This window comes from Megascapheus bottae, chromosome 1 (genome assembly GCF_031878675.1).
Source record: "Megascapheus bottae isolate mThoBot1 chromosome 1, mThoBot2.hap1, whole genome shotgun sequence".
NCBI classification, from domain to species: Eukaryota; Metazoa; Chordata; class Mammalia; order Rodentia; family Geomyidae; genus Megascapheus; species Megascapheus bottae.
The window spans coordinates 52,225,153-52,295,891 of record NC_143509.1 but is presented as its reverse complement, the minus strand read 5'-3'; the positions used below and the strand labels follow the sequence as shown (position 1 = coordinate 52,295,891).

General features: G+C 48.4%; 2 protein-coding genes and 1 pseudogene across 3 annotated transcripts; all 3 read left to right on the top strand.

Moving 5' to 3' along the window:
* Positions 1-995: 995 nt before the first annotated feature.
* On the top strand, positions 996-2,768 carry Lrrc15 (leucine rich repeat containing 15). The gene has a single exon (XM_090331992.1). It carries the CDS (start codon positions 996-998, stop codon positions 2,766-2,768), a length of 1,773 nt encoding a protein of 590 aa, XP_090188118.1.
* Positions 2,769-8,585: 5,817 nt separating this feature from the next.
* On the top strand, positions 8,586-20,764 carry Cpn2 (carboxypeptidase N subunit 2). 2 transcript variants are annotated; one of them, XM_090331970.1, is made up of 2 exons: positions 8,586-8,674; positions 18,860-20,764. In XM_090331970.1, the coding sequence occupies exon 2, from the start codon at positions 18,863-18,865 to the stop codon at positions 20,504-20,506; it is 1,644 nt and encodes a 547-aa protein (XP_090188096.1). In that variant the 5' UTR covers positions 8,586-8,674; positions 18,860-18,862; the 3' UTR covers positions 20,507-20,764. The 2 variants fall into 2 exon arrangements, with proteins under 2 accessions (XP_090188096.1, XP_090188106.1); XM_090331980.1 differs by having other exon boundaries at positions 8,592-8,674; positions 18,863-20,764.
* A 4,046-nt stretch (positions 20,765-24,810) lies between these two features.
* On the top strand, positions 24,811-51,799 carry LOC150069144 (ADP/ATP translocase 2-like; annotated as a pseudogene).
* The last annotated feature ends 18,940 nt before the right edge of the window (positions 51,800-70,739 follow it).

Below are 70,739 nucleotides of genomic sequence, written 5' to 3'. Positions count from 1 at the left end.
TATATTTCAGAAGAAAATGTGTCTACGTTTTCTGGGACTCACTCCAGGCCACCCAGTGTTTCTTTATGGGAACAGACAAGTCCCCAGAAACCAGGCCCCAGGCATCTGTGAGTCCTGATGGCCCCTCCCAATAAGTCAGCACATGGTGTAGACAATGGCCGTTCATCAGAAAAGTGGTTTGAATGAATCCTAAAAGCAGAACACATGGAAGGGCTCACAAAGGGTCAGGTTGTTGTCAATGAAGGGCTGGGCAGGGCAGGGGTGGGCAGGGCAGGGGTGGGTCACAGCGGTGGAAGAGTTGAGCCTCTCTGTAGTCTTCCGACGTATCAAAAGTGTTGTCTTCACTCTTGCAGCAGCTGTTGCTGCTCCTCCAGGAAGCCACTTTATTTATAGCCTGAGCAGCTTCCCCAGGTTTCGGCTCAGTTTACTTATTCTCGTTTCTTCTCTGTTCCTCCTGACAAAGCTGTGCTTGGCCAACCTGTCCAGATGTGAGATAGAGCTGATACCGCTCCTGTGGTAAGGAGCCTGTAGGATTGAAAGATGAGCTCCTTGTCCTTAGAAGGCTCTTTAACAAGCAAAGAGATTGGATAGGCATACAAGGCTGACGGGGCTGGGGGGCGCAGAGGAGGCTGGGATAGCCATGTGCATGGGAGGTAGTGAATGCCAAGGAGTGCAACTGGGAGAGTTTCTGACAGTCGATTGCATTTGAACTTGACTGAGAAGAATGGGAAAGATGGGAGTGAGGACAAGGAGCCCTCTACATGGAAGGATGGCTTGGGCCCAGTCATGAAGGCATGCATGGGAGAGGGAAACAAGAAGACTTTCTGGCCAGAACAGGGAGATACTGAATTGGGGACACAGTGACAGGGCTCCAAGCCAAGCCTTGGTTGAACCTGAAGGTTGATGTTGGCTTAAAACTGGTTTAAGTCAGTGAGGTGATTTTGACTCTCTGCCCACCCCCCACTCAATCTCTCTCTCTCTCCTCCCCACAGGCCATGCCACTGAAACATTATCTCCTCTTGCTGGTGAGCTGCCAGGCCTGGGTTGCGGGCTTGGCTTACTATGGCTGTCCTAGTGAATGCACCTGCTCCCGGGCCTCGCAGGTGGAGTGCAGCGGGGCTCGCATCGTGGCGGTGCCGAGCCCTCTGCCCTGGAACGCCATGAGTCTGCAGATCCTCAACACACACATCACGGAGCTCCCCGAGTCCCCGTTTCTCAACATCTCAGCCCTCATAGCCCTGAGGATCGAGAAGAACGAGCTGTCCCACATCATGCCAGGCGCCTTCCGCAACCTGGGCTCGCTGCGCTACCTCAGCCTGGCCAACAACAAGTTGCAGATGCTGCCTGTCAACCTCTTCCAGGGCCTGGACAACCTCGAGTCCCTCCTTCTGTCCAGTAATCAGCTGGTGCAGATCCAGCCAGCCCACTTCTCCCAGTTCAGCAACCTCAAGGAGCTGCAACTGCATGGCAATCACCTGGAATACGTTCCCGATGGCGTCTTTGACCACCTGGTGGGGCTCACCAAACTCAACCTGGGCAAGAACAGCCTCACTCACCTGTCCCCCAGGGTCTTCCAGCACCTGGGCAACCTCCAGGTCCTCCGGCTCTTTGAGAACAGGCTCTCGGACATCCCCATGGGCACGTTTGATGGGCTGGGCAATCTCCAGGAGCTGGCCCTGCAGCAGAACCAGATCAGCACCCTCTCCCCCGGGCTCTTCCACAACAACCGGAATCTCCAGAGACTCTATTTGTCCAATAACCACATCTCACAGCTGCCCCCGGGCATCTTCATGCAGCTGCCCCAGCTCAACCGGCTCACCCTCTTCGGGAACTCCCTGAAGGAGCTTTCCCCAGGCGTCTTTGGGCCCATGCACAACCTGCGAGAGCTTTGGCTCTATGACAACCACATCACTTCTCTGCCTGACAACATCTTCAGCCACCTCAACCAGTTGCAGGTCCTGATCCTTAGTCGCAACCAGATCAGCTTCATCTCCCCTGGCGCCTTCAATGGGCTGACAGAGCTCCGAGAGCTGTCCCTCCACACCAACGCGCTGCAGGACCTGGACGGGAATGTCTTCCGCATGCTAGCCAACCTGCAGAACATCTCCCTGCAGAACAACCGACTCAGACAGCTCCCCGGGAGCCTCTTCGCCAACGTCAATGGCCTCATGACCATCCAGCTGCAGAATAACTACCTGGAGAACCTGCCCCGGGGCATCTTTGATCACTTGGGGAACCTGTGTGAGCTGCGGCTTTATGACAACCCCTGGAGATGTGACTCTGACATCCTTCCGCTCCGCAACTGGCTCCTGATCAACAAGGCCAAATTAGGCACAGACACTCTCCCTGTATGTTCCAGCCCAGCCAACGTCCGAGGTCAGTCCCTCATCATCATCAATGTCAATGCCCCTGTGCCAAGCGTCCAGGTGCCAGCAAACCCCGAAGTTCCCAGCTACCCAGAAACACCCCGATACCCAGACACCCCCAGCTACCCCGAGACCCCCAGCTATCCCGACACCACGTCCGTCTCGTCCACCACTGACATCACCAGCTCCATGGAAGACTACACGGATCTGACCACCATCGGGGCCACTGATGATCGCAACACCTGGGGAATGACCCGGGCCCAGAGCGGGTTGGCTATCGCTGCCATCGTCATTGGTATTATTGCCTTGGCTTGCTCCCTAGCCGCCTGCATCTGTTGCTGTTGCTGCAAGAAAAGGAGCCAGGCTGTCCTGATGCAGATGAAGGCTCCCAATGAGTGTTAAGGAGGCAGGCTGGAGCAGGGCTTGGGAATGGTGAGAAGGGAGGACCTGGAAATGTGGCTATGAAGCCTCCACCTTTGGGTGCACAGAGCCAAGCTCTGCTAGCCATCTGGGGGGCCCTGGAGAAAGGCGTCTCTTGTTCTCTTGATGGGCTCAATTCTACTGTAGAGATGCAGGTCTCAAAGCCTGCTGACCAACAGAGAGATCCAACTGGCCATAGAAACATGAGGGGCTTCCAGGTCCCATGCCTGACTCTCCTTCAGAGGGGCTCTTCTCCCAGACGCTTACCACTTCCCTCCAAGAACAACCTTCCCCCCACCCCCGTGCTCAGCCTCCTCCTGGTCTCTGCAGACTCCATGACAAAGCCTGCTCACTTTGTGGGATAGTTCTCCACCCAGACAGCCCCTCTCCTCAAAGTCTTATATAAGTTGGTGTTTCTTCTTTCTGCTTCTCTTGTGTGTGTCATGGCTTGACTCTCTGCAAATGCAAGTTTTCTCCTTGATATTCTGCTCCTGAAGGTAAAGTGAATTCTCTCCTCCAAGAAAGGCTTGAAACCAGTCAGCTAGTTTCTCACAAGCTGCTGAGCACCTGGGCTTGAAGGATGCTCTGTAAGAGAGGAGGAAATCGCTCTTCCCCTGGACACGGTTGTCATCAGCATCTCCTGGGATTTTCATCTGGAGAGGGAAAAAAAGGCATCAATGCAATAAATTCATCCTTTCAGACAGTATTTCCAAGCTGAAAACTTGGCTTTGAAACTTTTTAGCCCTTTATGAAATAAAACTATCACATGGAATCTCTAACTTCTAAAAACATTGAAGCCAGCATATTGGTACTGCATGGAGAACGAAACCTGATGCCTGGAGCGCTCACATTCACCCTTATGGGTTTCTTTTAATTTTTTTTAAAAATTGAGGTATCATATACAAACCAAAAAGTAGGAGCATGCAACTTGTTGAATTGCCATAAACCAGATCAAAAGCATCAGATGAAGAAAGAGAACATGACTCCTCCCAAGCTTTTTCCAGAGGAATGGGATGATGGGTGTCACTGCCCCCAGGGGACTACCCCAGGGGTGGAGATGTAGGCACAGGCACGGGATGCTCTACTTGACAGGAGGTCCTATTAAATCTGAGATTCTGAGGCATCCAGGCTGTCCTGGTCAGAAGCATTCTGACTTACAACAGCCTGTGCAGCTACACCCTCTTTCCTGCCAGCCAGCTGTTCATTGGAGGGCCTTCTGCTGGGGCCTTTTATGGGCATAATATGCCTATATCTGTTTTGAATTTTCACTCTCTATTTGGGGGAAGTAAAATAGCTCAGAGATGAGGTCTTTCACTGAACACCCAAGTGTAATGGAAACCAGGAATCCCTCTAATGCCATGGTAAAATTCTCCATCAACATTAGTCAGCTAGCAGCTAGTCTTCAGGGCTTTCACAGACAGCAGACATGAGGGCTCACTGACAGGTCACGCTGGGTGGGAGGGAGCTCTGGAGCGCCCTCTGCTGGTGGTCTGGTTTAAATTGGGTGGTTTTGGTTCAAGTTAACAGTCTCACAGATAACCTGCTTTGGTTGCCTTTCTTGTTACCCACACAATTCACATTTGTTTAAGAAAAAGAAAAGATGTACAAAGAAATGCTTGATTTTTCTCTGGATAACAAGTTCTCCAATTCTAAAATAAAAATGAAAATGGAGAATCTCAGGTTACCATGTCTACCCAGGAAAGAATTTCAACTAACTCAAAGGATCTACAAAGCTCTCCAGCCATCCTGATTCACACTTACAGCCCCTTCTGCCTCACAAGGAATCCTCCAGGGCCTTAGCACATGATAGAAGAGTGTCTAGGTTTCCTCTCCACTCTCCTGGCAGAAAGGTCCAGGAAGAAATATTTGTAAAAACAAAGCAAAGCCTACAATCCTAGCTACTCAGGAGGCCGAGATCTGAGGATCTCAGTTCAAAGACATCCAGGCACCAAAGACTGTGAGACACTTATCTCTAATTAATCACTAGAAAATGGGAGATAGGGCTGTGGCTCAGGGGTAGGGCGGTAGCCTTTAGCTAAAGAGCTCAGGGACATCACCCAGGCCCCACGACTGGCAAAAAAAAAAAAAAAGCAAAACACAACAAGGGCAAACCAATGCATTTTTTTTTAGGTTTTCACTCTATCCCAGAGAATCTGATATCACTCAAGAGATGTCATCTCCCCAAGGCAAGCCTGAGTTTTTGCAGTGTTTACAAAGTATTTGTAGCAACTGGTCTGCCTGCACAAGGATTTCCTTGACCCAGAAGGAAGTGAGCCTGCAGCTCAGAGCATGGGCATCTTTATGCTGACTGCAGCTTACTATATGGGTGCTGGGCTAGAGGGGAAGCTGGGCCCACTCTCGTCTTAATGGAGGCAGGCTTTGGTACATACTCCTCAAATACACCATCTAGTGTGCCTGTGAGCTGGCTCCAGCTGTGCTCAGGAAGGACCAGGGATGGAGAGAGGTAAGGTAAGAATCCTTAGTCTCCAGTGCTCTCTGCTAACCTTTTTTTTTTTTTTGTCAGTTGTGGGCTTTGAACTCTGGGCCTGGGTACTGTCCCTGAGCTTTCCAGCTCATGGCTAGTGCTCTACCACATTAAGCCCCTTAAACAGAATGAAACATTGGAATGAGCTACGTGGTCTCCCAAAGTTGGGATAGGATACAGAGTTCAGTTCCCTTTCTTACTGTGTTCACTAGCTTACCAGTCAGTACCAACCTTCATGTGAACGGGGAGCAGAAGTCAGTGTTGGAAGAAATCTAACAAAAGCCACTTCGAATTTAAAAGGTGCTCATTACATGGGGTGTTCCAACATGCACTCTCCTTTTAACCCCTGGACACCTGAGAAACCACCACTACCCTCTTGTGAGGCTTAGCTTTTCCAAGTCTGTACCAGACTTACATGCCTTGTCTGGAGATTCCATCTTTAGACCAAAGGAAATGGAAATCATCCCCCTCGTGCTTCCTGTCGTCTCAGTCATTACAGTCTCACCTGCTGCTGTGTGGATCCAAAGGAAAGATTTCTCTCACCCATCCACGGAAGAAAAACTGGCCCCTGTCATGGGATTGTTGGGCTGTGTGTATGTGTTTCTCCTTTCTAAAATATAATTGCACCCTGTTCTTATAGCCTTTCCTGGGATGCCACGCGGTCCCCACAGCGCTTCAGATGGCAGAAGAGAGTTGCTTCCAAAGCTGACTTCATTGCAGGGCAGACATTTAAATGGATCAGTAGAATTGCTGGATAGACTGCGCGCGTGTCCCATAGCCTTTAACAATAAGCCACACACAGGCGGACAGACCTGGCAGTCAGAACCAAGTCTGGTGTTGGGGAGGTGATGGAGAAGGACATTACGGGGTGGCTCACAGAGGATGGGTGGCAGGATGTTTTGGATCCTTCAACTCCTTCCATTCCCAGGACCTCCTCCTAAGGAGAGAATGTTCTCGACACCCATTGTCTTCACGTTACCTTGCAAAGCAGATCCTCAGTGCCTTGCTTAGAAGTCACTGCACATACCTACAGGTGCTTGGCAATGTATTTAGTCATTTCTAGAGCTGTTAGAGTGTGAGCCCTGGCAGGCAGCGTTGGGAGTCTGTACTTCGCTAGATGCTACTTGTAATAACATTGGTGTACAGGATGGACAATAAACAATATACACAGGTCGTGTGCTCTCTGTTGATATCTTGGTGAGGGGGTCACATCTGTGGATTCTGTTTGTTTGTCTGTTTGTTTTTGCCAGTCCTGGGCCTGGGCACAGTTCCTTTCTCCTCAAGGCTAGCTAGCACTCTACCACTTGAACCACAGTGCCACTTCTGGCCTTTTCTGGTGGTTAATTGGAGATTAGAGTCTTACAGCCTTTATTGTCAGGACTGGCTCTGAACCTTGATCCTTAGATCTCAGCCTCCTGAGTAGCTAGAATTATAAGCATGAACCATTGGCACCTGGCTGAATTCTGTTCTTGACAGAATTAAAGCTGATCTGGGCAGCTGCTCACAGAAAGTACTCTATGCTGAGATTAGGTACTTGCAACGTAGGTGGGGACCAAAAGAGAGACATTAAATGGTTTTCTGTAGATCACTGTGGCTAGAATAGGACACCTGAAGAATTTCACAGAGAAAATGAAGATGAAGAAAGTGAACTCAAGAAAGGAAGGGAAATTCCCAGAGTCACCTAATAAATTAGGTGGCTGAACTAGTTTGCTACCCAGACTCCTGACTCCTCTTCCTTACTCTCCTTTGCTGACTTTCTCCTCTCCTCTCCTCTCCTCTCTTCCCCTCCTCTCCCCCCATCTTTCTTTTTCTTTTTGTGCCATTCCTGGAGCATGAAGTCAGACTGGGCATTGTCTCTGACTTTTTTTTTAAGCTCAAGGCTAGTGCTCTACCACTTGAGCATCAACTCCACTTTCAGGTGTGTGTGTGTGTGTGTGTGTGTGTGTGTGTGTGTGTGTGTGTGTTTTGTTTTAGGTTTTTTTGGGTCATGAGGCTTGGACTCTGGGCCTGGGTTCTTCAGCTCAAGGCTACTGCCCTACCCTTGAGCCATAGTACCATTTCTACTTTTCTAGAGGTTAATTAGAGATAAGAGTCTCTTGGTCTTTAGTACCTGGACTGACTTTGAACCATGATTCTCAGATTTCAGTCTCTGAGTAGCTAGGATAACAGGCATGAGCCACCGTGCCTGGTGCCTGGCTTTCAGGGTTTTGTTTTTGGTTGGTTTTTTTGGCATGCAGTTATGTGGAGGTAAGAGTTTCATGAATTTTCCTGCCTGGGTTGACATCAAACCATGATCCTTAAATCTCAGTCTCTTGAGTTGCTAGGATTATAGGCCTGAGCCAATGGTACCTAGCTGTTTCTTCCTTTTAGATGGCATCTTTCTATGTAGCCCAGGTTGTTCTTCAGTTCCCTAGCCACCTGCCTGAGCTTTCAAGATGCTGAGATTGTAGAGACCATGCCACTAGTCCTAGCTAGAGTTTCTTCAGGAAGGCTAGACTACTTTCTATGAAGGCACTGAAGTTCACTCAGACACACACACACACACACACACACCCCTATACACTGCATACCCATTACCCACTCTGCCCCTTACTCTATAGACGGTCGCTGGATATCTCCCAGTGTTCCTTTCAATCCTGCATACTCCTGCATAAACAAGTCTTCTACTTTATATTGGGACAAACTTCAATTCTTGTTGTTGTTGGTTGTGGGGCTTGCACTTTGGGCCTGGCTGTTGTCCCTGAGCTCTTCAGCTCAAGGCTATCACCCTACCCCTTGAGCCAAGGCACCACTTCCAGTTTTCTGGTCCTTAATTGGAGATAAGAATCTTAGGGACTGTAGTGCCCGGGCTGGCTTTGAACCTTGATCCTCAGATCTTAGCCTCCTGAGTAGCTAGGATTACATGCGTGAGCCACCACGCCTGGCAACTTTCCCCGCTTTTAATTCAGAAAAGGCTTCAAAAATTGTTTCACTAAACAAGCTGATCAATAAAAAAACAGAGCCACAGTCTGTTAGAATGGTGGCAGTGGGGGTGTGCAGTTGCAGTGGGGCTCCAGCCCTGGCCCCATTCACTGGCCCTCTAGGCCCAGTCCTCCCCTCAGTGCAGACTGGGAAAACTTTCTAGGGCTGGTGGATAACTGTTGGGACCTAGGGATGCCAAGCCTAGGGCTCTAGTGGAACTGTGGTCCGTGGGAGTAGTTCAGGGTCATTTTGTAATCCTCAGAGGCCTTGCTCAGGTGACCCTGGTGACATTCCGGGAACACTCAGGCCACGTGAGGGGAGGGACAACTGCTGGGAACTTTGATCAGTGCTGGGGTGGACCAGCTGACCGTAGACCACAAGCACCCCTTTGCTCCCGAAGAAGAGGTAGGGCTGCCTCTCCACCCCCGCTCAGCCTCTCACGGTAGGCCTCCTGGGGTCACTTCTGGGTCTGTGGGGACCAGGGCCTGAGATCTTGCCTGGGATCCTGGCTGGTGGACAGGAAGGAGGTTTGCTTTAGAGCTTCCTCCCAGCAGGCAGCAGTATCCGGTCCCTGTCCCCTGGGAGAAGCCCATGAAAGGCTCAGTTGCCCTGGGGCAGGGAGAGGCAGGAGGAAGAACCAAGGAAGCATGACCAGCTCTTGGCCTCGGAGGGCTCATGGCACATGGAGGGATAGGCAGGGCAACCATATTCTAGGACTGCCTTGGGCCTTACCTGTCAGCTGGCATAATGGCAACCAGCTCCTCTTTCATTCCTGGAAGTGTCCAGGTTTAGATGGCCAGGCTAGTGGCCATCCCAGGACTAGCCCTTGCATTTGCTGCCTTTCACTGAGTATTTACTATTTACCAGGCAAATATGCTGTCTAACTAAGTACTGCTTTTAACCTGGAGGCCTGGGCTTCTAATGTGGGTAGAAAATTGAGACATGTGTGATCTGCTCAAGCCCACAGGGTCTGATACCTGGAGCCAAAGTACTTCCCCATTTTGCTAAGCAGAAGAATTAAAAAGCCCTGCAAAATTTGAGGTCACAGAGAACTATAAACATGTTTTAACCAAGTCAGTTCCCCAGGGACCAAAGAAGGGCAGTCATGGAAGTGCCTGGGGGCAGGGTGGAAGAGTAGGATTTGTGCTGGCCTAGGTGCTGTGAAGAAAGGTGGGTCTTGTAGTAACAGAGAAAGGTGGGCATAGACATTCCGCAGTGTCCATGAAGGGCCTGCAGGTAAGGCCTACACACAATACATAGCCTCCTACTACCTCAAAACGCCAGCTTCTCCTCCTCTAGACATCCAAGCTCTCCCTAGCCTTTTCAGTACCACAGCGAAGAGGTGACAGGATCCTGTCAGCCACTGTCAGGAGACTGGGGTGGGGTGGGGTGTGTGTGTGTGTGTGTGTGTGTGTGTGTGTGTGTACTTCCATCAGTTCTGAGACCGTGCTTTGTGTTTAGATGATTCTGTATGCATAGTAGCTGTCTCACGAAAATGATATAGGTTTACCATTTGCAAAGGTAGAGAATATGGTTTTATTTGATGTTCTTATTTTATTTTGTTTGGGTGGTATTGTGGCTTCAACTGATCCTGCCAGGTTGGCTCAGTATCATGGAGCCACATCTCTAGCTATGTTTTCCATGGGTTGTTTTAAGGACAGGCTCCTTAAAGCTGAGCCAAGATTTGCCTACTTTAGTCTTCGCATTGTTGCTAGGGTGACAGGCCTGCACCCACACATCCAACTGTCCACTCTGGAGGCCAAGCCTTGAGGACTGTTTCTTGTCTGCAGTCAGGATCCTTCTTTGTCAGTGTCTCACGTAGTTTGGGATGATAAGCACAGGCCCCTGTGCTCAGATGTAGTTGAGCTCTTACACACGTCTACACAGTCCAGCCTCCACTTTTGATCTATTCTATCTTAGCTTCCCTAGGTAAGTTGTTGTTGTCGTTGTTTTATCTGGGGTGTGTGTGTGTGTGTGTGTGTGTGTGTGTGTGTGTGTGTGTGTGTGTGTGTGTGTTAGTCCTGGAGCTTGAACTCAGGGCCTGGGCACTATCTCTGAGCTTTTTTGCCCAAGTCTAGCATTTTACTACTTGAACCATCCCACTGCTTCTGGATTTTTGGCTATTAGTCAGAGATAAGAGTCAGCTTTTCCTGCCCTGGCTAGCTTTCAAACCATTATCTTCAGATCTTAGCCTCTGTAGTAGTTAGGAATACATATGTGACCCACTGATGCCTGGCAAGGATACCTTTTTATGTAAAAGGAAAAAATTAAATCACCCACAATTTGATTATTCAGAGATAAGTACTGCAAAGAGCAAAGATTTTGTGTATAATCTTCTCTCATCTTTTTAATGTACAAATAATCCTTAAAAATGGAAATGTAGCATTTTGGTAGTCTAGGTTCAAATTAAGTGACTTATCAATAGATAATATATCGTATCAATAGATAATATATCTATAACTTTAATGACTGCAGATAAGATTTCCATTCCAGCCCAGTAGCATCATTTACCCAATCAATCTCTCAATTAGGATATGTCAGCTGGTTCTATCTGATAGTCCACTGCCTGGTAGCCTCCTTTAAGACTCTCACTAGTGCCAACATGACTGCACTTAGGTGATAGGGTTGGCAGTGATGGCTCTCCATTCATATATGTGGAAGCAGGGCCTCAGCTTGGCCTGTTCCTTGGGATGCAAGTGAGTATCAAGGTGGTGAGGAGCAGAGCTCAGTTTGTTGGATTGTGCCGGGGCCAACCGGCAGCAAACCAGGGTTCGCAGATTGGGGTTCCTGAAATAGGGGACAAGGACTAGGAAGAAAAAGAAGAGAGACAGACACACTAGGTCTGGGATGTCCGCAGTCCAGGCAAAGACTGACTAGACTGCCGCGTTTATTTTCCCCTCCCCCTTCTTCCCTCCTCCTCTCCCAGGGAACCTCCAGGTGTTACATTCATATGGTAATTCTCAGGTCATTTACATAGAATAGGGCCAGAAAGCAATAAGACAATATAGCCATCGTCTGATGCAAGTCAAGGTACAGTTTGATTCCACTCTGGCTCCCAACATGTCCCCCGTTTTTTATTTTAAAAGAAACACAAGTGCAATTTTTACTCTTTTCTATACCCCTAATTTATCCTGTCACATTTTCCAAAAATGACTTTGGTCCCTTGGTCCAACGGGGATTTGATGGGCGGAGATTCAACTTCCGTGACTTCTTCAAGCTGACTCAGGGGCGCCGTCTCCACGCTTGACCAGGGACCTTAAGAAGCCTAGCCTGTTTTATCAAGGGGTTGCAAGGATTAGACACCAGGAACAACAATCTACTCCAAACTAGAAATCATACTTGACATTCAACAACTGCACAAACCATCCTTGGCCACAACAGCGCAGCCTACCTAGCACCCATTTGCAAAGGCTTTTTCTTGATTGTCTGGGGAACTAAATTTCTGCAACCTTAACAATGCTTCAGTTGTCAGATCTAAACAGATTAATAGAGACACAAGCTTCAGATCCACAAACTTTTCCTGAATTTGTGGCTGGTGTCAAAAATAAAAAAATTCGCTCAATTAGGACTTTAAACTACCCACTATCACAGAAGATTGACAAGTTCCTGCCCAGTTATGAAAGGCACGGGCATTAGTAAGGCATGCTTACAAACTATTCTATGACCTCCCGGCTCTGATTAATTTGAATGGCCAAGCACAAGTGACTCTAAGATCTGACACCAACTCTGCCATCCAAGCAGAGGCTTTCCTGTCCCGGTAGTGTCTCTCCACACAGGGATAAACATCCCATTGGCATTTCACTTTGTTGGTTGCTGGATCTGAACTCAGGGTCTGGGCGCTGTCTCTCAGCTCTCCAGCTCAAGGCTAGTGCCCTGCCACTGTGAGTCCCGAGCTTGGTGCTTGAGTGCTTCCCCCCAGCTTTTCAGCTCAGAGCTAGCACTCTGCCACTTCGAGCTCCAAAGCAACTCTGTCCCAGCATCCTGCTGGCAGATTAGACACCACAGTCTCACAGGGACTTTGCTTTGCCCGGGCAGGCTCAAAACTGTGGCTTTCAGATCAATGAGTCTACAAAAGGCCACTTTACTCCAATTAGAAGCAACAAGGTGGTCAATACAGAAATAGTCTCTAAGCATGATCTTACCTGGAACTTGGTGAGGGCCAAACTTACATCTGAATGAGGATCTGCTGTCCTTCTCCATGGGCCTTCTGGAGATTGCTATAAAGTAACTTACAAGAGTAAGCTGAAATAGCAATTAAGCAATTACTTTGGTAGTCCTGATTTTCCTTTTTTCTCTTTCTTTAAACATTTAAGACAATTTCACTTTCAAATATTGTTTAGAAACCCATTTCCAATGTTCTATTTGTCCACAAGAGAAGCAACGCCCTGGGGGTCTAGCATCCCGAGAATGCCGCTGACCTCTATATTTTAGAGACTCACTAACAGTCTTTCCTTGAGGAGCGGCGGCTAAAGTAAGGCCTTGTACATGGGAGGGTCCAATATCAGCACACAGTGAAATAAAGTCCGTGATTCCTCCCTTATTCCTATGGGGTCTGATAGCTGCCTGACAGGCGGCGTTGGCATTTTCATAGGCTATGTGTCTAACTATAATCTCCCTTGCATTCTCATCTTGTACTAGGCGGTCTGCAGTCTCCATTAATCGAGACAAAAATTCTAGATAAGGCTCATTTGGTCCCTGTTTAACTTCTACTAGATTTTTTGTACGATTGGAATTGCGTAACTTTTTCCAAGCCTCTCTCGCCGCAGCATTTATTTGTAAATAGGCCTCCTTTGCATAACCCAATTGATCTTTGGTGTTTTTATAGGTTCCCTCTCCTAACAACTGATCAACAGTGTAAGGCAGGTTCTTAGACCTATTTGTTTCAATTTTAGCCCGACACTGTGCAGTGAACTCTGTCTCCCATAATAAGTACTCTCCCGCACTAAGGCATGCTCTGGCAAGCCGCTTCCAGTCATTTGGGCATGCAATACCAGCACACGCGGCCTCCAATATTACTTGAGTAAAAGGGGCAGTTGGCCCATATTGGGAGCAGGCATTTTTTAAATCCTGTAATAGTTTAACAGGAACAGGTTGATGGTATACTTGTTCATCATGATCAACTAAACTAGGGAAGCATCGAGGCCCTGAAATACCTTCCCTCTCTCTAGCAGCCTGAGTCAGGTTTAATTGCGATTCACTGTGCCTGGTTGTAGTGCCTGTTAAAAGGGACTTGTTGCTAGGGCCTTTAGGCTTGCCTAAAGGTTGAGAAAGGGATTGAGGCCGTAAGGCTGCAGCCGGAGGCGGTGGGTGTGAGGGGTAAGGTTTAGAATCAGACACCATAGTGGCCTGAGGGTCATATTTCTTTCCTACTTCTGGGGGGGCTCTCTGCTCTGTCCCCATTTTCGATAGAAAATGTAGGATTTCTTCTAACTTCTTCTCCATCGTAGCCATTCGGCCCTCCATTGACTCATCATAACTTTCCTCCTTGATATTCAAACCTGAATTCTGATACTCAATATCTACTGGTTGTTGTTCCCTTTTCAAAATCTCACTTAGACTCTCTTGGGCTGCGGCATATGGCTCAGCCTCAGGTTCTTCAGAAGGGTCCTTTAACTCATAAAGTTCCCTTAATTCAAGATTAAGTTCAGCATCTTCATGTAGAGGATCTATGTATTTACTTACTAAATTCCATACAGTAGTAGCCTCTACTGGGGTCTTTTCGGGGCCATATACATCATAATAATCTTGAATTCTTTTTCCTATCCGCTGCCAGGCTTTTTGGAATTCCTCCTCTATAGACCTCGGGCATGCCTCCTTGAGAAACTGTAGGAAGCTCTGAAGCACCCCCTCTTCCACCCACGTTCCGTGGGCTTCAAATAGGCCTGTTAAGATCGGTAGAAATAACCCATGGCTATTAGCTTGACCCATAATTTTTACTCCTGACTATACTCTCTTAATAGTCCTACGATGTGTTACTCACCACAGGGAGGGGTCCTTCACCTTCGTCCCAGATTTTCAGGGTCCCTGTTCGGGCGCCAGATGCCGGGGCCAACCGGCAGCAAACCAGGGTTCGCAGATTGGGGTTCCTGAAATAGGGGACAAGGACTAGGAAGAAAAAGAAGAGAGACAGACACACTAGGTCCGGGATGTCCGCAGTCCAGGCAAAGACTGACTAGACTGCCGCGTTTATTTTCCCCTCCCCCTTCTTCCCTCCTCCTCTCCCAGGGAACCTCCAGGTGTTACATTCATATGGTAATTCTCAGGTCATTTACATAGAATAGGGCCAGAAAGCAATAAGACAATATAGCCATCGTCTGATGCAAGTCAAGGTACAGTTTGATTCCACTCTGGCTCCCAACAGGATTGAGAGGAGATAGAGATTAGATCTGGGGGACAGCAGGCCTTCCCCCAGGAACCAGACCAGGAAACCAGCTCTCCTGATGAGCTTTGGAAGACCCTTTGTAGATGAACTATGGCCTAAGAGGCAGAATCCAGCTAGAAGAGGCAGAATCCTATGGATCACTCGATACTGGGCAGCAGAGCCCTGAGCTATGGGCCGAGCTCCAGGCTCCCAGTACCCTCTGCAAGTGTGGTTTGGCTTGGTGACTGATGGTCAAATAGGCTTGGTGCACCCACAAGGGACCACTCCAAAACCAATTGGAAAATGAAAAGTCTATTTGCAATCAGTCAACCAAAACAGATAGTTAAAATGTTAACCATAGAGAAGGCCAGGCATCCATAGCTTGATGCAAGTGTGGAATCTTTCTGTGGGCATTGCTGGACTACTTCCTGGGTAAAAACCAGTAAAGATTGGCTAATGCCCAACACAGCCCTGTGATGTGGGGTACCTCCAGCCCTAGGATTGGGAGCTGCCTGGTGATCTTCGCTCCTGGACAGTGGGTTAGGAAGCCCTCAGTCCAGGGCTTCAGAATCTGGGCCTTCCTAAAGCAGGATGAAAATCTTCCATTTCCTTGCCAGGGAGGAAGGGGCTGGGGACAGTAACTGTGGTGAAGCATCTCTGGTCCAGAGTGGAGTGGTTGGATGATGTCATTGGTTTTTCCAGAGCTGGATTCTGACTACAGAACAGAACTGGGACTCTGAGCTCAGGAGGATCAGGGTCACTAGCAGGGCTGAGTGTTCACGGCCTGTAAATCCTGGTGGTGGAATTTCTTTTTTTGACAGTCCTGGGCTTGAACTCAAGGCCTGAGCATGGTCCTTGGACTTTCTCAAGGCTAGAGCTCTACCATTTGAGCCTCAGCACCACTTCTGGCTTTTTTTATATGTATGTGGTACCAAGGAATCAAACCCAGGTCTTCGTGTATGCTAGGCAAGCACTCTACTGGTAGGCCAAACTCTCAGCCCTCGTGGTGGAATTTCTAGGTCTTCTCTTTAAGGCAACCTACATGGGAGATACGGTTGTGCTCATTGTGCTGGGGTTGGAACCCAGGGCCTTGTGCATGCTAGACAAACACACTACCATTGAGATATGCCTCTAGCCTTGGCATAGGCCAGGCTGGCCTGAAATTCACAATTCTCCTGCTTCAATTTCCCAAATTCTGGATTGCAGGTGGGCACCACACCTGGCCTCTAGATTCCTGTTTTCTTATTTTTCATTTTTAATGACATTAGAGTAAAAACTCTTCGTTATTCCAGACTTGTGTGAGAATCAGCCTTGGTCTGGGAGTGGGCCATTTAGAAAGGTTCAGTCTGTTTACTGGGCACTGGTGGCTCATGACTGTAATCCTAGCTACTCAGAAGGCTGACATCTGGAAACACAGTTTGAAGCCAGCTTGGGAAAACAAATTCAAGAAATACAAAAGACTTGTTTGTGTGCCCGTATTTGGCTTGAACTCAGTTTCCTGGGTGCTATCCCAGGGCTCTTTTGCTCAGCATTAGCACTCTACTACTGGTGTTTTGTGTTTACGATAAGGATTGACCTGCCCAAGCTGGCTTTGAACCATGATCCTCAGATCTCAGCCAAGAGATTCTTAACTCCAATTAATCAGCAAAAAGCCAGAAGTAGTGTTGTGGTGTAAGCAGTAGAACGCCAGAAAAGACCTGGGTGAAAAGTGAAGCGGATAGGTAATGGGTAGGCTAGGTGGGGCTCCCTATTCTACAGTTAAACTGAAAATGTGAGGGACCAGCCTTCCTATCCTCGCCTTGAATCAACATGACATTTTCTCTTCCTAGAAGGAGTGAGGGCAGAAGTCAGCTTCTGCCAGCTCCAAGCAGCACTTAGTTTTATGAATGACTCTTCTTTCCTCTTCTGGACTTCCTGACAGAGGAATGAATCTATCTGTCCCTTCTCTACTGGCTAGGAAGCAAATTCCTGGAAAAAGTGAAAATCGTGGAGTGTCTGAAAGGGAGGAGAGTCAGGAGCTTTTGTAAGGTCAGTGCTTTAAGGGACATCTTTGCAAATGCAGGTTTTTATAGCTGAATCTTGAAGTTGTTGGTGGAGGCAGCCAGCAGAGGGCAGCAGAGAGACAGCTAACCACTTAGAGCTGGGTGGGGAAGCTGGGGTGCTCAGTAGACCCTGTGTCATACATTTGAGGAAGCTGGAGATAGATTGTCACGTTCAAGGTCATATGAATGGAGAGTGGTACACTTGGGATGACATCTCATGGAGTTCAGACCACTTTGGGCCATGTAAATAAGTGCCTCAAGTTCAGACATGGTTTAGGAGTATATACTCTCTAATGGGGCAGGAGCTTCTGAGCTCTACCAGGTCTTGTCAGGCTGGAACATGATCCTCTTCACCCCCCAGAATCTGGATTCTTTTTTTTTTTTTTTGCTGTGGTTGTAGTTGTTGATTGTGGGGCTTGAACTCTGCTTGGACACCATCCCTGAGCTTTTTTTGTTAGATGCTAGTATTCTACTACTGTGAGCCCTGGTGTCACTTATGGTTTTCTGATGGATATTTGGAGATAAGAGTCTCATGTACTTTTTTGCCTGGGCCAACTTCTAACCAGCACCTAGCAGTTTTTATTACTAAATACTTAATATTTAGTAAACTAAAAAATCATTAGGTCTAGCCAGGCACTGGTGGCTCACACCTGTAATCCTAACTACTCAAGAGGTTGAGATCTGAGGATTGCAGTTCAAAGCCAGCCCTGGCATGAGAAGTCCTTGAGATTCTTATCTCCAATTAACCACTAGAAAACCAGAAGTGGCACTGTGGCTCAAAGGGTAGGGTGGTAGCCTTAAGCTAAAGGGCTTAGGGACAGTGCCCAGGCCCTGAGTTCAAGCCCTATGACTGACAAAGCAAGCAAGCAAACAAACAGAAAACATTAGGTCATCTGGTGTGTATAACTGCCCTGTTTGGGGCTCGTCTGTGGGCGGGAGGAGGGCACTGATGGTGGTGGCTGAAGAGCTCCCACTGCTGTGCCCATCACAGGCAGATGGTGGCAGGGCTTCCTCCTAGCCAGTCCTGCAGTGACTGAGATCAGGAAACTCAGGTGGAGATTCATTTTAGGAATTCCCACTTCAGGTGTAATCTGATCATACCTCTCTCTCTCTCCCTCTCTCTCTCTCTCTCTCTCTCTCTCTCTCTCTCTCTCTCTCTCTCTCTCTCTCTCTCTTTCTCTCTCTCTCTCTCTGTCTCTCTCTCTCTCTCTCCCCCTGTCTTGGGGCTTGAACTCAGAGTCCAGGAATTGTCGCTCAGATTTTTGTTTTTATTGTCGGGGTAATGTATAGAGGGGTTACAGTTACATTCACCAGATAGGTGCATTACTTTTCACACATTGATACCCCTTCTTATGTTTTTGTCCCCATTTTCCTCCTCTGACCCCCCTCCCAATCATCTTGGTTTTTTCTCTCTTCCTTTTCTTATTTTAAATAAACAAATAAATGTATATAAGATATACCAAGTAACAAAATCAGATACAGTAACAGTCTCATCCTATATGACCTTATGTACCTAGGTTTTGCGCTATTATTATCTGCTAGGAGAGTGCTAGATGTCTCTCAGATTTTTAACTCAGGGCTAGTACTCTTGAGCCACAGCTCCACTTTCCTTTCTCCGGAAGTTAACTGGAAATAAGAGTCTCCCAGACTTTCCTGCCTGGGCTGTCTTTGAACCATGATCCTCAGGTCTCAGGCTCTTGAGTAGGTAGGATTACAGGTATGAACCACAGTGCCTGTCTTACATTCTTTCTTGAAAACTTCCATACTACCATGTATCCTTTGATTCTTCCCTGATTGTTTGCCTCTGTTTCTTTCTCTAATCTGGAAAGAATATGGAACGATTCTGGGTCCTGGTGCTGCCATGGCCTATAACTTTCTGGGTGTCTGGAGAGGCTACATGAGAACACCTTTACCTTCAGGACGTGAGCACGTGACCTCAGCTCTTTACAAGGCTGTGGTGAGGCGATGTAAAAACGCTGCTAGGAATAAAAGCTGGAACCGGAGGCTCAGCCCAGGGCTAGAGCACCTGCCCTGCATGACCATGAAGCTGGCATCCATCTCTAACAAAAACAACCCACCCTGGCTGGCTGAACTCTGCTCTTTCTGATATGGCTGATTCTTGCTGAGAGTCTGGGTGGTCCTAGCTCCAGCAGTTGCTGCCAGTACTTGTGCCACGCTGCCCTTGGTAAAGGTATCCTTTCTGTTCTCTCTTCCTCACTTCCAGAAGATGCTCCCTGGAGCCTGGTGGCTCTGGGCCTCCCTCCTGGTCCTGGCCAGGCCCTCTCAGCCCTGTCCTGTGGGCTGTGACTGCTTCAGCCACGAGGTGTTTTGCTCTGATGAGCAGCTGGCTGCCATCCCTCCAGACATCCCACCCGAGGCCACTAACATTGTCTTCGTGGAGACCTCATTCACCTCTGTGGGAGCCAGGGCCTTTGGCGGCAGCCCCGGGCTGACCAAGATGGTCTTCCTCAATACACAGCTCCAGCACTTGGGCTCAGATGCCTTTGGGGGACTGCCCAGGCTCGAGGACCTGGAGGTCACGGGAAGTGTCTTCTCCAACCTCAGCGCCGACATCTTTTCCAACCTACCCTCGCTCGCCAAGTTGACTCTCAATTTTAACCTGCTGGAGGCTCTGCCTGAGGACCTCTTTCTCCACATGGCTACCCTGGAGTCCCTGCAGCTGCAGGGAAACCGTCTCCAGACCCTGCCTGAGAGACTCTTCCAGCCTCTGAGGGGCCTGAAGACCCTCAACCTGGCACAGAATCACCTGATGCAACTCCCCAAGGGCCTGTTGCACCCCCTCTCCAACCTGCAGACCCTGAAGCTGAGCAACAATGCTCTCTCCTACCTCCCTGAAGGCGTGTTTAGCCATCTGCACACGCTGCAGGAGCTCTTCCTCGACAGCAATGGCATCTCAGAGCTGTCCCCGCTTGTGTTTTCTCAGCTCTTCTGCCTGGAGAAGCTCTGGCTACAGCGCAACGCCATCAGCCACCTGCCCAGCTCCGTCTTCTCCTCCCTGGCCAACCTGACTTTTCTGAACCTGCAGGGCAATGCCCTGCGAATGCTGCCTGAGGGCCTCTTTGCCGGGACCCCGGGCCTGGTGGGCTTGTCCTTGTCCCACAACCAGCTGCAGACGATTGCTGAAGGTGCCTTTGCCAACCTGTCCAGCCTCGCATCCCTCACGCTCTCTCACAATGCCATCGCTCACCTCCCCGAGCGAGTCTTCCAAGGCCTTCGGAAGTTGGTCAAGCTCTACCTGGGAAGCAACAACCTGACAGCCCTGTCTCCAGCCCTCTTCCAGAACCTGTCCAAGCTCCAGCTGCTCGGCCTGTCCCGGAACCAGCTGACCACACTTCCAGTGGGTATCTTTGATACCAACTATGACCTCTTCAATCTGGCCCTGTATGGCAACCCCTGGCAGTGTGACTGCCACCTGGCTTACCTCTCCAGCTGGCTGCGCCAGTACAGCGACCAGCTCTTCAACCTCCACACCTACTGTGCCGGTCCCGCCTATCTCAAGGGCCAGGTGGTGCCTGCCTTGAAGGAGGAGCAGCTGGTGTGTCCTGTCACCCCAGGTGGACTGGGCTTCCGGGCCCTGGGGCTGGATGACAGGGAACTGGAGGGCACCTGGGATCTGGTGGTGGAAGAGAGGGCGAAACACAGCCGCTGCACCTACAGCAACCCCGAGGGCACCGTGGTGCTCGCCTGTGACGAGGCCCGGTGTCGCTGGCTGAGCATCCAGTTGTCTCCCCACCAGGGCGTGGGCTCCCCAGCCATGCTGTACAATTCCAGTCGGGTGTGGGACTTGCAATCAAGCTGCGGCTCCATGAGGGTCACTGTAACTATGGAGACTGGGGCAGCCGGATCCTAGGCCAGGGGTGGGGGAGAATCTGGGCAGAAGGCTTCTGGGGCTTGACCAGCTAGTGGGCTTGGCACAGGAAGGCTGACTCTGAAGCTCTAGCTGTTCTCATGTGAGGGACATGAGCACTTCTCCAAGATGAGAGGTGGGGGAGTCAGACCTGTTACTTCAGCAGCTCCCCCTCCTCCCTTCTCCTCAGCATGTCCTCTCAAAATCTGAGACCTATAAGGGCTGCACTGTGCTCAGCAGAATAAAGCCTACCCCCAGTTCTGTCTTCTCTTCTTTACCCTCAGTCCACTTCCAACCTGCCCTGGACTTGCAGCCCTGAGCTGTACTATCCATCATTACAGTCACGCAAAGCAGACATCACCAGCCGATGACACCCAGTTCCAAAGACAAATCTCCCTCACTCCCCTCACTCCCGTCCTCCCTCTTTCTGTCTTGCTTCCTTTCTTACAGTATTATTGAATTGGATCCTTGACTTTGCTAGACAGATGCTCTACCATTTGGTCCATGCCCCTAGTCCATTTTTGTGCTGGTTATTTTCAAGGCAGGGTCTTGCTTTATACCAGAGCTAGTCTGGGCTCTGATCATCCTATTTGTGCTACCTGTCACTAGGGGTGTGTGTGTGTGTGTGTGTGTGTGTGTGTGTGTGTGTGTGTGTGTGTGTGTGCTGATACTGGGGCTTGAACTCAAGGCCTCTTGCTTTTGCTTGTTTTTTTCCTGTTCAAGGCTGATGCTTTATCACTTAAACCATCTCTCCACTTTCCTCACATTGTGTTTTTACTAGAGAGAGGGGGAAAAGAGATAGAGAGGCAGAGACAGATAAGCAGCAGCGGTGAGAAGAAGGGGCGGCAGGCTGGCTCTGTGGTCAGCGTGCAGTGAGGATGGGAGGGGACGGAGCCCAGCTGTTTGACTGTCATAACAGAAGATTCCAGAGGGCAATGGGCCAGATGGCCAGCCTAGGAGCAAGGGGAAGGGCCCAGGGCAGGGCACAGCCCAGGCTGGCTGGCGGATAGGGTGGCTCCCCTTGGCTCCTGGCGTTCTGTCAGGCTCTTGGCATGTGACTCAGGGCCACGAACCCTCTGGACTCCCTCCCTGGTTCCTGGACACCACTTGCCTTCTGCTATCAGCACCCCTCACCTACCGCCTCCAGGACGGCCTCCCGAGGGTCCTCCTTCCCCACTTTCCCAGGGACCTCTCACAGGCCTGTGAGTCCACTGCTCCATCTTGGGCCCAGGGTTTCTCAGCTGCAAGCAACCTTGAGCCTGCTTGGTGGCCTGCACCTGGTCATCTAGCCCATGCCATGCCCGTCTACACCAGGCTCTCCAGCTCCTCTTGCATTCCCGTCCAGCCTATCTGGCAAGCCCAGGGACTGGAATGTTCTCCAGTCCTTCCTCTCCTCCCAGTCAACTAGTCAGTGGATGAATGCTCCCACTTTTATATTTCCTTCTCCATTTTCAGCCTCCACTTCCTGAGACTGTGCAGTCTCTGACTTGGCGTCCTGGCTGTGTGGTGGAAAGGCAAATGTGTGTGTATGGGGGAGCGTGGGGGGACAATTGGCCCCATGTCTAGCATCCCCTGGGAGCTTAGGGTCTGACAGGAGGTCATAGAAACGTGCGTGTGCACAGACACAAAGCACAAAGAGCTCTGTGTGTGCCAGCAGCCAGGGGCCAAGCCTTGCTTGCACAAGAGCCACTGGTAAAGCTGCAGTTGATCTGAGTGGGGGTGTGCAAGGAGGCTGGGCACATACAAGTGAGAAAGCTAGGGCTGTGGGACTGTGGGGGGCAGGCTACCAGAGGGCAGGGGCAGGGGCAGGATTGGGAGGATGGAGGCCCTCATTAGACAAAGCCGTGCAGGGAAGTCCCCTCCCCTGGGGAGCATTTTGAAGGTCTTCTCGTGGCTCAAATCTGTGACACCGAAGGTCATGGAAAGCAGTCAGCAGATTCGCCAAAGCACCAGCTTCTCATGTGCACCTGGCTCCAGTTCCAAAACTTATTTGTTTTAAGCGTGATCTCGGTCACATTTTCCAGGGCAGGGTGCAGCTCCGTGAAAGGCTCTTGATGAGCATTTGCAAGGCCAGGGGTTCAATCCACAACCCCCAACACCCCAGCTCACACGAACCCAGCAGAGAAAGAAAGGGAAAGGCCAAGGAGGCCAGGCAGGTATTGTATGAAGTCACCAGTGGGGAGCACGCCACCCAGCACCCCGGTGGGGCTACGTCACTCTCTGCCCAAGGAATCTGCTGGGCCCTGTGCAGCCTGGCCGTCCTGTGTCCATTAGAAGTAGTAAAGGGACAGCACAGAGGGAAGATGTTTCTTTCAATTTTGCCCCTTACTTCAAAGAATAATTCCAGCTCAGTGTTGGTGTCCATGTGTCGTTCTAGCGGCTCAGGAGGCTAAGATGTGAGGATCGCCATTCAAAGCCAGCCTGGGCAGGAAAGTCCATGAGACTCTGAGCTACAACTAACCAGGAAAAAGCCTGGCTTAAGTGGTAGGGCACTAGCCGTGAGCAAAAGAGCTCATGGACAGTTCCCATGTAGGCCATGAGTTCAAGCCCCAGGATTGGCACAGACACACACACACACACACACACACACACACACACACACACACACACAAATAGGTCCCCTCAAATGCACTCTTGTATTGTTGCATTACTGTCTAGTCCCATGCCCTGTGACGCTGCAATCATTGATGGATCACATACACATGGTATGGTGGTATGGTGGCCTCACAAGATTATAGCAGAGATGAATAATACTAGTGGCCTGGTGACATGGTAGCTGTCCAATGGATAGAGGACAGCAAGCAGTCTGTTGGTGGTGATGCTGATATAAACAAGCATAGCATATATTATTATGGATAGGACTTAAGCCTTGATCATGGTAATGAATACTATGTATTTTTCAATCATTATTATAGAGTATATTCTTTCTTCCACAATGAACATGAAGCAGCATGCTATTAGGCCCACCGTGGACTAACGCATTCTTTTCTCTAAGGGCTTGGACTTGGGGCCTCTCACTCTCACTTGGCTTTTTCTGTCTCTCTACTATTTGAGCCATACTCCACTTCTGACTTTCTTGGTGGTTAACTGGAGATAAAAGTTTTACAGGAAGTAGCACTCTGGCTCAAGTGGTAGAGTGCTATCCTTGAACCGAAGGGCTCAGGGACAACACCTAGACCCAGAATTCAAGCCCCACAACTGACCAAAAAAAAAAAAAGTTTCACAGACTTTTCTGCCTAAGCTGGCTTTGAACCTTCAGTCTCAGATCACAGCTTCCTGGGTAGCTGGTATTACAGTTGTAAGCCGGCAGTTTCTTTTCTATGCCAATATTGGGGTTTGAACTCAGGGCTTCTGATTCCCTCTTGTTTTCTTTTTCACTCAGGGTGGCACTCTACTGCTTGAGCCATGGCTCCACTTGCAGCCACATCTTTTGATTGTATCCTGGGATGTGTGGAATAGCTGACCTATCCCCAGAGGTTCACTTAGATACAAGTTTAAGAGGTTCCCATAAGACACAGACAAAATTGCCCAGTGATGTCATTAGCACAAGATATTCTTTTCACACCAAGTGACACAGATTGTATTCTGGAGGTGTGTGGGAATGGGTTAGGTTGGGATGGGGTTAGACAATTACTGGACATTTGCTTTTCCTTTTCTTTTTTTTTTTTTTTGCCAGTCCTGGGCTTGAGCTCAGGGCCTGAGCACTGTCCTTGGACTTTCTCAAGGCTAGAGCTCTACCACTTGAGCCTATGTATGTGGTACCAAGGAATCGAAGCCAGGTCTTTGCGCATGCTAGGCAAGCACTTTAACCACTAGGCCAAACTCCCGGCCCCTTGCTTTTCCTTTTCTAATTGGCTCGTTTCCAGGACAGTGGGTGTGAATGCTGCTGATTACCTAAATAGATCACATTCCTTGTGAGGGGGGAGAAATAAACAACAAAAAACCAAAACTGCAATGAGTTAAAATTGTGTTCAGAAGGAGGGGGAGTTAAGGGAAAGCAGAGAGGGTCAAGTTGATGTGTCCACACACATTTTGTGTCCACACACATATGGAAATTGCATAACGAAACCCCTTGTCCAAGTAATCTATGCTATCAAAAAAACTTATTTTAAAAAAGCTTGTATTCTTTGAGAGGGCTGGATACGCAATTTACAAGCTATTTCTGTGCTAACAAGTGTATATTGGAGGATTGGAGGGTGCTGTTAAAGAGTAGAAAATATTGCACAGTACAAGTCAAATGCTTGAGTGTTTTCATTGTTACTTCTTGCAGGCTTGCCTCTGCCAGCTTTTCCAGTTACAAGGCAGCCATGGTTGGTGTCTTGGCTTCTGCTCCTCCCCAGGTGGCCATGGGAGGAGCGGCTTACAAGGCTGCAAGGGTTGATGTCCTGGCTTCCACTCTCCCCGTGGTGGCCAGTCACTTACAAGGCTTTGCAATGATTGGGGTTCTGGCTTCCATTCGCCCCCTGGTGGCCAAGGGAGGAGAGGCTTTTCACTATGGCTGGCAGAGAGTACAGTGGACGATGCTTCCCTGGCTCGGGTCTTAACCAAAAGGCCAGATCCACACAGCGCCTGCACACAGAGGAGCTGTGATGAGTATTGGTGAGTTGAAGGGCATTCCACAACGGGCTCAACGGTGCTATGTGTCCTCTCACAACTTAGGCCTTCAGACAGCCGTGTGGAGCAGATCCCGTGGGTAAAAACCTGGAAGCCTCTACAGGCGTCAGGCCTCACGGGTACACATGTTCACGGTCCAGAGGCCAGCAGCCATGTGCGTTCTGGGAAGATGGGTCTCTCTCTTCGGAATTACCTGAAGCTGTGCAGTATATGGACGATGGTCAGACCCTGTTTACAGAAGATCAAACCCAAATAATAAATGACTTCTCTGACATCCTTCCTACACTCGCTATGAGCAGATACAAACACACCGTGTGCCTGCCGCCTGGCCATCTCCATAGCCTGACTCTTGAAAGCTGTCTTATTACAGAGGACCAGGCCTTTGCAATTCTTACTACAGCAGTAAGAACGTTTTATTGTTAAATTCTCTGAGAGATCTAATTGCATTGTCTGTAGGTTCTTATTTCAGGACACTGAACAAGGTTTCAAAATGAATATATATATATATGTGTGTATATATATATATATATATATATATATATATATGAACTGTTGGGTTCCCAGGGAGGAGATGTACAGTTCCGAGGTAACCGGTGGAGAAAGGTAAGGTGGTCTTCATTAATGGAGTGCTGAGGGGTGTTTCCTGGCACTTTTCTTTCCCTAAGTGGAGGTCACACCTAAGTGTGGGACACACCTCTCATCTTCACTTTACCAGGGAGATTTTTTATTCATTTAAGAAGGTTTTTTTTTAAATGAAAGTTGTATATAAGACTACTTCATCCCTGCATCTTCTTAATTGTTTCTTTGTTGTATTTGCCCTTTTCCTTTCTTACCTGACTGGACTTGGCTTTCCATTCCAGGACCTTTTTGCCATCTTTGTCCAGTTTCAGCCTGGTGATAACCACCATGTCCCATGTGGACAGTGGTGCCTTGGTCTTTTCCTCCTGTTCCCGTTCAGTGTAGATGACACACTTTTTCCTGTGAACCTGTACCACTTTGCCAACCTGCTGCCCTTCGTAGTGCCCTCATACCACCTCCACCTCATCGTCCTTTCAGGTGCGCATAGACTGCACGTCTCAGCTCTTTGGAAAGAGGGGAAGACATGATCTTCCTGCGAATATGGGAAAGTGCATGGAAATGCCCTACCTCTTGAGCTACAGCACCATTTCTGGCTTTCTGGTGGTTAATTGGACATAAGAGTCTTACAGACTTTAGTGCCCAGGGTTGGCTCTGAACCAGGATCCTCAGATCTCAGCCTCTTGGGTAGCTAGGATGATAGGCATGAGCCACTGGCACCCGGCTTACTTGACTTTTTTGCTCAAGGCTATTCCTCTACCATCTGAGCCACACTTGCACTTCCTGGAAATGATGAATTTGGAAAGCTCGAGCCTCCTCTCTTGTTTGGGACTGTCAAGCACTATTCCCAGCTGTGTAAGGCTGCTCTCCTGAGAGCAAGAGCCCAGCGGAAGCAGCTCCATGTTTCTGCCCACTTTCCTGCAACCATTTTGAGGTTATTTGTCATAAGGAAAGTTCAGCTCTGTCTTAGCAAATTCTCATTGTCATAGGACTTAGGAAGCACTCCAATTTTATCCCATAGGTCAATTAAAGCATCCTTTTAGACTGCAGTACAGGAAAGCATGCTTTCTGCTGTTGCAGAATTTGCAGTTTCTCCTAAGAGTTGCCAAGGTGGTACAGATATAACCCGGGCCCTCATACACAGGTTCTTCTTTGGTGGCCCCGAGGGTTCCATGTGGATGTTTTTGTCAACCTCTGATTACCACTCTCCGTTCAACCACTTGCAGTGACATCAGAACCCTGAGGCCAGCCTTAGGCATGTTGTTAGAAACACTCCACATCCTGACCATGTGAACAGCTTCAATCCCAACCTCCCTGTAGACAACCACCCTCGTGCACTGAAGTCCTCTTTGCCAGCTCCCATCTCCCCGACATCATTGGCTCACTCTCCACCGTAGTGTCATACCAGCTATACAACAACTTCAGATTCCAGCCCCTCTGCCATTTGTCATCATGGCCAGGAAGACCAGTGTTGGGTCTCGGTAGCCATGATATGAAAATAGAGCCCTGGAGCCTCTGTAGAATTTGCCTGACTTTGCCCAGGTGCCTGGTTCCTCTCCAACAGCCAGCCCATGGATGCCACATGCAGCCAAGCCTGTTCAAGGAAGTATCATTTGATGCATGTTCTAGGGAGGCCTCCATAGCCAAATCCTCCTTCCTTCCTCCTACCCTTCCTCTTTCCCTCTCTCCCATGTCACTTGCTGACAGTGAAGCCTCATCTGCTAGTCCTGTGGTCAACACACAGAGGACACTCAGGAGACAGCCCTACTGGTCCGTTATTCTTCCCCTCCTCCTTCCTGCGCCCAGGGCTTTTGGTATCATTAGCCATCAGCACATGTGTTGCTCTGTATTCAGAGCTTGGCCATTTGGTTCACGGGCTGTGGGCTCCAGCCATGGAGTGAAGAGGAGGACTCCTCCCTCTCTCCCAAAGGTTGAGGGAGTTATGGGGGGACCCCCAGAACTGAAGTTCCCCCTACTAGGAATCCCACAGAGCTCCCCACCCCACATACCCTAAAGCCAGTGTGGTACCTCCCTCTGCCCCACACAGAGGTCATGTGACTTTGTAAGAGGGGAGGGCCCCTCAGCGTTAGACTGGGAGGCTAAATGGAGGGATTTATATTCACTCCCTGGACTGACTTCATGTTGCTGTCATCTGTGTGTAAGCCACCACTGGCCAGTGTGGAACATTGTGTTGACATCTTTGAAACCAGTCTCCTGGTTTGTCAAGTCTCCTGGAAACTTAAAGACTGAATCTGAAATTGGGATATCCTAATCAATGGCAAGCCAAAAGCCGGAGGACAGTTCTGATGGGTATCATGGACCCTAGGAATCCACCCACAACATCCTGTATTCAACTGAAAATGTAAGCACTCGCTCATACAAAATCACCCTGTCCAAACTCTGCACTCTCCACAACGAAGCTCCAAACCATGGGAAAACAACAGTGGCTCCTGAACAGCAAAGCAAGATCTCAGGACCTGAACTCAGAGCTACGCATTTGCTCAAAGGACCCTCCCACTTCAGGGTCTGCTCGCCTTTCTGTTAGACCCATGGTCATCAAGAATGGCTTCGTTGAGGGGCTGGAACTATGGCTTAGTGCTAGAGTGCTTGCCTAGCATGCACGAAACCCTGGGCTCGATTCCTCAGTACCACATACACAGAAAAAAGTGGAAGTAGTCCTGTGGCTCAAGTGGTAGCCCCAGGACTGCACCCCCCAAAAAAGATTACTTAATATCCAGACTAAAATTACACAGTGATTAATGGAGTGACTGCTGGTCCTGCTGGAAGGGCCTTGCTGATACACAACGATAAATAATGAACAATGACAAAATTATGTAGGAACTCCGAAGGATGACAGCTGAGGTCGCTGAGTGGAGGCATCTCGAATCCTGAGAACAGTGCCGTGTGCTAGAGCCAAGGAACAGGGCCAAGCTGAGCTCCCTGGGAAACGGTGAGCATGTGTCAAGTGCCGCCTTAATCAAATGCTGCTGGCATGCCCCAGGTAGCACCAAGGCTTTGGTTGTGTTTTGGCTCATTGTTCATGGTTGCAGTCCATGCTCCCTGGGTTGTGTTCCTGGGTCTGTGACGAGGCAGAGAGCATCATGGTGGAAGGGCTTGGCTGCTCAGCCCGTGGTGGCCCGGACACAGTGAGGGCCAGACACGAGATAGGTCCTTCAAAGGCATCTGCCTAATAATCTGCCTCCTAGTTCCTGTCACCACACACACATGTCGTCAGACTGTGAATCCACTAAAGGATGAACCCAGTGACCCAGTGATGAAGTCACCCTCTCATGGCACCTACAGTTTCACCACATGGGGCCTAAGCCTCAAGGCGCGAATTATAGGGAAACATTTTAGATACAAACCATAAGACAGCTACACTGGCATTTTTTTGGGGGGTGGCAGAATGGAGTCATGTAATTTTTATGCAAATTTGAGCATATGTTCTCAGGAAAGGGTGAGAGTCAGGGACAGGAGAGAAAGAGAGAGGGGAAGAGAAAAGGAGGAGGAGGAGGAGGAAGAGAAGGAGAAGGGGGAGGAGGAGGAGGAGGAGGAAAAAAGAAGGAGAAGGAGAAGGAGAAGAAGAAGAAGAAGAGGAAGAGGAAGAAGAAGGAGAAGAGGAAGAGGAAGAAGAGGAGGAAGAGGAGGAGAAGAGGAGGAGGAGGAGGAGACAGTGGAAGAGGAGGAGAAGGAGGGGAAAAGGGAGGGGGAGGGGAAGAGGGAGGGAGAAGAGGAGGGAGAGGAGGATGAGAGGTGGTGATGATAGCAGTTGTGGTGGTGGTGGTGGTGGGGTGTGTGTGTGTGTGTGTGTGTGTGTGTGTGTGTGAAGGTGGGCATCGTTAGGCTGGGGAGAAAGTTGAAACAAAGAAACACGGTCAAAGGGTAGACATAAAAAACAGCTGCCACTTGAGGCCAGGACAAAAGCGATGTCAACAGTTAAGCTACCACATACTTTTTGCTTTTTCCCACCCACATGGCAATGAGTACAACAAACAAAGTCAAGTCACTGCTGAATGGCCCTGGGAGTCGGTCATCGAGTGGGAGCACGTGTGTGCAGTCGTGCTGGCTAGATCCTCCGAGCTGGTCTTGCAGCAGGTGGCATCTGCAGTGATGAACTCTTTCCTGCCTGTTCCTGGTGTCCATAAAGCACCACCACGGCTGTGATGCCCCTGGCTGACCCATCCTGTGCCTGGGAAGAATTTCTGTTCCCCCGAAGAATTGCTTGGGGCCGGGGTCAGGTCATGGCGGAAGCCTGAATGCCAAGCAGTCGTTCCGGGAGATGGATGGCAGGGCAGTGTGTCTGGGGGAGGCCGTGGCCTGCCGCAGTTTCATTGCTGTTATTTATGGCCTAGCTGGGGTGTCAGGCACTAAGATGACAGCTCGCTGTAAGCTGACCTGGCTGCTGCACAGCCTGAGGCCTCTGCCTGCCCGTCCCTCACCATGAAGGATGTCAACCTCCAAGACAGGGGAGAGCTTGCAGGGCTGCCCCAGGCAGCTTGTGTGTGCCTGCGGGGGACACACGCCTATGCCCCTGAGAATTCCCCAACCAATACTTGTGAAAGATGGAGCCCCGCTAACTCGCATTTAATTTTGGTGTCGGGGAAATAAGTCCTCTGATCACAGTTCTTTGAAGCTGGCTGGGAATGTGCATGAAAGGCTTTAAGTTTGTCTTTTTGGTTTGTTTGTTTTTGCTATGGGTGTGTGCGTGCGTGTGTGTGTGTGTGTGTGTGTGTGTGTGTGTGTGTGTGTGCGTGTGCGTAGTGTATTGTTTGGTAGAACAGTACCAGCGGAATGCGTCTGAATTTTACTTACGTCTCCTGTGCTTCACACTGGATCTTAGGGCCCCAAACTGTCCTGGGTGCTAAGAGTCGGGGGACGTTGGAGGATGGAGGGCTGCCCTCAGAAGGCCAGGCTGGAGGCCTGGGGGCACCGCTTCCTCACCAGGAGACCATTTCCGTTTCCAGAGCACTTCCTCCTTCATCCATCTGTGTGACCTCCAATATGGCAGGAATGGAAAAATAGGCAAGTCAGAGTTTATATTGCCAGGTAAGGATGTCAGTGATAGGCTGGATATAGGATTGCGTAGGCCTGAAAGCCCAGGCACTCAAGAGGGAGAGACTGGGAAGATTGCAGGCAAACAAGTATGCAAAATCCCATCTCAAAAACCAAAAAAAAGGCAAGTGTGGTGATGACACAAAGGCTATCCCAATGACTTGGAAATGTAAGTAGAAGGATCATAGGCCAGGCTGGTGGCGTGACTCAATTGGTAGAGCTCCTGCCCTAGCAAGGGCAAGAGTCTGAGTTCAAATTCCAGTACTGCCAAAAGGAAAAAGAAAAAGAAATACAATGGTTTGTCTCATAACAATTTGGTATCTAACCACTTGTTATTTCATAAAAAAAAAAAAAAGGATATTTTGAGGCCATGGAAGGAAGAGGAGACATGACCTCACAATGTCTTCTTCCCTTTCCTGAGAACAGTCTCCGGCACAGTCCCTGTGGTTGTGTGGACACATCCAGGGCTGGGAGTTCTCCACATGGCTACCTGCCGGGGCCTACCGGCAGCAAATTGGGGTTCCTGAAATAGGGGGCAGGGACTGGAAAAATTAGAAGAGAGACAAACACATCGGGTCCGGGAGGTCTGCAGCCCAGGCAAAAACTGCCGCCCCCGTTTATTCTCAACTCAAAGTTTTTATCCCCCCTTGAGACCAGGGCACTCCCAGGTGTTACATCCAGATGGTTAATCAGGGAACTGTTGGGGGTTACATTCATATGGTAAATCTCAGATCAATTGAACAGGAGAAGGCCAAAAAACAATAAGACAATCAAACAATTATCTGATGCAAATCAAAGTACAGTTTGATTCCACTCTTGCTCCTGACAGCTACCGACCGGTACTTTCCCACAGACCTGCGCCCTGTGAGGATGCTGGAGCTCAGTGACCCTGTGGGCTTTGCCCTCAGCCCAGCCTCCTCTCTGCTGTCTGTGAGGAGGTCACAAAGGGATGAGGCACTGGGCTTTACCCAAGGTTCTAACCTCCTTGGCCCTCTCAGTCATTTCTTTTTTTTGCACATATTTTTTATTATAATTAATAGAAGGGTTATATTATATTCACCAGATAGAAGGTGCATTACTTCATAAACATTGATACCCTCTCTCATGTCTTGGTTCCCATTTCCCTCTCTCTAATCCTGCCCCTCATCTTGTTTTCCCCCCTTCCCTATCCTATTTCAAATAACCAAATAAACATATATACAATATATCAGACAACAAGGTAAAATACTGTAACAATGTGAGATAACCAAGGGACAGCAAAGGAGATGAGAGATAACATAGTACATTAAGAACAACAGTCACTCATTATATGGCTTTTGTTTCTAGATCCTAGAGGTCCTTTCATTTAGCGTCATACTATATGGCCTTATGTATCTAGGTTTTGCTCTATTGCAAATCTCTGCTAGGAGAGCCCAAGGTTTCTACTGATTATGACAAATCCTCTCAGTTATTTCTAAGGTAGAGCAGAGCCAAGTGTCATCTTTGCAGGCATCTGTAGCCCTGGGAGAGCGTGCCAGATGTGACCCAGCTCTTGATCCAAAAAGCCTCGCCCAGTCAGTGGCACTGCCAGACTCTGGAGATATCTAGCATCTGCTAGCACCCTTGGTTCCTGTCCTTCTGGCATAGATAAGACCCTGGGCCATCACCCACTTCTTCTATATGCTTTTGATTCTCAAAACAGGGGAGCTCCAAGCTCTACTTTATGGATGGGAATCAAAGCCAAAGAGCGTGGTTCACTTACCCAAAATCATGCAGCTTTGCTGGCAGGACTGAAAGGAAGCTGTAGATCTGAGTCTCTCTGGGCCAGTCCTGTTCGCCTGACACCCTCTTCTCTCCCACTTTGGAGACCTGGCAGGACACTGAGAAGCCACCTCGACTTGGGCCACCTCAGCTCCAGGTCAGGATGCTCAGGTACCAGTCAGCCTTTGTCCTGCCCAGGACACCTGAGGCTGAGAGGCATATGTGCCTGCCTACCATATAGCTACCTTTCCAGCCCCTGCTTGCTGTCAGCTGCAGACTGGATGAAGACCCCTTTCCAGAGGCTCTCCCAGCTTTCCATTCACTTCCGGCCTCTCTGTGTCAAAGCTAGGCATCCGCCTGCTGCCCTCATGGTCACTCCTGGGTCTTTTCCAGCCTCTTTCGATCTCAAGGCACAGCCGAGATCTCTGGGCTTCCAGGTGGGTTTGGTGGGGGGAATCGAAGTGCAGTTCCCCCCTTCTTGTACCACAAAGCATCTCCAGCAGGTCAGAGACCTCCTCTGCCTCCTGGCTCCAGGTCTTAGCACACAAGTCTCCTTGTATTCTGCTCTAGTCACCTGCTGCTCTGTTCTCTTTCCTGCTGCTGGTGGTGTCAGGGTCTTTCTTCTGTGGCTCATATCTGGCTCGGCTCTTTAGGCTTTATAGCACCTATATTAAATCCCTCTATTTGAAATACCAGTTTGGCTCCTGTTGGCTCCTGGCTGATGTGGTCCCTTCTTGGAGGATGGTGCCAACTCAGAGGGTGCTGAGTGGCCGCTGTCACCTCCCATGGCCCAGAGAACTACAAGATGGAGCCTCTGGACCAGCTCTGAGCTTATCCAACTTCTCAGCCTTCTGGGGTCTCCACTGCCGCAAAAGCCTCTTGTAATCTTCTAATCTGTGTGTAACCTTAGCTACGCAGGAGCTGAGGTCTAAGCACTGTGGCTTGTAGAAAGTCTGTAAGACTCTGATCTCCAATTAATTACCCAAAAAGCTGGGAAGAGTGTTATGGCTCAAGTGGTAGAGTGCTAGCCTTGAGCAAAACAGCTTAGGGACAGTGTCCAGGTCCTGAGTTCAAGCCCTAGGACAAGCACAGAAAGAGAGAGACAGAAAGGGAGGAAAGGAGGAGGGGTGCTCCCATCACTTTGAGTCCAATTTGGATCCAACTTGTCTTCCAGTTCTGTGCCATCCTCCCCATACCCACATCACCAGGCAACATACACCCCAACACCAAAGCTGTCTCGTAAATATACTGCCAGCTACGGCTTTTCTTTTTTCTTTTTCTTTCTATTTTTGCCAGTCCTAGGGCTTGAAGTCTGAGTCCAAGTGCTGTGTCTGAACTTCTTTTGCTCAAGGCTAGTGCTCTACTTGAGCCTTTTCTGGGTAGTGCATTGGATTGGAGATTCGAGTCTCATAAACTTTCCTGTCCTGGTTAGCTTCAAACCTCAGCCTCCTGAGCAGCTAGGATTACAGGTGTGAGCCACCAGCACCTGGCTTAGCCTAGGTCTTTGTTCCTGCTGTTTATCTTTGGATAACAGCCTGGATGGCCTTCTCTTCTTGGCTAGGTAGTCCAATTATTTGACTTTTTCATTGGAGGATCCAACTTGTGGAGATGGTGGTCTCAATAGCATTAGTAAAGAATGTGTTCTAGATAGTGGGGGTAAGTGAATATAAAATTCTGGCAATAATACAGACCCCAGATAGTTTGGGCTGAGTTCAGGACCCTAATGAGGATGAAATCTTGTTTGTGGGGAATTTTGGATGATACCTGCAGAAATACTGTAAAGCAAAGTGCTTTTATAAGCATTGTCAGCTTTCATGGAGTAAAATGAATTTTCTACAAGCATTTCAGTTTCACACTCAGAGTGGCACTTATTACTTAAACATGGCACAGCACATTCATGCAAGCCGTCTAACGCCTTGATACAGTCATGCATACATTTCAAATCGATCAATCTAACTCATATCTAGGACTCTCTGCAGCTACAAAGTGGCAGTTATGGAAATCTTGGCCCCACCCCCTTCTATAGGCCTTTTTTTTTTTTTGCACTTGTTTCCTGGGCAACTCTTCAGTTGCTACTTCTTAAAGCAGTGGATTAAAAGAACAAAAATCGCCATCTCTACCACTCTGATGATCAGTCTGCACTGTGTTTTCAAGACTAGGGGTACTTGTTGCCTCCTCTGTGTGGAGAATGGCTCCTCATTCTGCCTTCCTTGAATTCTTGCCTCTTTAAGAACCCTTCTGATCTCATGCTGGGGCCCTCTTTGAACCCTGCAGGGGCCCTAGTGCCCCACACCAGCAGAGAAATGTGGCTTGGGGTCCTTGGAACCAGCTGGTCCCTGGTCCTATGGTGATAGGGTTCATTTCCCCCCCTCCCACCAGTGTAGCCAATCAACCATAGTTAGAGGCCTCTGCTTTCCCAACTCCAGGGCTGTGTGCTGCTGTGATCTTCCTAGTGGTTCTAGTTAATGTTTAATTTCAGTTTCTTTGTTTTCTGTAAAAGCAGATAACAGGCCAAGGGTAGCTGTAAATGCCAAAGAGCTAGACTCAGGAAAAGAAAGCAAATATGAATCCCCTTTTTACTTAACAATTTGAAAAAACATGTCAGGTGCTGGTGGCTCACACCTGTAATCCTAGCTACTAAGGAAGCTCAGATCTGAGGATCATGGCTCAAAGCCAACCTAGGCAGGAAAAACTTATCTCCAGCTGGAAATGGCGGTAGGGCTCAAGTGGTAGAGTGTTAGTCTTGAGCTGAAAAAGCTCAGAGACAACATCCAACACCTGTCTTCAAGCTCCAGGACTAGCACAAAACCAAAAAGAAACAACAGAAACATTCTCCTGACCATCTCGGGCCTGGGAGAGAAGGAATAAATTCAGAGTTCTAAAATGTGGTCCTCCATCAGGATATAGCTGGAGAGAGACCATGAGCCACAATTCATGACCAGCTCCTGAACCAGAGCCCTGTACATCAGCAACACACTGGCTTCTACAAAGACATTGTCTTCCTGAAACTACACACATGCCAGCATCACTTCCCACATGTCAGCGCAGATGGCTTCCTGTGGGATTCTGGAGAAAGCCCAAGGCAGCACTCATCATCTCCAAATTCAAGGCCCTGTCTCATGGCTTCTCCTCCATCTTTGAGACTTCGCCTCTGAGTGGTTGCCCTCTTCTCTAGCCAGACATCCTGTTTCCACATCCCAGGGGCCAGGAGGTGGGGCTCCTGTCCCTTGAGGATAGCATAGAGGCTTGCATAGGAGGAAGTGGTTGAAATAGGGACAGACTGGGTTTAACGTCCACGTTCCTCCATGGCCATCTGTGATCATTAGCCCCACCATCTCTGGGAAGCCTGCCCTCATTCCCTGACCCACAGATCCCATTTCTCCAGGGACTGCTCACTCCAAATACCACTCCCCAGTCCCCTGTGGACAGTGAACTCTCCAGTCTCATAATAGAGATTTCTCATTTACTCACATGCTATTCTCATCTTTCCATTTGGATGTGAAACTTTGGGTAATAATACAGGCTTGCCTAAAATGCCAGAGACCATCACATGGATAAAGACCAGAGGAAGGACTCAACCTTGGCTTGCTTGTCTTAATACATGCAGCCTACCTAGCCCAGAAACCAAAGATTCCTACAGAATGATACTGGCCTTTCAGGAAATGAGGGGTCATGAGCATGGCCTAGTGGTAGAGTGCTCATCTAGCATGCACAAGGCCCTGGGTTCGATTCCTCAGTACCATATATGCAGAAAGAGCTGGAAGTGGCACTCTGGCTCAAGTGGCAGAGTGCTAGCCTTTAGCAAAAAGTGTCCAAGGACAGTGCTCAGGCCCTGAGCTCAAGCTCCAGGAGTCAGGTACTGGTGTTTCATAATTCTAATCCTAGCTATCCAGGAGGCTGAGATCTGGAGGATCAAGATTTGAGGCCAGTTTGAATAGAAAAGTCGGAGAGATTCCATCTCCAAAATCATCAGGACAAAAGCAGGGCTGCTGATGTGGCAAATTCAAATCTCCGAGTTCATACCCCAGCACCACAACAGAAACAAAAACAAAAGAAAGAAAAGGAAAGGGGGAAAAAAGAGTTGGAACATAAAGCTGTTCAACTTCCAAACTTGCGCCCCCACCTCACACCTTGCACAAGGACCTCCCACCACAGTGTTCTCTTTCCTGCTTGGACCCCCTCCAGAGCAGTCAGGACAGAGCCTGGGCCTACGGAGCAGCTTCTGCGTGTTGCCTGGTGGGTGGGTGAGGATCAGAAGGCAGGTGCCACCTCCTGGGGAGGAAGGAAAGGCATTTTCAAGCAGAGAAGATCCTGGGTGTCCAGGATGACAGATGGATCTGGAATCCAGGATACTGGGCAAATTTCTTTCCTTCTCTGGGCCTCAGTTTTCCCTGTCATGTGAGACAAGTACACCCGAGATTGTCCCTTCTCTCAGCCTCAGTCTCCCCCCTGGGTCTTTCCCCGCTCTGATGGACAGTTCTTGGGGAGGGTGTGATGGGGTCTTGTCCGCGCTGCATTTGGCTTGGCCTGAAAACGTTGTGGAGAGCAGTACGAAACCACAACGCCATGTGCCTGCCCCGTGTGCTGTGTTGTGGGTTAGGCCTGCAGGTGATGTCACGTCTTGTCTGTGCCTGGCGGCCGGAGAGGTGAGCGCTGGCTCCCGAGATCCAACCACAGCGCGGCGGGATGAGGGCTGCGGCCCCCCAGCAAGCCTGAGACCTACTGCTTCGTGAAGAGGAGCCCCCGGGGGCCCGGCTGCAGATCGAGAGACGTTTTTTAAAGACGAGCTCCCGAGTCTTACTCCAGAGTTCTCGTTTAATTGGAATGGGGTGCCCGTGGGTTATCCTGATTGTTTTTTATCCGCCAGCTGGGTTCGGGCATTCGGTGTACTGAAGCCTTGCTGGGCCGGGACGCGGTTCCCGGAGGGTGCTGTGCCCGCAGCGGCCACGAGGGCGCGCTGTGGGGCCGCGCTGTGCGGCCGCGGGGAAGCCGGCGGGGCGGGCGGGGCCGGGGCCTCCGGGCGCCGCCCTGCGCGCGCAGCTGCACCTAATCCCTGCGGGCGGCTGCAGGGCTGGGCTCCGCGTTAGCCCGGGGCCGGTGCCGGGGAAGAACGCCGGGCACCGGGTGCTTCACCACTGCCGCCCACCTCTGGGAATGAGCCGGAGGGGAGGGGAGGGGGGACACCCCGGGGAGGACCCTCCCCCCCACATCCATCCTACCCATCCCCGGGGATCCCGGCCCCTCCCCCCCTTTACCAAGACCCCGAGAGTCCCCGGACTTTCCCAGGCAGGAGACCTCCGGTCAGCTGCAGGGACCCGCGGTGACCTCCCCTGGGGCCTCTCCTCCCCCCGGGTCCCAGACTCCATCTTCTTCCTGCTGCTGCAGATGCTTCCTCTCCCCCTCTCCCCTCCCCTTCTCCCCTCCCCCTCTTCCCCTTCCCTCCCCGGCTGAGCTGGGCGTGTCCGCCCTTCCTAGCTGATTTCCAGTGTTTTCATACACAGGGTGGAGAAGGTGAGGCCGGGCTTGCCTCCGTTTACCGTGGTGGATAAAATTGTAAGGAAACTTGCCTGTGTATATTGTATGGTTGGGGTGGGGGAGTCTGATGTTGATGGAACGTATTGTCTGTCTGTCTGTCTGTCTATCCATCCATCCACCCATCCATCCACCCATCTATCTGTCTATCTATCTATCTATCTATCTATCTATCTATCTATCTATCATCTATCCATCCATCCATCCATCCATCCACCCACCCATCTTTCTGTCTGTCTGTCTGTCTGTCTGTCTGTCTGTCTGTCTGGACTCCCTTTAGGGTGGTAGTTGATTCTGGACACTGCACCCCCAAAGGCTGGGAGTTGATTCTAGAGCCTGGGTCCCTTTGATCCCCCTTCCCTGCCCCCCCCCCAAGTTTCCTCAGCTGGCTGGAGACACCGCTCCTCCAGCCTGGGCGACAGAGTTGCCTTTATCCAAAGGTCCCAGGCCACACTTTATCCCCACGTGCTCCCGCCCCGCATCTGTTTGCTATTTGGGCCTCCCTGGCCACAAGCCAAGAGAGTAAAAGAAGCTTTGCTGCCTGCCTGGGGTCTGCATGGTGCCCGGCTTCCTGCTGTCTTCCCTCCTACTTCGGTTCTGTCCCCTGAGGCAAGCTTCTCCCGAGAACCCTGATCCTTGCCTCTGGCCTATATTTCCAGGACCTGTTTTGGGGTTCGGCTGTGTGAATACCAGCCCATCTGCCCCTCTGCCCTAGAGGGAGGGAGCAGCTACTCCAGTCCTGTGGAGAACGCTGGGCAGGGAGCCAGACTAGCCCCAGGGGAATTGAGGCTGGGAGGGGGAAAGGACTTGCTCAAGGTCACACACTTGGCTCCTGGCAAGATCTCTTTTCCAGATAATTCCAAGGCTCCTGCCAGGGCCTGGGTTTGGCAGACACTGGCAGCCAGTATGGAGGGAGTGGCTGCCAAGGTCCAGAAATCTACAGGGGATTGGTTTAGTCTGGGGAGCACTAGCTTCTCCTAGAAGACTACCATCTGAGGGCTGAGGGGCAGTTACCTTGCCCAGCATGGGATCCCACAGGGGACTGGAACAAGAGAGCTCTGTGGCGCGTCAGAATGACTCCCACTTCCTTCTACCACAACTTGGAAAGTAAAGGTCCTCCAGAGAGTCTGGGGGCTCCCCAGGGAATCCAGTAGCCACTGGGTGAAAAACCCAGAGCCCAAGTGGAAATCAGACTCGTGAACATCCCCCTGCCAAGAGCCAGAGATCTGCGCCCCGGGAAATGGACTGGCTAGAGGGCACTGGGCAGTTAGTGCTTGTATGCAGGCCAGGTGTCCCCACCACACCAAAGCCCAGATGGGCAGAGACCACCTGCTCTTCATGTTCACAGTGTGATGTGTGGATTTTCTACTTTCAAACTCTGCTTCCCACAACCCAGACAAAAAGATCCAGTTTCAGGATTTCTGTAGCAAACCCTGCTTCCCATCTCACCCTGTCTCCCCAGGTGGAATCTAGCCCCAATCCCATCTAGGACTCGGGGAAGATACAGAACTGTCAGAGGACAAATGCTGGCTCGGAAGTGAGGAGCAACCTCCTGCCTGGGCCACCTCTATCCCAGAGGGCATTCCCCAGGCCTGCCATCTTGGCCTGGCTTCTGGTATGCTGCTGGAGAAAGCTCTGGCTCCTGCAGTGATTTATTCTGTTTACCCAGAGACAATGGCCCCGCCCAGTGTCTGAGGGAAGGGTGGGTGGAGGGAGGGGGAGCTCTGTCCTCTATCAGTTGAGGTAGCTGACAGGGGTGGGATAACTTATGTCCTCCCTGACAGATGACCTCCGCTGACTCTTCCTCCTTACCCCTCTCCACCTGATGATAAACAGGGACTGTATTCTCTCCCACCTGGGAGGTTTCCCGTTCACTGTCAGCTCAGATCCGGCTAGAAAGGAAGGGAGGAGGAACAGTACTGGAACACCCTCCTGCTCTCCGTGGGACTGGATTCCTATAAACATAGAGATGGTCTCTAGCTCTCATAGAAGAGAATCCGTGGTTGGGGGATTCAGTGGTCCAAAGACACAAAACACATGGTGGCCTGGCTAGTACTGTCCTGGGGCCAGGCCCAGGCCTAAGCCCAGAGTTCCAACCTTGTATGTCCCTGGCCATCTGTGTTTCAGTTGTCTCCTCACTTGATGGTTGTGTTAAGTACAAGGTTGCCGCCCAGGCACCCTTCCAGGCTTGTAGGGTGTGGCACTGAGGGAGACCAGCCCTGCCCTGCCCATGCCATAGACTTGTCTTGACACTGGGGAACCAAGAACAAGTGGGGGGAAAATTTGTCAATGACATGGTCAAATAGTACATGACAGTGCTCTGAAAAATAAGAAATGTGGAGGAGGTATGTGGGCTTTAACTTATATTTTATTATTCATTTCTATCTATCTATACTATTACATAATGCATATTTAGTTAACTACCACTTGAGCCTCAGCACCACTTCCGGCTTTTTTCTATGTATGTGGTACCGAGGAATCAAACCCAAGTCTTCATGCATGCTAGGCAAGCACTTTAACCACTAGGCCAAACTCCCGGCCTTTTATTGGTTATTTTAATAGTGAGACAGGGTCTTACTATGTAGCCAAGACCAGCCTAAATCTGGCATCTCACTGCCTTGGTGTCCTGGTGTCCTGAGTGCTGGGATGACTGAGATGCACCCCCACAGCTGGGTGTTTGCCTCAAACTATAGTAATGAGGTCCATTCAAACCAAGACTTTCCCAAATTAAGCATTTTGTTCCTGAAGTTGTGCTTTCCCTGCCCATTCCAGTCTACTTATCTAGAGTCTCTGATTAGGCCAGCAATGTGTAGTTTAATAAGGTAGGTGTGATGCCAGCATTTGAAAGCCCTGCTGCTCATCCTGGTACTTGTTGTTTGAGTGTAACAGTTCTGCAACTATTTGCTCCAGTCCAAGTGTAGCTTCCAGGATTGAATCAGGAAGGAAGCTGGAGCCAGAAATAGTGGTGCAAACCTGAAAATTTAGGATTACAAGAAGAAGGTGAGATGGGAGGAAGAGAGTTTGAGGCTAGCTCGGGAAAGAAGTTCATTATACTCCCCCATCTCAACCAGTACAAAACTAGCTGTGATAGTCACTCCTATTATCCCAGCTATTTGGGAAGCATGGTCAGGAGGACTGGAGTCTAGTCCAGCATGGATATAAATTCTAGACCTTATGGGAAAAATAGCACAAGGGGCACGATGGGACAAGGATGTCTTGTCAAGGTACAACCAAGTTATTAAAGCAACCAGACTGGCATCATGGGAGGAGCTTGAGTAGGCAGATGGGTTTTAGACCAGACTCAGCCACGGTGCACTTTGGCAAATCAGTGCTTTGAGAAGTGTCAGCTGCAGAATGTTCCTGTACTTAACCACAGGGCTGCTGCCACTTGTAGGGACAGTGGATCCTTGTAGCCTCCCTCTCTTCCTCCCTCCCTCCCTCTCTTCCCACCTCAGTCATCCATCCATCCATCCACCCACCCCTCACCACCACCAGTATCTTCATTCCATCAGCATCAGTGCTTTTGGTGTGCCTCTAGACTCAAGTCAACACATCTCCAACTCCATATGCTTATTTTGAATACACTGAGGTTCTTAGGACAAAGCAATTTGACCTGGAAAAAAAAAAGTACCAAAAATTTGTAAGGAGAGTAATAAAGTGTGAAATTTTTCCTCTTAGAGGCTCTCCTCAGCCAGGTCTAAAGGTGAGATCTGGGTTGCTCACTCAGCTTGAGAAGTCAGATAAGTGTCTTGTCACTTCATTTGAGGTGAAATCATGAAGTGCAACATGACAGACAGACAGACAGACAGACAGACAGACACACACACACACACACACACACACACACACACACACACATGCACACCACAGCTCCCCACAGCCCCGGTGCTGGGAGCCCTGCCTTAGTGCCCAACCCTGTTAACTGTTGGCTTCCCAGTAGCTGAACCCAGCCAAAAACATTGTCTGCCGTTTGAAGTGCTTATTGGAAAAGCAGATTTCATCTTGGCTGGCGCTCTGAGCAGTTCCTTGTGTGGGGTACTCCCTAGGGCTGTAACTGAACACAAGAAAGCATCGCCTACTTTTGGCATTCTTGCTTTCATCTCAAAGTCACATTTAAAAATTTATATTTAAAGAAAGTCAGGGAAAAAGGCCAACACGGCTTGCGCAGCCTCTTGTGCCAGAACACCCAGGCCAGCAGCTCCAGAAAACAGGGCTGTGGGGAGATTAAGGAGAATTAGAACCATACCATGTGGCGGTCTGCACACCAGGCTTCCGGCAGCTCCTCCAGGCAGCTTGAGTGCAGTGGAGGCTGGGAAGCAGTGCTGCCTGGCCTGTATAGAGCCAGCATCCTGAGGACTATGACCTGGCCCCTTCTTTCCAGCCCAGAGGGGTGAGAACTTCCTAAAGACCTCACAGAAAAAAGAACCCAAAGCCTGCTTAGAGACACCAGCCATAGGTGGCCCTGGCCGCTCCCTCTCCACTGGTTGCTGTGATCAGAGGTTTTTCTTGACAGAGACCACGGATGGGAGGAAAATGCTTGTTAGAAAGGGCCTGTCCTCTGTTCCTTGTCCTGTTTCTGAGAACAGTAGAGCATGCCCGGTGCTAGTGGTTCACGCCTGTAATCCAAGCTACTGAGGAGACAGCGATCTGAGGATTACAATTCAAAGCCAGCCCAGGCAGGAAAGTCTGTGAGACTTAATCTCCAATCAACCAGCAAAAAGCCATACCAGTGGAAGTGTGGCTCAATTGGTAGAATGCTCATCCCTGAGCTGAAAAGCTAAGGAAGAGCCCAGGCATTGAATTCAAGCTCCAGTATCAGCACACACACACACACACACACACACTAAACAGTAGGTAGATAATAGATGTGCGCCTGCACATTCTCACCTGACAAAAGATGGTAGTTCAGCCCTATACAACTTCTCTTAACAAGCTCTTCTCTAAGAGCCAGGCAGAGCTAAAGCATCCAGTTGTTCTTATTGTTTGCGGTGCTGGGTATCCAACCATAGCCCTTACTTGCTGGGCCCGCTCTCTGCCCTGAGCAATACTCCTAGCTTTTAAATCATCAAGTTTTATGGAGAATTGAGATAAAATAGCATCCAAGGGAAAGAGGAGGCCTCAGGTTCCAGCATACGCAATATCCTCCTCTCTTCTGTCCAGCTGAATCCTTGCATGAGGTTATTGTTGCAACATGTGCTTGGGGTCCACTGAAAACCCCTTCATATATTTTAGGCATTTGTTGTTGTTGTTGATAATAATAAAGGCATTGTTATCTCTGCAGTTGCTTTCTCTGCTGAATAGAGGATCCAGCATTTATTCCTGTTTAATACTGTGCTCATTGAGTTCAAAACACTGAATTTAGAGTGGGAAGGAAAAGAAAAATTGAGTTGCTTAAAAAAATAAACACTGAGTAAGATGATTAAAATTTCATTCTATTTGCATAATCATAGAAAGAAGAAGGACATAAATATACAAAACCTAAAACCATTATTAAATTTCACTCTGGCTCTTAGTGATGTAGGAGGAGAAAGTTTAAGAGAATATATGGGTTCCTTAGAAGAGACAAAATTTATCTTCCTTTGAACTTTTAGAAACTACTTCCCAGAGATTCATGTGTTCGCCAATATATGGAGAACAGTTTTAGGCAGAAGAAAAAAAGTGGTTTTTAGGCTGGGAATGTGGCTTGCAGGGGAGGGGGACAGAGTAGAGTGCTTGCCTAGAATTCATGAAGCCCTGGGTTCAATTCCTCTGTACTACATAAAAAGAAAAAATCAGAATTGGTGCTGTGGCTCAATTGGTAGAGTTGAAGCCTGAGCAAAAGAAGCTCAGGGACAGTGCCCATTCCCTGAGTTCAAGCCCCAGGACTAGCAAAAAACAAAAACAAATATTTTTCATATACATGATTATTTTTCTGTGGTGAAACCATTTCTGACATTCAGAGTCTGGTGTAAACATGAGAGTTACTTTGGGGTAAAAAAGAGAACATTGCAAACTAAGAGAACAGATCCCTAGCCTCTGGGGTATATGGGACTTAAGGGTATTTTGAGTTGGATCTGGGGCCAGCTCAAAGAAGGAAAGCAAACAATTTACTAATGTATAAGCAAGCTGGGCACCAGTAGCTCATGCCTGTCATTCTGACAACTCAGGAGGCTGAGATACGAGGATCACCGTTTGAAACCAGCTAAGACAGGAAAGTCTGTGAGACTCTCATCTCCAATTAATCACACACACACACACACAACAGCCAGAATAGAGTTGTGGCTCAAGTGGTAGGGTGCCAGCCTTAAGTACAAAATCTCAGGCCCTGAGTTCAAACCCAGGATGGACACAAAACAAAGCATAATGTATAAGCAAGAAAGTATGTCAGAGGCACTGTCAGTTATCACATGGCTGCTATTTACTGCCTCTGAAGAAAATCGGCTCACATCTAGGTTTTGTTGGTGATGGCCAGGTGCCCAGATGTGTGTACACATGTGGGAATAGGTGTGATACAACCTCTCTTCCCTGTCCTACCTCAACCCTTACTCCACCACAGAGCAAGATTAGAAGCCTGGAATTAGCATCTTTCTGGTGATTGATTTCAGTAGCCAGCCAACCAAAACAACAGTCTCTTTAAGGTCTGGGACCAATAACTCTTTTTTTTTTGTCAGTCATGGGACTTGAACTCTGGGCCTGGGCGCTGTCCCTGAGCTTTTTAGCTCAAGGCTAATGCCCTACGCCTTGGGCCTGGGCATTGTTCCTGAACTCTTCAGCACAAGGCTACAGCCTATGCCTTGAGCCACAGCCCCAATTCTGGTTTTCTGGTGATTAACTGGAGATAAGAGTCTCACAGGCTTTAGTGCCCAGGCTGACTTTGAACCATGATCCTCAGATTTCAGCCTCCTGAGTAGCTAGGATTACAGGCGTGAGCCACTGTGCCTGGCTGGCCATGAACGTTGGAAGAACAAAACGTTGGTTTCTGCATGCTCAGGACTGACAGCTTTGAAGAAGTAGACTCAGTTCCTCTGACTAAATAGTCAGGCACAAGGTAGTAGGAATTGGTCAGAGATGAGCTCATATCAAGAGGGGCCCAAGAAACAGAGCATGGTAGAGCATGCCTGTGGTCTCTGCTATTGGGGTGGCTGAGGCAGGAACGTAATAGCTTGCTTTATTTATTTGTTTGTTTATTTATCAGTCCTGGGGCTTGAACTCAGGGCCTGGGTACTGTCCTTGAAAAATTTTTTTTTGATAGTTCCTGTTGACTGAACTCAGGGCCTGAGCACTGTCCTTGGGCTTTCCTCAAGGCTAGTGCTCTACCACTTGAGCCTCAGCACCACTTCCGGCTTTTCTATATATGTGGTACCAAGGAATCAAACCCAGGTCTTCATGCATGCCAGGCAAGCACTCTACCACTAGGCCACACTCCTGGCTTCTGATAATGGGTTTGAGGAAAGCCTAAGCAAAACTAAGAGACTGTAGATGCAAATATGAGCCCCTGGTTTCAAAGCCCAGATGACATAAACAAAAATAAGGAAAAGCAACAAAAAACCCAATAACAATCCAAGGACAGAGAGGGGGGGGAGGGGGAGAGGAGGGGGAGGGGGGAGAGATAGAGGGAGGGAGGGAGAGGGAGAGGCCTGATTTTATGCTTTCACATTAAATAGCAAAAAGCTAAAGGCTTTCTTAATTTTTCTATACCCCGGAGCTTGTTAGAAATGGGCATTCCTAGCTCCATTTTAGATTTGATGAATTGGAAAGGACTGAGCAGCTTGTGTTTGACCAAGACCCTGAGATTCTTGCAATGGGCACTCAATTTGAAGCTGGGGACATGAGGAAGACTGGCTGGCCCCCAGTGATGGCTGTGGAGAATCTCAGCCATGTGGACACTCCCTTGAGCCTGTGCCAGCTCTGGAAGGTGGTAGATAATTCACAAAAGCCTATTCCCCCCTTACTCTATTTGAGTAAGTGGGTCTAGAACTGAAGTTGGCACTGCAGCACCATGTTCTGTGAATTTGGGGGCCTTTTTTTTTTTTTTTTTTTTACTTTGGAAATGGTGTCACAGCGTTGTAGTGATGTGTGTTTGGCTTGGAAATCTATGCGGCCACTTTTCAAAGGCCTCTTTTCTGAAAAGTGGAGGCATTGTCACCCCAGTAAGGGCTGGAGCCTGGAGACCAGGACTGGTACTGCCTTGCTAATTGTCAAGCAAGAATGCACGTCAGTGAATGCACGTCTGTTGTGACTCTTTTAGTCATCATGAATTGTGTAAAGGAAACAGATGTTGGGAGCTTATTTTTGTTATCCTCCCTAAGTCGCTGCAAGCAGTGGAGGATGTGGGTGTTTCTTTCTGTGACAGTTTATCTGGGAAGCACAGGGCTTGTGCCCTTGCAATGCTGGGATCTGCAGGTGTCCCCACAGCTTCTCCTTGCCAGGCAGATAGCCAGGGACAGAGACCTGCTTCTTAGAAAGTGGGTAGCATTTCTCTTGTCTTATCTAGGTGATAGGCTCTACCTCTTCCCTTGTGGCTACTGAGGCAGGAAGCAGGTGGCAGGGAGGTGACCTCAGTGCCCACTGAGGTCATCACTGCCCGTGGCGCATGCCATGTCTGGCTGAAGGCTGAGAAGTTCTGGGTTTCTGAGAGATGGAAGGTACTGATAGGCTCTTGGCAGATCCTTGCCAACTGAACATCTGAAAAGACCTGGTGCTACTACTCTGGGCATATGAGACACAAGTACAGTGACCCAGCATGCACTTAGCTGAAGGTAAGAGGATTGTTTAATGAGGAATGCCCCCAACCCCTGGCCTGAGCCCCTAGCCTGCCCCTCTCCACAGCTCCCAGGCCCAGGCAGTCTGTCCATGCAGCTATCCAGATCATCAAAGCTGTGCCAAGCATGTAGTAGGTTCTCATAAATACTCTCTCTGACTCAATAATGTTTTCTCCTTTCATTTAGCCTGGCTGGATAGAAAGTAGAGGTCCTTGGGCTGTCAGCTGTTCTTCTTGTGTCTTGGAACAAAAAAGGGAACTGGAGGGAGGACTATCAATCACCTTTCTTCACATGTGAGTAAGGGACAGCTTAGAATGACAGGCCAAGTGTGTTACCTGTGCGTGAGTGTGTGTGTGTGTGTGTGTGTGTGTGTGTGTGTGTACTAGTGCTAGGGCTTAAACACTGGGTCTTGTGCTCTCACTTTTTTTCTCTACCACTTGAGCCACGCCTCCACTTTAGACTTTGTGCTGGTTAACTAGAGATAAGAATCTCTCCAATTTGTCTCTCTTGTTGAACTTGGAATGTGGATCCTCAGATCTCAGCCTCCTGAGTAGCTAGGAAGATAGGTGTGAGCCATCAACACCTGAATTAGAATAAGATTGTTTAACTCGTTCAAAACCAGAGTTCAAAAAGAGTTCAGCATGAATAGGAGGCTGAACAAAATTAACTTATTTTAAAACTTGGGAAGTTTTAGAAAAGAAAATCATTAGTCTTAAAACGGACTGCTTCATTAAAGGCAAGGCAATTCAATTGCATTTATTTATTTATTTATTTATTTATTTATTTATTTATTTTTGCCTATCCTGGGGCTTGAACTCAGGTCCCAAGCACTGTCTTGAGCTTTCTCAAGGCTTGTGCTCTACCATTTGAGCCACAAAACCATATCTGGCTTTTTCCAGTGTATGTGGTACTGAGAAATCCAACCTAGAGCTTTGTATATGCCAGGCATGCACTCTATGACTTGGCCATGCTCCCGGCTCCAGCAATTCAATTTTTTTATACATTGCATTTTTTTTTCATTTAGTGAATTCCTCTTCAGACCTTTAAAACTATTTACAATAAGAATTTACATATTTCCTCTGGTCCCCAAAACTCATGAATGTCACTCTTTTGAGAGCCCAGTGCACTGTGATTAAACAGGGGTTCCTTCCAAGAAGTGCTGCCCAGCCAGCCAAAGCAGGCTTTCTGGCTTTTGGAGAAGTCTGCTGTTGCCTCTGGTTGCTTGGGCAGGGCTGGGAATCTCATTAGAGACACTTGGGACTTCCATGATGGAAACCTTCCACCTCTTTCCAGAAGGGGCCAAGATTGCATCATCTGTCCCAGGCCTCAGCCCGCCCTGCCTGCAGCCCACTCACCTAAAGTGTTTCCAGAGCTTTCCAACAGCAGGGCTGTCATTCACACCACCATCCAGATGGGTCTTAACGTACATGGCAAATCCCTCTGGAAGATGGCAGTAGGCCTTCTTGTGTTTCAAGGACAGTTGTCCCCTCCCACGGGAAGACAACCAGGGTGGCAGCTCTCAAGTTGCCAAGGCTTTTGGGGAAGAAGGCCTGCTTTTAGGGGTGAAGGAAACTTGGGCTTTCAGAAAAACCTACTACCTTTTTTCTTTGCTTCTTTGGGGATATGGGTGCAGCAGCCAGTGTACCCTGGCGCATAGATGTCACAAGTGTCTGGTATCCGGGAAGATCCACAGAATAACCCATCTGGAGAACCAGAATCGGCCACCATCCTCTATTTTCCCACTTCCTCCCAGAACAGTCCTGATAAGGTTGCATGCTGGGATTTGGGAAAAAAGCTTTCCCATCTCAGGGTGAAATACTGTCTGCTGCTCTAAGTCTCCTTTGTCACAGGCTCCCTGGAGTCAGGACCCAGCTTTCTTTGGGATGGAGGGCAGTGTGGTGCCCAATCAGTTGCCTATTGGTTGGTGCTTCCTACTGTCCTACCCATATCTCACTGGATGTCACTCCCAGTCATTTGGAGAGATCACTGGGCAGACTTGCTCAAGTCCCAGGCTGTCATGGAGGAACACAAGCTCTTTGGGCCTTTGGGAAACATCCCCAGGAGGCTGTGACCACATTCTACTGGTTACGGTCGTTCTTTTCTTGTGGCTGGTGGGCTCTGCCCAGGCCTTCTGTGAGGAGCAGAACTTAGGTTCCCTCTGGAAAAGCTGTTCTGGTGTCCCCATTTCCTACAACATGGCTCCTTTGGTGTGTCTGCCTATTTCAGCATGAGGACTTGCTAGAGAATACTTGCCTAGCATGCTTGCCACAGGCCTGTGAGAAGGCTGGTCGGCAGGTATCTCACATCTTCTATGACCAACTATCTGGTGGTTCTATGCTTACCACTGACCTCATCCCTTCAGAAGAACCTCCCAGGGCCGCTTTCCTAGGTGTCCAATGTCATGCTAATTATAAGTATCCACACAACAAGAGGAATGTGGAATCATTAATGTGCATCCAGTCTGAGACTGCCTAACTCCCTCTTGCCCAACTAGTGGCCCAGGGACACATCTAAGTTCACATCCTTGGTGGCCAAAAGGAATCCTGACACCCAGGGGACCTATTCCTGGCCAGGGCTGATAGGATACAGGCAGGTGGAGGGACAGGCAATTGCAGGAGTCTGGACTAGATCTTCTAGATGAAATCTCTCCAGGTGGTGGCACAAGTTCCAGTCCTTTCCTGTGCCCAGATTGGCCCTATCTGGAAGGGCCAGGCAGCGTGGGGAGAGGGCGGGAGTGGAGGGGTAACCACCAGGTAGATGCCAGGGAGGGAAATTCAGGGATGGCTGAAGAGTGTACTGATGAGGGTCAGGCAGGTGAGAGGGTGAGGAGGTGAGACAGCCTGGTCTCTAGCAGGGCCTCATGGTGGCAAAGCAGGGTGTGTGGGCCTATTGATGGGCGTGGCTGACCATGGAGGAATGAAGCTCTAAGCCTGGGCCCCCTTTGTTACCAGGAAACCAGTTCAAAGGTCTCTTCCTCAGTACCCCAAGCAAGGTCAGAGTAGAACAGCCCCTTTAGGGCAGAACACCCTTCTCCAGTGGCCTGTGGTCAATCCAGCCTCGCTGCTCTGTGTGCAGTGGGGCCTGGACACTGCACACACAGCACGCTCTCCTTAAGAATCAGGAGATGAGCAGTGAACAGCAAAGGTGGAAAAACAAACGACAACAAAAAGTTAACCAAGCAGCGCGACATTGTCCAAAAAGAAATACACTCTTTTTTATTAAAGAATTTATTAACATTGCTTTTACATCATATTTCAAATGTTATGTTTAATAAACAAATATTTAAGAAGGGAATCTCTGTATATAATCACTGGCACTTAGGTTTTAGAACATAATTAAAATTAAGCATTAATCTATGTAATAAAACATTATGTCTATAGACTATATAGCCCATTATAGATTTTTATGTCTATATAGTTATGTTTCTATCTCTAAGACCATGTCTGTAACATTGGTTATACAAATATTGAGTCATCATATCCATATATTAAGGATACGGTGTGCCTTTTGTTCCTTTGGTCTTGACTTATCTCACTCAACAAGATTCACTCTAGCTTTATCCACTTCCCTGCAAATGCCATTATTTTATCTTGTCTGTGGCTATGTAGAATTCCATTGTATATATACCACATTTTCTGTATCCATTCATCTGCAGTAGGGCATCTGGGTTGTTTCCATCACCTGGCTATTGTGAATAGTGCAGAGATGATCATAAGCTGAGCAGGTGTCCTTATCATATCTTGGGTTATGATGCTCAGGATAGATGCCCAGGAGTGGTATGGAGGGATCATAGGGAAGGTCTATTTTCAGTTCTTTAAGAAACCTCCACACTGCTTTCCAGAGTAGCTGAACTAGTTTATATTCCCACTAGCAGTGCAGTAGGGTTCCTCTCAAAAAGATATATACTCTTAAACTCAGCACCAGTGGCCTGTATCCCTGAACTACTCAGGAGGGTTGCAGTTCAAAGCCAGTCCAGGCAGGAAAGGCCAGTAGATTCTTATAAATTACCAGAACACTGGAAGTGGAGCTGTGGCTTTAGCAGCACCCAGGCTCTGAATTTAAGCCCCATAATTGACAAAAGAGAGGGGGAAAGGCACACACACACACACACACACACACACACACACACACATACACACACACACACAGACAGAGAAGGAAGGAGCATTTGGTTTACTCTGCCCCACAGCTCAGGAGTCCTTGCTGGTTCTCCTCTTCCCCATCCTGTCTGCAGCTGCTTGCCTTCTCTTTTTTTTTTTCTTTCAGCATGACTGATGCCACTATGTCCTTCACCAAGGACTTCCTGGCAGGTGGAGTGGCCGCAGCTTATCTTCAAGACTGCTGTAGCCCATTGAGCGTGTGTAGCTCCTGCTACAGGTACAACATGCCAGCAAGAAAATCACCACAGATGAGCAGTACAAGGGCATTGTAGAGTGCGTGGTGCAGATCCTGAAGGAACAGGGAATTCTGTCTTTCTGGCATGGTAACCTGGCCAATGTCATCAGATACTCTCCCACCCAAAGCTCTCAACTTTGCCTTCAAAGATAAATACAAACAGATCTTCCTGGTGGTAAGGGTATTGACAAGAAAATCCAGTTTCTGGGGAATCTGGCATCTGGAGGGGCTGCTGGGGCCACCTCCCTGTGTTTTGTGTATCCTCTTCATTTTGTCCGTACTGTCTAGCAGTTGATGTAGGCAAAACTGGAGCTAAAAGAGAATTCAAAGGCCTCCGTGACCTCCTACAAATCGAATGGGCTCAGAGGTATGTACCGAGGTTTCAATATGTCTGTACAGGGCATTATTGTCTACTGGGCCACCTACTTTGGTATCTATGACACCACAAAGAGAATGCTTACAGATCCCCAAAATACTCACATCTTCATCAGCTGGAGGGTTGTAGTCAGTCATGGCCACTGCTAGCTTGATTTCCTGTTCTATTGACACTGTTCGCTGCTGTGTGATGATGCAATCAGGTCACAAAGGAACCCATATCATGTACAAAGGCACACTTGAGTGCTGGTGGAAGATCGATTGCACATGATGAAGGAAGCAAGGCCTTTTTCAAGGGTGCATGGTCCAATGTTCTCTGAGGCATGGGTGGGGGAGGAGAGGCTTTGTGCTTGTCTTGAATGATGAAATCAAGAAGTCCACCTGCATTATTCACCCAGGGATCTCTGTGACTAGCCATCCTGTATTGTCTTGAGCATTTTGGGATAGATTTTGGGCTGTTTATCATTAGCAGCGATTTGCTGGTTGAAAGTAGGAAGCAATAATGTTCATCTCACCAGTTTTGTCTTAAACTATTTCTAGGATGATAATAAAGGACTCAACTTAAGTTTTTTTTTTTATTTCAGTCACTCCTGATAAATTTGAAGAAATAAAGACATCCTTAAAAGAAAAAGAAAGGTACTCTTTAGCTGACTTATGTATCTATAACCCTTTTGTACATCACCTTTATAATAACAATAAAAAAATTAAAGTTGACCAACACCCTCCCCCCCTCCAAAAAAAAGAAAGCATCCTGCCATTCCTGGGAAGGGACTAATCACTGGAACAAATCCCCTGGGTCCTTGGTTCCTACATGGCACAAAAGGAGGGAGGCATGCGTATACCTGTCAGCACATCACAAATGCCCCTTGCTCATCCCTAGCATAGACAATTATTGGAAAATAAGAAGATCTTGCTTCCCATTCAAATCCCTCGTGTCTTCACTTTTCTACCAGGCATGGAGTCATCTACCACAGCGGTTCAAAGGACATTCCATTCTTATGTTGGGAACAGAAACAGTGTTTTTGGCATGCTAGAGCCCTCTTTTTCACAGGCAGACTTGGGCAATCATTACTGGAGTTTGAACTCAGGGCCTCCAATTTGCTGGGCTGGTACTATATTGCTTGAGTCCCACCTCTGGCTCTGCTTTCTGCTAGTTATTTTAGAAGTTTTAGCCTTTTCTACCAGTAAGTAAGTAAAGATTGCCACAGCCAATCCTAGTTGTGCTAATCCTGGGACTTGAACTCAGGGTTTGGGCACTGTTCCTGAGTTTCTATGCTCAAGGATAGCACTCTACCACTTAAACCACAGCTCCACTTCTAATCTTCTTAGTGGGTTTTTGGAGATAAAAGTCTCGCTGGCTTCAAATAGCAATTCTCAGATCTCAGTCTCCTGAATAGCTAGGATTACAGGCATGAGCCACTGGTGTCTGGCTTCTTTAACCTTTAATGACCTGTCTTGCTTATTTTCAAAATGACAGTAACAGTTCCATATCTTCATATTTCCCAAGAGGACTATCTCAGAAGGCATACTGTCAACTGTGAATTTCTCTTAATATGTTCCTGAAGAAAATAGGTGGAAGGAATTCATTTTGAACTCCAAATCAGCTTTAAAATTCCTTGTCTATGGTTAACAAAAGCTGAGAAAAGATTTCAAAACAGAAAAATTCTATGGAAAACATCTATTTAATGTCTTCTTACCTCATTTGTCACACCACCAATGTCTGTTACAGACAATGGCATACCCATAGATTTTGGCTGACCAAGGTAGCTCACATTAGTGTTTATTTGCCAGAGAATCTAGAAGTAATTGATCAAATACACTCTCAATATATGCTTCCAATAGGGATACCAAAGTGGACATGAACAAAAGATCTGGGGGATATTTTCCCAAGAGAATAGAACATTTCAAGTTTGAACCTAACTTTAAGCAAATAAATGGTCTCACCCTTTTATCCCCAAAGGGCTTGCACTTTACAGCTGGGACAGAGAGTAAGAGAGTATCTTACTAAATAAATGGTTTCCAGTAAGGCTCATTTGAGGTCCCTCAAAACACAACTAGGGTCTGTCACCCCCACACACAGTTCCCTGGGCCCTGATGGGTTAGAGAGGATTTAAGTCTGCTCTAGGAACCCCACAACAGGGTGATTCCTGGGCTTCTGCAAGAAGCTCAGTGCAGGGGACAATGGGCCAATTACCAGCAAAGCCAGCAGTCACCCTTGGAGAGGTTAAGGAGGAGAGCAACAGTCTTTGAGCTCCCGTGTCATCGGTCCTGGGGCTTAATCAAGTTATCGAATCACCCCGTGTCTCCTTTCCAGGCATCCATCCAGTGATTTGAATGAAGACAAAAATTTGCAGACAAATTTCTAGCAGCAGGAAGTTGGTGCTTTCCTGGGAGGCTGGATGAAAAGCACCTGTAACCTTGTCAGCCTCCATCCAACGCCTGCTGGGAGCCACTCAGGCAAAAGCCCCGGGCTTCAGAGCCACTTGTCCTTGGAAGCTGGGCTGGCTGGGGGGAGGGGGCAGTGGTATTTTGTGTTTCAAGAGAATGGCCTGGAGCAGACTCAGCTGGACCTGTAGGCACATGTGGACACCACCCATGAAGGGTAGGTAGTATCCTCTTCCTTTTGAGACTGACCTGGATTTATATTTAAGACAGGGTTGGTATGCCACATGTGTGTAAAAGTAATTCTCGGTCTGTCTGTCTTCCTGCTAGGAGAGTGAGAGGCCAGGCTGCTGCTCTCTGAGCTATCACTCTCTCTGTCAGAACCTTCAAGGTGGAAGGGAAAAGGAATTTGAGTCCTACATTAAGCGAGCATTGGTGGGAGATGTGGCCCATAGACTCAGCTTTGTGACTTGAAGAAGAGGCTTAGCTGCTCTACCAATGGTGTGATGAGGATGCTGTTTTCTACTTCTCAGATTATGAATCTAGCAAACGATTGAGGATCATCAGTTAATGAAAAAAACTTAAGACCACATTACCACAAGGTCCTATGATTCAACGTCATGATAGGGTAAGAGGAGACTTATTAACGAGCACCATAACAGACTGAACCAGTACGAGAAAACAAAACACATAGAAACTTTAGGTGATTATAGGTCTACCATCCTTATTTCAGACTCTTTGAAATGTTAGGAAAGATCAAAGAACTTTGCCACTTTTATGCTTCTCTAGGAATCCAGGGTCCTATAAGAAGAGCCATAGAAGGAGATATAAGCTGGATGCCTGGCTCACATCTGTAATCCTAGCTACTCAGAGATCTGACAATCACTGTTCAAAGCCAGCCCAGTCTATAAAGACTATAAGTCTATAAGACTTTTATCTTCAAGTAAAAGTGTGGTTCAACTAGTAGAAAAAGCTTGAGTGAAAAAGCTAAGGGACAGCTTCCAGGCTCTGAGTTCAAGCCCCAATATTGGCACACACATGCACATGTGCACACACACACACACACACACACACACACACACACACACACACACAGAGTAGCCACTCAGCTCCCAGACCAAATACGTGATTGTAAATTGGCTTTGGGGAACAGAAAGGCTTTTGACAGAATGTAGGCTACGTACAGTCATATGAAAATAATCCAGTGGAGATTACTACACAGGAATTTCTTTTTAGGCCGAGTCCCTACTTTCCTATCCCTAGTCCAGAAACCAGTCCTAAAGGATTTCTTATAAGTACTTAGGCAACATAGACCGCCCCTAAACAAGGATAACTACCTAATAAATGATCAGGCTGAAACCTGGCACCAGAGAGCTCACCAAGGGGACCAGATCGCTCCCCTCAAATGATGACAGAGATAACCTCTCAAGAACCCCCGAAGAACCAGAACTGACATCATGACCAGCGGGACCATAAAACTAGGATTCAACTATAAATACCTTTTCCGTCTGCCTCTAGTCTTCCTCTACATAAACCTAACGCTCATGTCTGTACCAGGAAAATGGGTGAAGTCCTATCTTCCTGTGGTAACATGGGACATAGTCTCCTTTCTCTGCCACATTTCTTTCCTGATAAACCTTCTTACTGCTTTCACTACATTATTCTTACCTCATTGGATGGCAGCACTGACGCTGAGAGCTGCTCTGACTTGCCTGTAACTCTCTCTGCCATATCCAACTTGCTTTGGCCCACTGAGGGAAATGTTCCTCAGCTGTCACCAGAAATGCCAGCTGACCATACTTAATTACTAGCAAATGAAAAGTTATTTTATTATTATATGAGGAGTAGAGTTCATTTTAGGATTAGAGAGGCTTTGTTGGGTCTGAATGCACAGTAGGCCCAAAATGAATACTCAGGTACGGAATCTCCTGGGCATACCATCCTGCTTGGTTACCTTCAACAACAGAGAGCTTACTACCTGGTGAGGCAGTGCATCTCATTTTAGACAAATTGAAGCCTTTGAAATATTCTCTTTGGCTTCATTCCAGAATTTTTCATTCCAGCTTCTATTGTTTAGCTCCTGATTTAACCTCTCAGGATCATACAGAAATGAGCCCATTTTTCCTTTTTCACGAATGTTACTGAGTTCTCTAGGAGGAGAAGCAGCCTCAGTTCCTCCAGTCCTTGTCCTGGGATGTCTAGTCCTCTCAAGATTTAGGCTTCCTCTCAAGTAGGATATTGTCCATAGCTTCCTTAAGGCGTGATGTCCAGCAACTGGGTTCAGAGGCTTATGTTTGTAATTCTAACTACTTGGGAGGTATATATAAGTAAGAGGACTGCAGTCCAAGGTAGGCCCAGGAAAAAAAGCACAAGATTCTATCTGAAAAATAACTAAAAGCAAAAGGGTCTGGGGAGCATGATTACGGGGTGGAGCTCTTGCCCAGGTTTCCCAGTTCAAACCTCAGTACCAACACCCCCCCCAAAAAAAGTAAATATATAAAGATGTGCTGTCTCCAAAGACCCCGGATCCCCAGAAGCCTCTCTGTGTATGTGTGCATGTGTGTGTGTGGGGGGGGGGGTTGTTTTGCTTGGTATCTTCCACAAGGAAGTTGACCTCCCATTGGTTCTTCCAGCCGCTGTTGGCAGTGGGCTTCTATTGGTCAGTGAGTACCCTAGGACCTTTTGACCCTAGGTACCCTTCTCTACTTAAGTGTGCTCATCATTTTTCTCCCAGCTGGCTTCCCAGAGCTGCTTTGTAAATGAGCTAACATCAAGTTTCAAAAAAAAAAAAATTGTCTCCCTGAGAAACCGCCTGGCTTTGGGGGTTCTGTCCTGCTTAGGGCATCAAAGTTGGTCAGAGTGTGTGTGGACTCATGGGCCTGTGGTTCTTTCCATCCACCTGTTTCTCTTTCTGTCCTATAATTTTCATTAAAATTAATCTGCACTATGTGATGGCTTACAGTGAAGGCCTAACCAAATAGCAGTAGTAGTGGGGGAAAATAACAATTATATAATACTATTTGGATCTAGCTGTTTGCAAACCTATTTCTGTTTCACCATATTGTATCCACAGAACAAGTAGAAAAACAGTATGAACTGGGCGGTATGACAGTATCACCACCATTTCACAGAGGAGATAGTGGTGGCAGTCCCTAACAGATAATTGTTCCTGTGCAACTTAAAGATGCTTTTGCTGGGTCCTGTGAATTAACTAAAAACCTGACTATGTACCTGTGCCCTTTGATCAGAGCTATGCTCGGCTGCTGTCCCTTTACAATCACTTTCTTTGGGAATGAAAGAGAAGATTTCAGATAATTATCTTTTGTGCAAGGCAAAAGGCCCCTCAAGCAAGCAATGTCTTCTTATCTTAAAGCAAACAGCCAAATACTCCCCACTTTTCTCTGTGTGTGTCTCTCTCTGTGTCTCTGACCCTCTCTGTCTCTGTCTCTGTCTCTGTCTCTCTCTCTCTCTATTCCTCTCCCTCTCAGGAGACTTCTTTGTTCCTGTTCTGGTCCAGTAATAAATAACAACCTCTCTGGAATTCCTCCTGGGCCGAGGACTGTGCCGATGGTCAACCAGGCCATAAGTGCAACTCACAGGTTCACCTTCCTCACTCCCTGCCCCCAATTCTTGTTCTTTAATCTGAAGCCAATGTGTGCATCTAGAAACGGCTGAAGTTGTACCGTTTTCTCATGGCTACCATGTAATAAATTGTCCTTTCTCTGCTGTTTACCATGCTGTTTATTTGGATATGGGGAAGGAGGAGGTAGGACCTAACTTGGGACTCCTGGACTTGGGGTCTGGGGTCTAAAAACCTGGTTTCATTCACAGGAAAGAGCTACTGTATATTGATTATGAAACTTTGTTCTCAATATTCCAGAGCTTTCGGGCTTCCATTTGAATTCAACTCAGCTACTCCCTGAGTCAAAAGTTTTGTTCAGGGCATTTTTGAACACAGAGGATCTGGCTGGGTTTCCCTGTCCCTCACCCACTCTGGGGGTGGGTAGGAACACAGCTGTGTATCCTAGAGGGAGAAGGGCTCTCCAAGACGCTGCTTTTAGAATCAGAGGCCTCCAGCTCCCCATTCCTCCCCACCCCCAAACAAAAGCTCAGGTATGGAAGCTTGGCTGCCCCTGACCTTTTACACGCCCTGAGCTGAGCTGTGGGGAGGAGGGGACCGCCACACAAAAGGGTCTGGGGAGTGACCCGGCCTGCCTCAGCTACCTGCTGTTTGCCACAATGGGGCCCGAGGCCCGGGCTGCTTCTAGAGGCAGCAGAAAAGGGTCCAGATAATGACAGGCTCAGCCACCGCTGCTCTCTTCAGAGAAATGAGAGAAGGGAGGCGGCAAACCCTCCCAGATAATAAAGAAGTAACAAATGAGGAATAAAAGCTTAGGGAAGACATCTTAACCCAGGGATGAAAAAAAATGTCAACATCTGTGAAGCTTTCTGCACCAGCAGACCCGGGCCCTAATGAAAACCCTCCAAAAGCCATTCACAGGCACACAGGCAAAAAAAAGCTACATTTTTCTCTGGGGCACAGAGGGCTCCGTGAGGATGCCCTTTCTCTTTCAGATGCTGCTGAACCAAGCGCTAATGTTCATCTTCAGCTTTATGAAGGACCAAGGGAGGAGGGCAGGAAGAGAATGGAGCGCTAGCCCATCTTTATCCCTAAGGCCGAGGTGGGTGGATTTGGGAGCAGGCTAGATGTCTGCACATTGAGGCGGAGAAGAAAAGCCAGAGGAATTATAGAGAAAATGCTGTTTAACAAGGCTCTCTTTTGACCAGGGCCTTTAAGAAGACATGGCACCAGGCAAAGTAATCCTCTTAGCACCGACTTATGTGTGTGTACAAAACAGGGAAATCAAATCTGAATGTCCAGATTGCCTTTGCTAAAACACCTAATGAAAACACAAAGGTTCCGGGTTCTGATCTTCACCTTGCATTCAGAGGACTGGGAGTAGCAGATGTTGCCTTATCGGGCTGCGAGTTTGGGGTGGGGGAGGAGCTTTGAGCCCACACTTTCCACAAGATGGGGGTTGGAGAGCTTCCAGCTTCGGTATCTTCCCCTGGGGTGTCTTGTGCTTTTGAGGCATTATGTGTGGTTTGATTTCTGAAGTTTAGGTTCTGTGTTCACTGTTGGATAAGTCTCCAAAGAAAAGTGTAAGAAACCTTAAATCCTGGCCAAAAAAATGTAGCTATCTGGGAAGAGTGAGGAGGAGGGGCCATGGAAAGAAATGAGCTCCCCCACCCATAAGTCTTCTTATGGGTGATTGTGATTGTTTCATTGTAGAGGACCACCATGCCTTGGAAGAGAATGCAACGAGCACCACCACACACTCAGGTACTCACATACACCCCACCACCTCTCCCCCCCCTTGCGTATGCTTGCGCATGCACGTGCATGCGCGCGCGCGCGCACACACACACACACACACACACACACACACACACACACACACAGAAATACACATACTTTTTAGGTCAAATGTGTCCATCATTATTTGGTTTTCAGATGAAACAAGCTGCAAGTGAAAATGACTAAGACAGTTGGGAGATGGCCAAGGAGACTATCTAAGTGAAAACAGGAGAGTAGACTTCTAGTTCTTTTTTTCAGATGTTGGAGAAGAGAGTTATTAGAAATTAAAAACTGCTCTTGGGACAAAAAAGGAACCCAGACGAAGTGGGTAGTGACAGCAAGGCTGGTATCATGCATCCGTCAGGGGGTTGGCTCTGTGGTTGCATGCTTTCCAGGACAAGTAGTGAGTTCCCTGATCCTCACAGTAATTTAGCAGGGATCCAAGGACTCTGATTTCTATAATCATAAGTTGGACAAGATCCATGCTGATATGTAGTTAAACTGGAGGCCTCTGGCATCTTTTGTGATCTTTGTAATAACAATGGTATTATTTCTGGGTGGGGAGTGGGTACTGATCACTCTTCTAAGAGCCTTAAGCCAGTCACCTCATTTAATTTCCATAGCTGTTATTTTTTAGCTTTTTTCACTTGAGCCATCCTTCCCTTCTAGGTTTTTGGTGGTAGTTAAGTGGAGATAAAGATATCATAAACTGTCTTATCCTGACTGCTTTGAACTTTGATCCTTGCATCTCAACCTTCTGAGTAGCTCTAGAATTGCAGGTGTGAGCCACGGTGCCTGGCTATGGCAGGCTTCTTGAGAAAAGTGGATTTCATGTGACCTTCTATTTTCCCCTTCTGTGGTCATTAGTTACAGACTCTGTCATTGATGCTTGCTATCTGACCTGCCTCTTCCTCTGTAAGAATATGGGCAGCTGGGAATATCCCTGGTACCCTGTCCCTGTGGGGGGAGGGTTCTACATCTACTCATCAGGCCCAGAACTATTGAAGTGACAGGAGGGTACCCAAAATATAGAAACCCTTGCGGCAGCAACTCTTAGAGTGATGAGAAGCTGGTTTGTGCAGCTGAGAAGTATACCTCCCCTCCATCTTCCATTCTCCATGTCCTCTCTGCTGAGATGGGACATGTCCAATCTAGAGACATTCTACAGCTATCCCCAGTCCTTTATATCCATTGTCCTTCAGGCCTTGAGGGTTGGGGAGCCCCAAAGCCTTTAGACCTCTTAACATCTAACTCCCTTCAGTTATGAAATACGGGCTCACGGTCTAATTCTACCCTCTTGAGGGGTAAAGTTCAGTTACTCTCACTGGAATATGGCTTGGGCTTAGTGACAGCTCACTAGACTAGAATATGGAAGATGTGATGAGATGTGACCTCCAAAAGAAGATTATAGAAAGATAGTTGTTTCTGTTACAAGTTCTCTTTCTATATAAGTCTATATTTTTATCATCAATAGATATCTATCTATCTATCTATCTATCTATCTATCTACTCTATGCATACACGTATCACATCACATTACATCCTTCTTGCTCTTAAGTCACTTGCTCTGGGGACAGTCAGCTGCCATGTAAGGCAGTGTGTGGAATATAGAGAAGCTAAGGCTTGCCAGCAGGAAGAATAAGCTTGGAAATGGATCTTCCCAGCATGTTTCTGGAAGCACATCTTCCACCAGCTAAGTCTCAGGCTGACTAGCTTAGTGCCTGGGCCACTGGGTTAAGCTGTACTTCCTAGATTCTTGACCCAGAGAAATCATGAGATATGTGCTTGTTGTTTAGGATGCTGCTTGGAGGAGAAATGTTTTTTCTTTTTCCTCCCAAACGTGTTATGTAGCAATAGCTTACTAAGATATTTCTTAATTGGTTATGTGGGAGAATTGAGGCCCTGTTGGGGGAAGTCACTCATTCATTATCATTAAAGGTAAGTAGTTCATGAAATTAACTTATATAGTCCAAAATCTTGCCTAGTGTTCTTTTGACTTCATCCAACTTCTCCTTCCTATTTTCTCAAGTAAGTAAGTACGTAAGTAAATAATAAATAAATAAATTTGGCAAGCCTCTGTCTGTCTGAGCTGGTGTTTTATGGTCTGCGCAGTAGGCCCAGGGATAGTGAAGGTAGCAGGCCATAAAGGAGCTACTGGAGGGGGTGTACAAGTTCCCATCTGCCCCTCTTTTTGGAGACTGAGTTTGGCTGATGTGGAAAGTTCAAGCCATATATAGGACTTTTATACAGAACTGACTACCAGAAATGATTATGTAAAGTAAATGTAATTTGCCTGTGTGCTTTTTTTTTCTTATGCACTTAAGCAAAGTTTTTGGAAAGAAGGAGCCAGGCGATCATGAGATGAGCTATTTACATCTCTCCTTGTTTTCCTTGCACAGCTGTAATATTCCATGCAGCTATCCTGGTTTACCCCATACCCGTTGTGCCCCAGGCCTTGTGTGGCTCAAACTCAGACCCACAGCATCTGGCATTCACCAAGAACACCTCCAACTTTCACAGTCACCCCTGTCCTCTCACCCTTTAGCTCTACCCCAAATCCCGTCAGCCAGCTCACTGCTGGGGGTATAGCTGTACACTGTGGCCTGGTCTCTTGCCACCATTTAGGGGTTTCTATTTAGGGCTTTTGTTGGATCTCACACTGCAGTGGCAGTAAGCAGAGACTCTTGCTCCACTAGCCTGAGGTTGCATAGCCTGGTTGTGATGAGGGACCTCAGATAACACTGTTAAAGACAACATAATTTCCTCAATGCCTCAGGCTGGCTGTTCTGGATTCCCTTCCACTATATCTGAATCACAGGCAGGTGGAAGCTTGTCAGAATAAAGGTGGCTGTGTCCTCATCCAGTCCCTTGAGTCTTGAGAGGGACTTAGGAATCTGTATTTTCACAAAGCTCCCCAGAAAATGCCAGTACTCATTATTATCCAAAAATGATGACCCTCCCTCCCCTCTCTGTTTATCATTTAGAGCTTTTAAGGACAGCTTGACTGCTGGGCACTGGTGGCTTGTCACTGTAATCCTAGCTACTCGGGAGGTTTGACTCTAGAGGACTGAGGGTCAGATTGGGAAGATCAAGGTTTGAGGCTAGCCTGGGTAGAACAGTTTGAGAGATTTTCATCTCCAAAATAAGCAGCAAAAAGGTCAGCTGAAGGAGTGACTCAAGTAATAGAGCAGCAGCCAAGCAAGGAAGTTGAACAAATAAAAATAAATGAATAAACAAAACCTGGTTGATTGGCCTGGATTTTAGTACATTTTGGTAACTGTCAAGAGCAGCCCTTGATTATCTAAGCCTGAGACTCCTGTGGGATTGAACTCTTTCTCTGCCTCAATTTTGTTCAGATCTTCTGTATTTCCCATTACTTTTGTCATCTATAGCAAGAGGAGGTCAGAGAAGGCCAGCTTGACATTGTCACTGGTCATTCAGCTTTCTGCCAAAAACCAAGGAGAAAACAGACAGTTACCGGTTGAAATGAGGGCTAGGAATTTACTACTGAACTCTTTAAGAGTTGATTTCATGTGCAGGACCCAAGAGGAATGAATGAGGCTGGAATTCTGCAGCCAGGACCAAGCGAAAATGTCCCAAGAAGTACTGGATGGCTGAGTTTTCTGTGGCATCCTTGTGTTCATCTCCCATGCCATTGTTCAGGGTCAGTTCACAGGGCTTCCGATTTACTGCTTCTTTTACAAATGGAGGAGACTACTCCTGATGTGCCTGACACTGCCCCCATTCCTTTCTGATGATCAAGTCCTTGATTTGGACCCCAGCTATAGAATGGAAAGCCCAGTTCAGCTCTAAAGTTCTTTGATACTTGCTACAGATGGGGTTTGGATCTAGTGTCAGTGGTTTTTAAGTCAAGAACAAAGCAAGACTCCAGCCTTGAGTCCTGTGAAATCCAGCAGGTCAGAGCATCAGTCATTCTAAGGGAAGGGGTGAGCTGGAGAGGGGCTGACGGTGAGCTGTGGTCTGCAGGCATGTGTGCACGTGTCTGTTGACTTCCGCAGACATTTAATTCCACAGCTGAATGCCTGCAAGTGAGGCTGGGACAGGCAGGTAAGCATCAGGAAGCTTCTGGCTCTGTAGCTTTGTTCTGAGGTCTTGGCTGCCTGGATTCTTCCCCAAGGCATTTCCCCTAGCCACTAGCCCCATGAGTAAGAGTCATGAGGGTTACAGAACCCAGGGGCACATGACAGTGGGAGAGGCACAATACAAATCTAAACATGGCCTGAAGAAAGGGTGGTAGGTTTGACACACAGGCACAGGCTGGAGCCCTCAGAGCCATAGATGTTTTTCTCTATGTGCTAGGCAGATGTAGCCTCAGCCAGAAATAGCATTCTGGTTGTCAGTGAGATCACCTGTAGCCATGGGCATGGTGGCTTCGCTGTGTAATGTTAATTGAGAAGACAGTTATGATAGGATGGTTGCTGTTGGTTGCCCATCATGGATGGGCACATTCCCTTACCCATTGCTGCTATGACTCTGCCAACGTTTGGTAGGTTGCATCTTCACCCTGGGATTCATGAGTGATAAGGGCTGCAGGCTCCTCAAGTCTGAGGCCTTTGGTCCAGGGGCTGGAACTCTTCTATTGACTTTATTTCCATGGTGAGGATCTGACTGGGACACATGGCTGCACTGGCCACCAGAGCAGGGAGCAGACCCGAAACATGCTAGGAATGCCAACTGTAGCCCTCAGCTATGCTGTGACCATGCCTTCTCCATCGTGCCATGACCTGTTTCCACCTCTAGCTGCAGAAGTCCAGAAGAAGCCAATGTGCCTTTCCAATGTCCATTCATTTCCTCTTGGATCCCAGTGAGGATCAGGAACCAAGGATCATGTAAGCTTGCCTTGGCACCTAGTCCTATGGGAGGCATGCGAAGAGACCCAGGAGGGATTTTTTTTTTTTTTTTGCCAGTCCTGGGCTTGAGCTCAGGGCCTGAGCACTGTCCTTGGACTTTCTCAAGGCTAGAGCTCTACCACTTGAGCCTCAGCACCACTTCTGGCTTTTTTCTATGTATGTGGTACTGAGGAATTGAACCTGGGTCTTCGTGCATGCTAGGCAAGCACTCTACCACTAGGCCAAACTCCCAGCCCCCCAGGAGGGATTTTTAAGGTAGACTAGAATCTATTATTCCTGTTTGTCTCAGGACTGTTAAACTTACAGTATGGCTGAGCATCCAAAGAGTTCCCCCAAATCAGAGATTGCACAAAACTCCACTGAGCATCTGACTTCACTCACTCCGGACAGTGCCTTCCCCCTCCATAGGGGAAGTTCCACAGGGCTTCACGCATGGCAGCCCAAGGGCAGTAGAGGCAGGCTAGATTTTGGAGTCATAAGACCCAAGTTTGAATTCCGGCCCCATTTCTTCCTTGTTTGGCCTTGACAATGACGTCTCTTTGTTATATGAAGGGATACTATGTACCTGAAAGGGTGCTGCTATGTTTAAGCAGGTGCTGTTTGCAGAATGCTTGGATCCCCAGCAGCAACTACTCCTCCTTCTTGTTGGGGAGAGGAAGAAGGGCAGGTTAGATGGCTGGTATGACATTCTCACGCATGTTCAGGATGTGTTCCAATCAATCTTATCCCTTCCATCACATTCCTTTCCTAGAACAGCTCCAAAAATTTGTATTATCATATATATATATATAGTGCTCAGGGCCTGAGCACTGTCCTTGGACTTTCTCAAGGCTAGAGCTCTACCACTTGAGCCTCAGCACCATTTCCGGCTTTTTTCTATGTATGTGGTACCAAGGAATTGAACCCGGGTCTTCATGCATGCTAGGCAAGCACTTTAACCACTAGGCCAAACTCCCGGCCTATTATCATATTTTTATACATGCAAATGTTGACTTTGACTATCCTCAGAATCTTTCACTCTTCTCCAACAGATCCTGTTTCTCTCTCTCCCACCATACTGATCTCCCACTATACTGATCAACAAATTTCACTGAAGAACATTATGCTGCTTTACATATAGTCAAGATATATTTCAAAATTATTCACCCTTTATCTCCTTCCTTCCTTCCTTCCTTCCTTCCTTCCTTCCTTCCTTCCTTCCTTCCTTCCCTCCTTTCTCTCTCTCTCTCCTCCTTTCTTCCTTCCTTTCTTCCTTCCTTTCTTCCTTCCTTTCTTTCTTTCTTTCTTTCTTTCTTTCTTTCTTTCTTTCTTTCTTTCTTCCTTTCTTTCTTCCTTTCTTGTGCCAGTACTGCGTTTGAACTCAGGGCCTTAGTGCTGTCCTTAGCATTTTTTGCTAAATGGTAGCACTCTTCCACTTCAGACATTAGGGTGGTTACTTGGAGATAAGAATCCAATGGACTTTCCTGAATAGGCTGGCTTTGACTCGTGACTAGTGCTCTTGAGTAGCACTAGTGGCTATCTGTCTTTTGTTTAGAGAAGAGACTAGGAGGGAAAGCAGTTCTCCAGCTCTGATTATAACTGAGCTCTGGCTCAGTGAGGCTTCTGTGAAGTTGCCAGGGCCCAAGGGAAACTGCACAGCAGAAAGATGAACTTTCTCCCCTAAGTGCTACTGAGTGCCCAGAGGGCTTCATTGGCAGAACTGATTATAGGACCCTTGCATGGCCTAGGAAATGTCCTTCTCTTTTTGGAGTCGCAGAGTGGCCCTGGAATTTGGTGGGTAACCTCTGCCCAGTCAGCAGCTTGAGACTCTGTGGCAAAGGTCTGTGTTAGTCTTGTGTGTGTACTCACAGGCAAGCACTCAGCACGCCAGTACTAGTATTTGAGCTTAGGGCCTGGGTACTGTCTTTCAACTTTTTCACTCAAGGTTAGCACTCTACTTGGTGAGCCACAGCTTTTTGGTGATTAATTGGAGATAGAGCATCATGGTCTCTTGAGCAAGCTGGCTTCAAACTGAGGTCCTCAGATCTCAGCCCCCTGAGTAGTTAGGATTATAGTTGTGAGCCACCAGCTATGTAAGCTTTTTTCAGAAGAAAGTGGTAGGTGGATATTGAGGGTTGGGGGCCATCGCAACTTACTGTATCTTTGCTTTTCTAAAGAGTTTCTAACGAAGTTAACACATTTAAAAAAGGTTTGCACTATATTTTGTAGAACCTTTTTTTACCAGCAAGAAGGAGGAGAAGGAGAACGAGGAGGAGGAGGAAGAAGAGGAGGAAAAAAAGGGGCAGGAAGAGGAAACAGAGGAGGAAGGGGAAAAGGAAGGAGGAGGAAGAAGAGGAGAGGGAAGGAGGAGGAAGAGGAGGAGAAGGAAGAAAGAGGAAGAAGAGGAGGAGGAGGAGAAACAAAGAAGACAAGGAAGAGGAGGAGAAAAAGAAAAGGGGCAGGAAGAGGAAAAGGAAAAATAGGAAGAGGAGAAAGGAGAAGAGGATGAGGAGGAGGAGATATAGGAAGAAGGGGAGAAGAAAGAAGAAGAGGAGGAGGAGGAGGAAAAAGAGGAGGGGGAAGAGGAGAAAGAGGAAGAAGAGGAGGAGAAAGAAGAAGAGGAGGAGGAGGAGGAGGAGGAGGAGGAGGCGGGGAAAGAAGACCAAAGAAAAGAGAGAAGTTAAGAAGCAAAAGGAGGACTGGAGCCAACAGCTCCCACTTGTCAGCCAACTGAGGAGAGACGTGAGTAGCAGACTTGCTTCCAAGGGAGTTTGTGGAGCCAAGAAGAGCTGCTGCCAACCCTGCTGGGCCTGGAGCCGAGGCCTCCCTGGGCAGGGGGTGACGGGGGAGGGGGAACCAGCCACCCCACCCTGAGCCCTTAAGCCTGCTGTCCCCACTGTGTATTAAATGGGCTCTGTCTGTGCTAGGGTCAGGGGCCACTAGGGCCTGGCCTTTTGTGACAGAGTCAGCTCTGCCTTCCTCCCTGGAAGAACATGGTGGGGTTGGGGAGAAGGAGGGAGATGGAGTATGTGCTTGGAGTTTGATGCTGAGGTTTAACCAGAGACTAGAATCTCTATCCGCGCTGGGGTTGGAATTCTAGGGGGAGGGAGGACCTGCGAGGCTAGCTGGGCAGGAGGCACCCTTTTTGTGCTTTCCCTGCTGCAGAGTTGGCCAGTTTTCTTGCCTTTAAGACCTTCTTACTTTTCTGACCAGGTGTCATCTTTCCAGTCCCTTATTTTTGCCTCTCTCAGCTGCCTTCCAATCCAGGTTCCATGGCTGTCCTGGAGAACCTACTCAGAGGCAGCATCCCTGGCCCCCTCGGTTCCTTGCCCCAGGGGTCCCTTCATCCCAGGGCTGTGCGCCCCCAGCTGCCAGTGGCAGATGAGGGGTGGGGAATGCTGGAGGTTCTTTTCTCAAGTTGCAGAGGTTGTCTGGGACCCCACCAGTAGGAGTGCTGCTGAGTCAGGAAATCCTGAAAACCATCCAAGAGCAGTGAAGGGAGAGAGGGAAAGGGGGTGGACTTGGCTGAAACTCTTGCCAAGCAGCCAACGTTGTGAGCTACTGGCAGTTGCTGACACCTTACCTGGCCCCGTGGGCTGCTCTGGCAGGCGGGAGGGTGGCAGGAAGTGGTTTCATCCCGTCAGTCATTGAGTGAGCTGTGACTTACATTTCATTCCTCTTCCCCATGATGTGAGGGGGACAGACAGGTCAGGAGGGTGGAAGGCAGGCATGGCTCACAGCCTGGAGAGGAAAGGTCACACACAATAGGTATCTTACAATCAACCATTGGCCTCTTCTTTTACACACTGGGAAACTGAGGCCCAGAGGGGAGGGACTCCATCTGGAGGCAGAGCCTGGAAGAGCTCTCTGTTTCTGTCAACTTGGCTGCCTGTCAACTAACCCAGCAAGACCAGGCCTGGTGTCTGTAATAACAGGCCAAGGGTCTGTCAGGCAGCTGATTGGAGCAGGGGGTATGTTTTTTCTCAAAGGGAAAAAAAAAATTCATGACCAGCCACTGCTTCACAGAGCCCAGAGCTCCCCTTCATCCTTCTAGAGAGGGTCCTGCTGTCCATTCATGTCCAGATGTTGAGGTTCCAGGGAATGGGGGTGACTCCAGGGGAAGGGCAGTGAGGACAGTGAATGCGTGTGCAAGTGTGCCAGTGCAAGGTGGAGTCTGTCTCTTGGATGGGCTGTTCTGTGCTCCCTCTCCCGCAGCTGACTGTAGAATTCTCCAGAAGCTTTTGCTCCTGATAGGATCTCCAGGAGAAGCAGTGAGAACAGAGGGTGGAGGAGGAGAAAGTAGGGTTGCAGAGGAGTTAGAAAAGGGCTTCGTGGGGAGGCGGGAGGAGACGAAAGGTGCCATCCCCACCATTCCCTCGCCATTCTCCTGCATTCCCTCATTTCAGCCATTCCCTAAGGTTGGTGGGATCGTGCAAACTCTTTGGAAATCCCAGCTTCAGCCATTACAGCTTCCCCAGCAGTAGCATAGGCTACTTGCCAGTAGGGGAGTATTCTTCCAGCCTTCTGCCTACCTAGATGTTTTTCTTCCTGCCTGCTGCATCATCCCATCTCTCTCCAGCCTCTCCAGCTTTCTTTGCAAGCTTGGATCCAGCCAGCTCACACCAACCTGCTGCCCTCTGCCTGAGGCCCTTCCTGTCGAACCTCTCACCAAGGCTGACCCTAGCTTGTCCTGGCCCACTGTTTCCCAGCCCTCATGCTGGGCCTCCAGGTCTGTTTATAACTTCTCCTTGCCCTTTCCTCTTCACCTGCCTTTTCCCTTGCACAGGATATAAAACTGAGTATGGAAACTGTTATTGATATATTCTCCACAAGAGCCCTGCCTGCGGTCAGGTTTTCTTTACTATAGGTTCCCCAGTATTTAGTAAGTGCGCCATGAGCTGTCTAGTGAGTCGTCATCATCATCTCCATCTTCCTGGCCTGAGAACACTTGAAGGGCAGAACCCATCCAGTATCTCCAAGATGTCTGGCACAGTTTGCATCTTGGAGGTGGCCTGGATTTCAGCAGTACCATTGTTGGGGAGGCCAGTCTATGGTTTTCTGTCTCTAAACACCCCCCTGCATATTTCAGAATCCCCAGGCTGTCCCGGTTAGCAATTCTTTTCAAAAGCAAAAAGCAACTGGCCACAAGCAGAGAAGGAAGATCCTCAGAGTGGGAGAGGAGGAAGCAGAGCAGCAGTGCCAGAAAAGGAAGACTGTCAGCCCATTCCCGAGCTTTCCCTGTGCAAGTGAGAAGGGAAGCCAAGCAGAGTGATGCTTAGGAGGTCCTGTTTGCTGGGTCACAGATCAGGACAGGACTTCGTCCTCAGTTCCCTGTCAAGTCCTGTGAACACAAAGCATAGATGAGTTGGTTCAGGGTGGCAGGGTTTATGCAAGTCTTGCAAAGGAAAGCTCCATATTGTTTGGTCTGCCTGGGAGAACAGCTCCTACCCCCTTCCTCCTCACCAGCCTAAAACCAGTTATCACCTGTCAGTCACCTGACTGAGTGAGCAGAGGATCCCTAGCTTTCAGGTTGCTTCCTCATCTGCTGAGGTCATTTCCTAAACTGCCCTGGTCACACCTCCCTTGGACAGTGAGAGTTTCCCCAGGCTCTCAGATCACTTCTGCATCCACTGTGGTCCCAACCTCCAGCTGTTCCCTGTAATAATCCAGCTCAATGCAAGTCCCTCCTCTTTTTCCCTTTTTCTTGATTTCCTTCCCCTTTTCTGCACAGATCCTCATTGCAGGTGAGGGGAGAGTTTGCTCTAGAATAAACTCCTTTTTTTTGCCAGTACTGGGGCTTGAACTCAGCCTGAGCACTGTCCTTGGGCTTTCTCAAGGCTAGAGCCCTACCACTTTTGACTTTTTCTATGTATGTGGTACAGAGGAATCAAACCCAGGTTGTCATGCATGCTAGGCAAGCGCTCTACCACTAGGTCAAACTCCCAGCCTTTAATAAACTCTTTTCTGCCTGAACCATGTGGTGGGTTTCCTTTCAGCAAACCTTACACATCCTATTCAAGATGGAAGATTTATCTCCATCAACTTGGAGCTGTTTGCGATTTTTCCCCCCATTCTGGGTCTTTTCTTTTTTTAATGTAAGTTGATTTTTCAGTTTTCTAAGCTTGGTAATTTTTAAAATATTAAACAATTTTGCTATTATAAAGGTGATATAGGCTGGGCGCTGGTGGCTCACGTCTATAATCCTAGCTACTCAGGAGGCTGAGAACTGAAGATCGCGGTTCAAAGCCAGCCGGGGCACTAAAGTAAGTTAAGTCTATGAGACTCTTGTCTCCAATTAACCACTAGAAATGGTGCTATGGCTCAAGTGGTAGAGTGCTATTTTTGAGCTGAAGAGCTCAGGGACAGTGCCCAGGCTCAGAGTTCAAGCCCCACAACCAACCAAATGAGGGGGGAGTGAATTAAAGAGTGTTTGTGAGAGTCTCAATCATCTGTGGAGTCCCCACCACAGTCTATTTTAATGTGAGGTGAGAGATACAGACGCAAACATAAGCAAACAAGGAAACACCAGCCTGTGCTCTGCAGGGGTATAGATCTCAGGTGAGCAAGGCTTCCTGGGTGCAACATGGAAGCTGGGACTGGCAGGACTCAGAGGGGCAACT

Bases quoted from the DNA above. Each gene is read 5' to 3' on its own strand.
- Lrrc15 (XM_090331992.1), top strand. From the start codon at position 996: ATGCCACTGAAACATTATCTCCTCTTGCTGGTGAGCTGCCAGGCCTGG.
- Cpn2 (XM_090331970.1), top strand. From the start codon at position 18,863: ATGCTCCCTGGAGCCTGGTGGCTCTGGGCCTCCCTCCTGGTCCTGGCC.